Genomic DNA, 72,089 nt, shown 5'->3' with positions numbered 1-72,089 from the left:
GATTATGTATTGTGCATGTATTCCACAATAGTGTATAATCAGGATAATCTCCATGAATAAGTGTTTATTATTCAAAAATTCTACATGGTATTAGAGCTATTGATCATTAGATCTATTATTCAGAAAGTGTTTACATCTTATTTCTTCAGGCAGAGTCTGTAATCGGGCTAGGTAGCCTCTAGATTCATCCTTCCTTTGGAAGGTGAGATATCCGGTAAAAGCCCATACAGTCAATCTTTGTATGAGAAATACTTTGTTCTCACGAATTCTAGATCAGAGGCGGTTGAGTTTGGAGCTGGTGGAATTCAAATTTGCAACAGTTTTTTCTTGGTGCCAATGTTGCAATGTCTTTCAACGGATTGTGATTGGAGTATGCTCTTGAGGGTAGCTCGAACTATATTGCATGGAAGGATAGGATGGAGGTGGTGTTATATGATAATGGGCTGAAGGATTTCATAGAGGCTGAGGTCCCAAAGCCTACTGATGCTGCCGAAGCTGAGGTTTGGCAAAAGAAGACAGCAAAGTGTCGAAGGATTCTGTTGGAGGGCATGAAGGATCACATTGTGTCCAACCTGCATGGAAAGGCTTCTCCATACTTGATGTGGAAAGCGTTGACATATCTATTCCAAAGCAAGAGCAATTAGAGGAAGCTGGTGCTCAAGGATAAACTCAAAAACATCAAATGTGAGAAGGGAGACAGTATGCCCAATTATCTCACGAAGTTCACTCAGTGCAGGGATGAGCTGGGAAGTGTGGGGGTGATTGTCGATGATGATGACTTGGTGAGCTTAGCTCTCCTTAGTCTTCTGAAGAGTTGGCATTCCTATCAGGACTCTATCAATGGTCGGGAGAAATTTCCAGGATGGGAGAGACTTTGGTCAGATCTTGTGCAGGAGGAGATCAGGCAGAATACCAAGGACAGATCTTCATCAAAGGGACCTGATGAAGAAAATTGCGCTTTGGCTGCCAAAGAAAAGAAGGGGAAGAGCAAGAGAGCTTCTCAGTCTGGTGCGAAAGGCGAGAAGTAGGACATGTCCAAGGTGAAGTGCTTTCACTGTCACCAGCACGGACACTATGCCACTAATTGTCCGCAGAAGAAGAAGAACAAGCAAGCTGCTGGATCTGCAGCAGGAGAGGCTCTAGCCTCACAGTTTGAGCTTGATTTTTCATTGATCGCATGCTTGGTTTCAAGTGTGATGGGATCGGTGTGGTTCCTGGACAGTGGTGCATATTTTCACATGACAGGAGATCGAGATTTGTTTTCTGATATGGAGGACAAAGATCTTGGAGTGCACATCGAGATGGGCGATGATGGTAGATACAGTGCAACCGGTATCGGTACCATTTCCTTTGAGAGGGAGTCTGGTAAACCCTTTGTATTGAAGGAAGTGATGCATGTTCCAAGATTAAAGAAGAATCTTATCTCTGTGGCGATGTTAGAAGACAAGGGATATGATGTTGTTTTCAGCAAGGGAAAGGCTTTCCTACACAACAAGACAACTGGAGAAACCCGGAAGATAGGGGTTTGAGTGAGGAACCTTTATCAGTTGCATGTAGATGGATGCGCAGCAATGGCATGCAAGGCAGAAGGATTGGTGAGCCAGGATGATGGCGAGCTGTGGCACAGGAGATTGGGTCACCTTCACCATGGAGCCTTGAAGATACTACAGCAGAACACTACAGGGCTTCCTAAAGGCACTCTTGCACAGTCAGATCAGTGCAAGGGGTATACTTTGGGAAATTTTGTGAAAGCCACCTTTCACGAGAAGGATAGTCGCGCCACGACGATCCTTGAGAGAATTCACATAGACGTGTGTGGACCTTTCTCAGTAGCTTCGACAGCAAAACACAGGTATTATGTGATCTTTGTTGATGATTTCTCTCGTAAGTGCTGGATCTTCTTCATGCAGAAGAAGAACGAGACATACTCAAAGTTCTGTGAGTTCAAAGCACTGGTCGAGAAGGAGTTGGGGAAGAAAGTGAAGGCTCTTAGGAGCGATAATGGTGGTGAATACATCTCTGGTGAGTTCAAGGATTTCTACAGTGCAGAAGGGATTCGAAGAGAGCTCATAGCTCCCCATAACCCACAGCAGAACAGGGTTGCTGAGCGGAAGAACAGAACAATCGTGGGTGCTGCACGGGCAATGTTGCATGATCAAGGCCTACCCTTTCACTTGTGGGCAGAAGCATGCAATACTCCAGTATATGTGCAGAACTGTTGTCCTCACAGGATACTTGGCATGAGTACACCCGAGGAGGCTTATTATGGTAAGAAGCCTGATCTTTCTCATTTGAGGATTTTTGGTGCTAACGTTTACATGCATGTGATGAAGGATGCCAGGAAGAAGTTGGAGCTGACCACAGAGGTTGGGATATTTGTGGGGTACACTGATATGCCCCACAATTATCGTGTGTATTTGCCAGACAGTGGTAAGACTGTTGTGCGAGGGGATATAAAATTTCAGGAGGAGAAAGCCATGAAGTGTTCGCTTGAGAGGGAGCCACACTTGCATGTAGATAAGGAGCTATTAGTTCCTAAATATGAGCTTTAGGACGTGGATCAGCCATAGGACGAGGTTCATGGAGTGGAAGAGACCACTCATGCAGCGCCAACCATCAGAGGGCGAAAGCGCTTGACAAAAGCTGAGCAATTGGCTCAAGATGCAGAGAAAGTTGTAGGACCACCTACAGCCCAATGCAAGCAGAGACAGTCACCTGATTGGTACACTGGATACATGGCTCTTATGAGCAAATGTGTTGTGACTGAGCCATCCTCTTTTGAGGAAGCTGTGGAGGATCCCGCATGGGTAGACGCCATGGTGGAAGAGTATGATTCGATTGTCAAAAATAGTGCATGGGAGATTGTTCCTAGACCGGAAGGGAAATCAGTGGTGGGTTTGAGATGGATCTACAAAGTTAAGCAGGTAGATGACGGGAGTGTGGAGAAGTACAAGGCAAGATTTGTTGCCTGAGGCTTTTCACAGATAGAGGGGATCGATTATGAGGAGACCTTTGCACCTGTCGCAAGGTATTCTTCCATACAGACGATTCTTGCTCTCTCAGCACAGATGGGATGGCACATTCATTAGATGGATGTGAAGACTGTGTTACTCAACGGAGTCATTGAGGAGGAGGTGTATATTGAGCAGCTCAAAGGTTTTGAGATCTTCAGTAGCGAGTCGCATGTGTGCAGGCTCAAGAGAGTGTTGTATGGATTGAAACAAGCACCACGTGCTTGGTACACATGGATAGACAGCTATTTCACCAGACTTGGATTCTCCAAGAGTGAGGCGGATCCTAACCTATACCAGATTGTGGTGGAGGGTAAGTTGCTTATCATTGTACTTTATGTAGATGATTTGATTCTAACGGGTGATGAGCTGTTGATACTTTCATGCAAGGATGATCTTGCTAAGGATTTTAAGATGAAGGACTTGGGCCTCCTTCATTATTTCCTGGGATTGGAAATCTGGCAGCGCAGTGATGGACTATTTGTTTCTCAGGGTAAGTATGCTCGGGAGATACTGGAGAAGTTCAACATGCATGGCTGCAAGCCTGTTGATACTCTTCTTCCTGGAGTTTGGAGGAAGGAGGATGCCACTTCGGCAAAAGAAGTGGATGCCACTATTTATCGACAGTTGGTGGGGTCGCTTATGTATCTGGTCAATACACAACCCGATATATGCTATGTTGTTAACCATCTTTCACAAGCTATGGTTAAGCCAACCAAGCTCTTCTGGAAGGCAGGCAAGCATGTATTGCGTTATTTGAGAGGTACATTGGGATATGGTTTGTGGTACAGACAGGAGGATGAGGTGAAGCTATGTGGCTTCAGGATGCAGATTGGGCAAGGAGCCCAAAGGACAGAAAGAGCACATCAGGAGGGGTCTTCAGTATCAGGTGGACAGCAGTTTCTTGGTACAGTAGGAAGCAGAGATCCGTGGCACTCAGTTCAACAGAGGCCGAGTATATGGCAACAAGTTTGGCTGCATGCGAGGCTATATGGATGAGGAAGATCCTGGTCGGTTTGTTCAGTTCTTACTTGGAGCCTACTGTGATTTACTGTGATAACCAGAGTTGCATTAAACTCTCGGCTAATCCTGTATTTCATTATAGATCTAAGCACATTGACATCAGGTACCATCATATCAGAGATTGTATGTAGAGGAGAATCATGTTACTTTCATACATTCCAACGGAGGATCAGGATGTTGATATCTTAATGAAGGCGCTCACCAGGAGCAAATTTTAATACCACCGAGGTAGGATAGGGGTTGCTGATAATCCATATCTTGTTGAGAGGGATTGTTGAGAATGCAACAAGATGATGGAGCTTAGTGGAAAGAAGTCGCCTTCACTAAGTGGGCCCGCAGAGTATTTTTGGCGCAAAGTCTATTTTTAGACTATGTCTATTTTTAGACATATGGATCATGGTCTATGAGTTGCAGGATGTTGTTTATGGATGATTGGTCATGTTGGGAAAAATAGATGGACTTCTATTTCTGGTTCATAGCGGAGTGATCAGAGTCTATTTTTAGACTGCCAAGCTAAAAATAGAAAAGTCAAATATTATTGTCTCATAATAATATTTGGACTATAAACATTATCTTATCCTCTTGGAGCACTTCAGTTTGAGCTACAGATGTGGCACATGCAGCTGTCAGAAGGAAATATGCTTTTCTTGTGGGTCAGTTGAGCTATTGCATGCAAGACTTCAGTTAGAACTCATGTGGTTGAGTTCTGTGGAGTTGATTGTGGAGTTGATGGAGTTGTGTTCAGTTTGACTTGGTTAAACTAGTTGTAATTAGTCTAACTGCAAATAGACTAGTGATGAGTGATGTGAATTAATTGATTAAATTAATTCGCTAATTATTAACTCATAATGCAACTGAAGAATACATCAGTTAACTCAGTGCATGTACAGTTCAGTGGAGACAGGTGTTAGAGGTTGAGATTGCTATCAGTTGTGACTATAGTTGTGCATGAGATCTTGCACAATCAATGGATTGAGTATGCCCATGAGGATTGCCCAGTATATGCCCAATGAAATAGCCTGTGCTCACGTGATTTTCACTTGGTATTGTGCAATAGAGGCAGGCAAAGCAGCAGAGGAGATTTAAACCTGTGACTTGTTTGGATCTGCGCTAGTTTTGTGTGTAACAGGTGGAGATAGTACTGAGTACTTGTGAGGAGTATTGTACTATGTATTGTTACATGTTCTCAATCATTAATATACAGATAGTGTGGGGTTTTCAGCTGTAAGCTTTCCCCGGGTTACATATTGTGTTAATGTGTGCATGCGATTGATGTTTCATTGTTTTTGATGTTGCTAAATTGATGATCAATGTAGAGGAGATTATGTATTGTGCATGTATTCCGCAATAGTGTATAATCGGGATAATCTCTGTGAATAAGTGTTTATTATTCAAAATTTCTACAGAAGGCATTGAAATACATGAGCATAAATAGACACAAGTATAGGAAAACAAAGTTTTTTGTATTAATGAAATGTAGGAGAAGATTACAACCATTTTGCAATCCTTAACTATGTAGATGTATCCCACCAAACTTGTTCTTCCTTATTCATAAGGAAAGCCTTCAATCACAACTCAAAGATGGTAATGGATATTTAGGTAAAAATCAACAACATCAGGTCATAGCTAAGAGTCTCCAAAAGCCAACCAAGACTCTATGGGAGGTAGTGAATTTATAGGGTAAATAGGGTAGTTTAGGATTTACCAATCTAGGACTTAGATCCACTGATGAAGGAGGATAATCTCTAGGGATAATATATAATACTTCTAGAATAAGAATTCAAGATCTCAATCAATAGTAAATGGTTAAAACCACCTTAAAAGCTTCTGGAAAGAGAAGTTTCGTAATTATTTTTTATTTTTCCCAGAATTCTAGAAACATCACACCTATAACAAAGGAAACTTGCACTAGTCAGTGCAGGGACCCAGTTATGCAACATGCAACCAGTGCAAACGGCATAATAGACCAGGTGTGATGGGTCAAAAAATGAGTTTTTAAGATGATTAACCCAAAAAAATTTGACCTTTTGGAGAGATAATGTTTAGGGTTTTTCAAAGGGATGATAGCAAGGTGTCAAGGATGCTAATTGATCTATTTCCCAGGAAATTTGAGTTGATGTGACAAAATGACCTGGAACACCAGTAAATCAATAATAATAGATATTATTCCTATGCACATAAGCACATATTTTATTTAATATTCCAATGTTTCTCTTTAGAAATATAATTCATAGGCCTCATGTGAATATCCCTGGTAACTTATTTTCTTTTCCTTTTCATAAACAAAGTTTAAATGCATTTCTTTCTTTTTATGTATCCTTTATCTTTTTGTATACGGGGTTTCATGTGTTTTTTTCAAGAAATCAAATACATGGTAGCTATTTATTTGCATGAAATCATATACTTATCTTCAAGAAATATTATGAAAACATTCCCAAGGAAACTAATTTATCATTTCACACATAAAATCCCTACATTCCTTTCAAAAAGTGACATGGATTCTTTAACGAAAGATTAGCACAGTGAATTTGTCTTTTACCATGAAATCTCTCCAAGAATAAACATGGGTAATATTTTTGTGCAACAATTCATATGCACTCTTTCATTTTATTTCAGGAACATGGGTAAGAGATTCAAATCAAAACTATTATTGTTTCAAGAGACAGACAAATGACACATTGTTTTCCTCCAAAGAGGGCATAACTACTTATCTCTCTAAAATTTGTTCTTCTTTGTGACTTGAGCTTCTATTTATTAAATGCAATTGCCATGATTCAGGGTTGGTGAAATTGTTGTTCAACATTAACACTAACATTCTATTCCCTTAGCACAACTGGAAGCACCAAAGGACTTGGTCCCCTTTTTCTCTCTTTCCATGCATAGTGGTGGTTGTAAGGGTAATGGATCACAATTGTGGTTTCCTTTCAACAAAGAAAATGGCTCCCCATATCCAGGAGTCACCCTTCATACCTTGCAGTATACAACCAATAAAGATACAATTGATCTCGACGAGAACCTTAGCATGTCCTACTGGAAAAAACTCGTGGAAGATTGTATAGTGGTTGCAAAGAAAGAATTTTCTAAGACTCAGATATGGAATTCAACATATATCACCAGTCATCACCACATAAATTTATTTTTATTATTACTTTTACCCAACCAGTTCTATAGGAGTTACTCATGTCACTCATTGGCTCAATTGAATTTTGGAAGAAAGAAGAATCTTAGCCTCTGGAAGCTTCCCCCCTCTAAAATGAATACCCCCCTCATTTTTCCTCCTGTCATCATATTACCAAGAAAATAATAAAACAAATTCCATGGTGTTTTGTAACAGCCAAAAATCTAACTACCTCTTGACAACTAATTTCCATTAAATTAATAATATTTTTATGAATTTTGAATACATATTCATAGTTATAGGGATATTACATACTCCCACCCCTAAACAGAACATTGTCCTCAGTGCTCTTCCCCCACCGAAGCTCGACTTTTACACATGGTATAAAAATCTAAAGAACCATAAAGGTGATCCTTCCCCTTAAAAATGAAAGACTTCTATTTCCAAGATGTACCATTAAATGAAACAATAATGTTTTTATTAATTGCCATAAGAATTTATAGCTACAAAAATAAGAAATTTCTACCTTCCAGCACTTAGCCAGTATTCAATTTCATAGAAGCAAAAACAAAGTCTCTATATCAACTTACCATTACTTACCAACTACTCTTTGAAATTCATGATCGGTTGTAGAAAACACTCAAAGAATGATTTGAAAACCCAACAACAAGCAACATGTAATGTATGATCAACAAATTTAACATAATGACATTTTCAATCAAATGAAATAATTTTAACTAACAATCAATTATCCACTATCAGGTGATATTTTAATAACAATATTTTTACAACTACTCAAAGAGAACCTATCTCTCTAATCCTCAAAATGATCAATAATTGCACCAAGTGTATACTTGCCTTATCCCCTACTAAAGATATCCATACAATACTTCTACGAGTACTCAGAGAGCACCTAACTCTCTAGGCATCAAAAAGATAAATAACTGCACCAAGTGCATATTGTCTTAATCGTATGCTAAGAGTTTCACAATATTGGTAATACAATAAAGGAACTTAAGCTTCCATTAATTCGTTTGTGAGCACTAGGCTCCGTTCTTGTCACGATGCACATAAAATTCTTGCGTAATCATATAGAAAATTCATTTTTAACACTTCACTTATATCATTAGTTAACTTGTTCTACTATGAGAACCATAGTGGCAAAATAATGCTCCTCCCGACCAATGGGAACTGGTTTCGACAACTACATTGAGCCATTTTCACATCTAGATAGTTCTCTAACAGAGACCATACCAGGTCTAGTCTAGAATTCCATTGGCCAACCAACTCAAGAATTCCAATGACCACATAGGGTCCAATACAATATTCCTCTTGGCATTGTCCTTCATATTCTTCTAACATCATCCCGTCTATAAGGAATTTTGGGCGTTCTCCGACAAGCTCTAAAATCAATATAGTTACCTTAGGTTTCCCTCTTCACCATCTTGGCTAACTATTTTCCATTACTGAGATCATCTATCTCTAGGGAGATGAAATCTGGGCAAGAAATTGCCATCAACCCCTCCGAGAAGGAAACTACCATCTACCCAAGGCCTCCTCACCTTTCACAACTGTCCACAACTATCTAGCATGTGAAATTCTCTTTTATCAGCCTTTTCCACCATAATTTACATAATTTACCATATGCACATTATTATCAAAGAAAAGGAATAGTTATGTACATCATGCATTCATACTTGATCCTCAGCATGGGTCCCACAATATGTAAAAGTAAATTGATAGAAAAAACATAACTGAAATTACATGTCATATAAGTAATATTCATTTCAAAATAACCATCATGCAATTTAGAGAAAACATTACCCTATTTTTTATATCATAACATTATACTTTCTAATTTGCAATTGCAAATAACATTGCAACATTTTACCTTTCATGGGTCCTTATGTTGCCACTGAGCTACCCCTGCTTAATCACATCAAAAACATTAGCTAGAATTATTTTAATAAAACTATGCCTTCTACAAAATACTGTTATGCACAAAAAAAAAAATGAAATACATTCAAGATGCACTTCACACGCATCAATGTTTTCAATAGTTCAACATGTAGAAAACGATTGATCTTGTTACTTTTCATTAACCACTTTCATGCATCAAATGTTAGCATAATAGATAATAATACACTTTCCATATGCTACATCAAAGGAACTTTAAAACAAATATTGCATAAAGTTGTTTTTCCAAAAACATAGATAAAGGAACAATACTTTTAATTATTAACATTCCCATATTTTATAACATGTGTAACATGTCATTTCATTTATGCATATGCATCTAATCAACAATAATTAATGCATACCAGCTAACGTCAATATTGAATCATCAATTAGTCAAGTTTGAAGTTTAAACAAATAAGGTAATCAATGTCATCTGATTACTACTGTCATTAAATTGATGGAACCATCAAATCAACCACTTTAATGACACTACTGTATCATAATCCAAGTCCTTTATCACCTTCAAGAACTTGCAATCATGGGTATGCATGGTTAGAATAGTATTCACTTTTAAAATCATTGTAGTTTTCTTGAATGTGCATAAAAGCTTAAACAAAACTCTATTCATTAAAAGACATTGATTTATCATCAATGTATAAGTGTCAATAACTATTAGGGTAACAATCCAAACATTCCCAATTTCCATAATGTATTGTTACCAACAGGCCAGCAGATGAAGTAACTACCATAATCACTTGTTTGCGGTAAGCTTAATCAAATTGATTCATGCATATAATTTATAGTAGTTAGTCATGCAAAAATAACTAATCAATGCTACCAACCATCTTAAATTTGACCATGACAAGACTCAATCATCTTTTAGCCCTTATAGTCAAGACTTACCACTTAATTTATTATCTATCTTTAACATCTAAAGGGGTTATTTCAATGTATTTTAAAACATTAAATTGTCCTCTTCAAGGAAAACCCCACCTTTTACATCTTTTTGTTGTTGCACATACCAATAGATGCCTTCATTATTTATGAGAAGTGCATTGTAACTTTAGACATGTTCTTTAAATGCATCATTAAGTATGTAAGTAAACGTTGGTAATTATTCCTCATTATCACCAGTGAGTGCTTATGATTTTTCATATTCCAATAGAGGTTGTATTTTATTTTATTTGCATGATGATTCAAATGTCAAGAACATACTTTAAATAAAATAGTATCATTTACTATTCTTCAATGTGGTTATTAAAATGCACCATGCATCTCGCGTCAAGTGCAATCTACTGCATATACCGTTATGTAGTTTGTTAGAATCATACTTGACCTGAAGTCCACTAGTATCATAACTCTACTTCTTTTCTACTTACCGATTCCCAAAAAGTGCCAATGTTGCAACCTTCAGCACTGATACCACTTGTAACATCTCCTGATAACCTCACATAAAAACACATAGGATTAGCAATTTTTTACACAATTTACCCATGTATAACTTTATGAATTACTTATTCCATACTCCTATACTAGTTATTAGATAAAACTTTCATCATTACATAAATTAATCTTTAGCAAAGGAATAAGGAGTTACATAACATACCATAACTTCCATTGTTATAGCATATTATCATAACCATCCTCATGTAACCTTGCACAAATTTCCATAATTATTTTAACTGAGTTAGTAATCACATACTTGGTAATGTAAATGATACATTATGCATGGAATCAATATCATCAAAATGGAACCATAGGAAATCACATCATTAAACACTGATATACCATGGAAACCCCATAGGGTGAAAACTACCAAACATTTAATTTTATTATTAAATGCTCGTGAGAGTGTTCATCCCTGACTTAATGGCTTGTAAGGGATACTATCTCTTAACCATTTTCATAAAATATTACAAAGAAATATAATTTAAATACAACATATCTAGCTATAATCTCTTACAATAATCATGATATCATTTATCTACAACCCTAGATGGACATGTCCTTATGGCTTGGTTATTCCCATCAATGGATTATCCTGCGATTGTCATTCCTCAATCTACATGGATCATTGTTATTTTCCTCCCACAATATTAAACATAGTCTATCTTTCACATTCGTTACAATAACAAATAGTGGCCAAACCAATAACAAATCCTTATTAATGATGCTTCAACATCTGTCCATGTACATTCATAAAACATAAACAAAATATTATGACATTCCTTCTTTAACGATATTGCACATGCATTACATAAAAGCACTTTAGCTATCAAAGAATGTCTACTTGTTTTTACACATGTACGATTGGAACACAGGTTTGTCCATCCATAACTTGTATGTGTAAGTAAATATGTATACAGATAACTAAGGCATGCTTACTTGTCCCTCTCCCACATTTATCATGAGAAGGGAAACAACTACTTCTATCCACAAAGTACAATAACATTAGAGAACCTCCATGGTTATTACTGTCTCTTCATAATAAGAAAAGGGAAGATCTTCCAAGATAAGAACCACATTAATTGTTACTCCCTTCACAGAAACACACAAAATCAAACAACTACAACTATCCATATTATTTGCATGCAATTACATTAACATCATCCAACGTGATCTAACCCATCAACTATTGTCATGTAATCAAATATTATCTTTCAAAAAAATAGTTATTCTTCTTGGACATGCAACTACACTTGTTCTCTCCAGCGGAAATAACATGATAGCTTATTCTTCTTGCATGTGAAGCATATATTTCCTTCCAAAGGAAACTAATTAAATATTTCATGTGAAAAAACAAATTTCCTTTCCAAGGGATCAAATGTATAACATATATTCTTTCATGCATGCAAATAGAAATTTTCCTCTCACCAACTTAAAACTAATACCATAGATAATCGCCTTATGCATGCAAATACATATTCCTTTTTCCAAAAGAAGCCTAACACAATAAATATTATGTGTTTTCACATTTCTTTCCTCAAGAAATGTAATACCAAACTATTATTTTCCATGCATGCAAGTGCATATGTTTCTCTAAAGAAACTTCCAAAAGCAAGCTTAACACAACAGAGCATGTGATTACAAGTTCTCCTTTCCAAAAATTTAATACAATAATGCATGTAAGGACATGTTTTCTCTTCTCTTCTTTTCTTCAAAAGTTCTAACACAACAAATATTCTTTTTTGTTTTCCTTGCATACAAATATATATGTATTTTCCAAGGAATCTTAACACACTAATTATTCTTTTTCCAAAATATAGCTAACTCACTCGTTATTACACATGAAAATATAAATAGTTTTCTATCATTTCAAACATCAGATACATATGCAATATTTCCTCAAGAAATAACACGAATAACAAATCTTTCTCAAATAACACGGACAATTAACTTTTATGCAAATTCTTTATGTTAAATGTTTCTCAAGAAGGTTACTTATCTCTTTCTACATGACTCGAGCTTCCCATACATGTAAATTCACATACTCAATTCAAGTAGATCAAATATAATATATATTATTCCTATGCACATAAGCACATATTCTCTCTAAGAGACCAATGTTTCTCTTTAGAAATCTAATGCATAGGCATCATGCGAATATGCCCAGTGATATTTTAAATGAAATAACTTTGTTTCTTTGTTCTTTCATGAGAAAAATTTACATGCAATTTTTTTTTTTTATGGATTCTTTATCTTCTTGTATGCACGGTTTCATGTATTCTTTCCAAGAACTCAAAGACATGGTAATTATTTCTTTGCATGCAAACATATACTTCTCTTCAAGAAATCTTATGCAAATATTCCAAAGGAAACTAATTTATCTTTTCACACACAAATCCCTACATTCCTTTCAAGAAGTGACATGGATTCTTTTTCGCAAGATTAGCATAATGAATTTGTCTTTTACTGTGATATCTCTCCAACAATAAAAGTGGATAATCCTTTTGTTCAGCAATTCATATGCACTCTTTCTTTTTATTTTAAGAACATGGGTAAGAGATTCAAATGCAAACTATTATTCTTTCAAGAGACAAAAAAATCACACATTTCTTTTTCCAAAAAGGGCATAATTACTTATCTCTCAATAATTGATTCTTCCTTGTGTCTTGAGCTTCTCTTTATTAAATACAAGTGCCATGATTCTGAGTTGGTGAAACCAATGTTCACCATTAACACTAACACTTTGTTCCCTTAACACAACTGAAAGCACCAAAGGAAGTGGTCGCATTTTTCTCTCTTTTCATGCATAGTGGTGGCTATAAGGACAATGGCTCATAATTGCGGCTGCCTTTCACCAGAGAAAATGACTCCTCACATCTAGGAGTCACCCTTCCGACCTTGCAATATATATCTAGAAAATGTATTGTTGATCCCAATGAGAACCTTAGCATGTCCTACTAGAAAAAGCTTGTGGAAGACTATACATCGGTCACAAAGAAAGAAGTTTCAAAGGCTCAGTTGTGGAATTCAACATATGTCAATATATATATTGTTGATCCCAATGAGAACCTTAGCATGTCCTACTAGAAAAAGCTTGTGGAAGACTATACATCAGTCACAAAGAAAGAAGTTTCAAAGGCTCAGTTGTGGAATTCAACATATGTCACCAGTCATCGCCACACAAATGTATTTTGATTATTACTGTTACCAACTAGTTCTATAGGAGTTACTCATGCAACTCATTGGCTCAATTAAAATCTAGAAGAAAGAAGAAACTTAGCCTCGAGAAGATTCCCCTTTAAAATGAATACCCCTCCTTTTCCCTCCTATCCTAATATAACCAAAAAAACAGTAAAACAACTTCGTGATGTTTTGTAACTACCAAAAGTCTAACTACTTCTTAACGACTAATTTCTATTAAATTAATAATAAAAAAATCCCGTAGCCATAAACCTAACTACTTCTTAACAACTAATTTCTATTAGATTAATAACTTTTTATAAATGTTAAATGTGAATTCATAGGTATAAAGATATTACAACAAAATTAATAAATCTAATTAAAATAAATTTCTTTGAATTATAAAAATATGGTAATTTTAAATTAATATAAAAATCATTAATAAAAAGTCATAGAAATATAATTTATAACAATAAATTAAAAAAACACATATAAAAATATATAAATCATAATTATACTCATAAAATAATTTATCATCAACAAAAAAAATATAATACAAATATAAATGAGCATTAACAGTATTCTTATATATTTTATTAATTTGGAAAAAAAATAAACAATTATTTACAGTGACATCATGTTCTGAGCATTAACAGTATTCTTATATATTTTATTAATTTGAAAAAAAAATAAACAATCATTTACAGTGACATCATGTTCCGTCTTTTTCATGCCATCTTTGAAAGAGAAATTTAAACATTTTCAAAACCAAATCAAAATATAAATACATTTATATTTTTTTATTATTATTATAAATACTGTATTTATACTTTTTATTTAACCATTTTAAAATAATTTTAATTTTTCAATATATTAAATTACTAAACTAATATAATTTATATAACATAACCATAACCCCACATACATATATATATATATTCATGTTCATGGGCCATAACGTTATAATACCATTTACATAAAAATATGGAACATAATGTTATAATTATAATATCATATATAAACATTATAATAATATAATGTATATGTAACAACAAATAGTACACATATTGATGTGTCCTATCATTTGACGTGTCCTATAAATTCCCATGGTTTGCCTTTATTCTTTTCTCCGTAAATTGAAGTTACTCACTCAGTTATTTAATCCTTTGATTTGCTATCCACATTTGTAAGAAATTAACCAAAACATATATATGTATACACATGTCTATGTGTGAATAATTGTGAACAATTGTTTTATTTTGTATTTTAATATTTTTAAAATTAATTATGTTAACTAATTTTTGTTTATTGAGTTTGGATAGTTAAGGATTTAGTGGGTTGTTGAGATACTTTTAAATATTAAGTCATAGATTCAATTGTCTAATTATTGGGATGTTATTTTTGATATAATCATGATATAATCTCAATAATTTTATTATTATTTTATAGTAAATTATTTTATTTTATTTTTTAATAAATTTTTTTATAATAAAATAAAAATTTTAATTTTAATTTATTTTAATTTTTACTTTAAATAAATTTATATTTTGTATTTTTTTTGTTTAAGATAAAGATTCACAGGCGTTTGAGCTTCGAAACTTAAATTTACATATTACTTCCTCATAGAGGATGACTTATCCTAAACTAATATTGTGGACTAATAAATTTGTATTTCTCGACATTTGGAAAAAAATATAATTAATTCGTTTTTAAATAGCATAATGCAACCTAATTTAAACTAAATTAAAATTTTCTTCCATTAAATTATCATGTTAGATTATCACGATTCATTTACTATAAGATATTTGTTTTATTAAAATTATTCTATTTTTTAATAAAATTATTATATTTTTTTAGAGAATTTCTGGTCTATATAAATTAAATGGTGAATAGATATCAAAGCACTTATCTTTATCTCCAAAAGTCATAAAAATTAACTATCTTATAACTTTATTTTAAATTATTATTGCTCCAAAAAACACTCCACCACCCACTATGAGATAGATGTTGTTAATAATGTTATATTAAAATAAATAAAATAATAGCGTTATATTAAAAATATTTCAACCTCACCTAGAAACAAAACACTAAGAGATGTTGTTAACAATGTTACATTAAAATAAATAAAATAATAACGTTATATTAAAAATATTTCAACAACAAAACACTTCAATGTCCACTCTAAATAACATAATTACATCAACTTTAAATAGAGAGATAAAGTAACTGATAGTAGAAATTTCTAATTGCGTCCATATATGCTACTTTCTACTTTTTAGTACAAGAGAGATGTGTAATTCCTTCACCATTGAACATCTTTCTACTTTTTAGTACAAGAGAGATGTGTAATTCCTTCACCACTCAACATGGAGATTACACATGATATCTAAAATGATAATGATATTACAATCAACCATGGAAAAGATGTGACTCATTCTATGGTTAGCATAGAGTTGACATGTGGTATTTAAAAATATATATATTAATAAGAAAAAAAATCTAATTGTCAACCAAAAATAAAATATTTCATTTTCAATATTAACATAACTTTATATCAACTTTATATAACCTACTTTTGTAACAACTTTATATAAAAAGGGATAGAAACTTTGAATGTAAAAGAACAACAATTGTACATTTACTTTTGGAGTATGATCTCGTTGTGTAATTAGTCCATATTTTAATGTGTAGTTTTGATCAAATATTTGAACATTCCCCAATATTTCAATATCAATTTCATTCATATATATAGAGATATTTTATGCACTTGGGATTTTACACCCGCCGCCGGGACGGACGGCTTTCCGCCTCCCCACCCGGGTTCAAACCCACGCTACATGCTTCCAGCTGCGCAGCAGTTATATGTGACTATCTTGCTTTACTGCTATGCAGCATATTTGTATCAATCAAGCTTCTGTATATATGTGTACATTGCGAAATATGTGGACTATCTTACTTTACTGCTATGCAGCATATTTGTATCAATCAAGCTTTTGTATATATGTGTACATTGTATCATGTGTACATTGCGAAATATGTGGACTATCTTGCTTTACTGCTATGCAGCATATTTGTATCAATCAAGCTTCTGTATATATGTGTACATTGTATCAATCAAGCTTATGTATATATGTGTACATTGCCAATTCAATCAGGCTTCTATAAATATATGTAAATTGTGAATTTCGGATTAATACAACATCTTCAAGAGGGACTCACCCCCTAAAAAAAATATAGAGAAATTTTAATGTTCACAATAAATAAAATATTGCACCTATCTCATATAAAATAATTTTATATCAATTTCATGAGAGAAAAAATAATAGTTGTATAGATCTATTTTAAGCTCCTATCTATCAAGAGTAGAGAGATCAAACATCTATAGCTACAAATTTTTCCTCAAGTTTTGCACTTTAATAGATTTGATCCCTCTCAATACTTGGTAGATAGTTCAAGATGAATCTATGATAATTATTGGTTTAAAAAAATATGTCAATCTTTATCTTAATTTATATTAAGAATATTATGTTGATATTTCATAAAGGTTAAATTTTTACTCTTCCTCTAATATAATTATTAATAATTAAAATAAAATTATAAAAATTTTATTTCGAAATATACTTTGTATGATTAAAATGTTTCACTTATAATTTTTTAGTATTTTATTAATAATTTTTTAGTTATATATATATATATATATACTCATAAAAAAAATAATTTTTTTATTTATGTCGTTACCGTATATCAAGTTATATTGAAATTTATATATGGTGGTATATGATATCTACCCAAATTTTATATAAAAATTATTTTGGAAAAAACAATTTCAAACTTCACTGATGTTATATGGAAAATCCATTCCACTTTTAGAACAAAATGTCTTGCACAGACTAATTGATTTAATTCTGATTTTAAGAATAATGAACGCTTCAGCCTTCTATATTCTGCCATTCAATTCCATACGCTCACGGTTAATCATATGAAAAATTTCCACACCTTAATATGTTAGTTCTCAATCTTCGAACATGGCTTGTGCAAATTCGCTGTGCTATCTATAAGATTTTAATATTTTAGGTAGTTAGCTGGATTGAGTTTGGTATAATTTTGGTAATAGTATTTAGTGGATAAATTATTTTTTTATTTAATATTAGAATTTGTTTTAATTTATTTAATTTAATTAAATAACTGTAAATATCTAACCTAAATTGAATTTGGTATCGTTTTAATAATAATATCTAGTGAATAATCAATTTTCTATCTTAATTTATTTTTCTATCCAATGTTAAAATTACCATCAACCCACTCAACTTGGCGACAAAAAAGTTAAACACTACCAGTTAAGAGATCCCTCTCCATTCCTATGACAAAATCATGTACAGTCGAAACTGAGTAAAAGGTGAAGATGAAAACCGAAGAAACAGCTACAGTTTACATGATACAATGGCGTATCTGTGCAGACTGTGTACAGAATAGGGCAGAGCATTTATAAGAGTGGAACAAAAGCCTGACAGGTCAATCTGGAGAGCATAGTACACCAGAGTTGACCTTGCTCTGAACTAATGCCACACGCTATTTTGGATCGTTGTGCTCAGATCGTTCTGGCAGGTCCATGTGGATCATCCAGCTCTGGCGAATGGTGTATCAGATGAGTATTGAACAGTTAGCGGGGAATACTTTGTGACTGTCGTTTTGACTCCCAGTCATTAATGTGGCATTCACTGCGTGGCTGTTCCATCCGTGAATGAAGTATTAATAAAATCATATGTATAATATGTTTTTAACACATGTCTTGGGCGGAAGCACATGAATATGAAACAATACGGTGCTTCACATTAATACGCAGAGAATATGAAAGTATTTCAATACCAGTACTTCGTTATGCACACTCAATTTTATGCGGACAGTTCATTTAAATTGGTGGGCGTTTATTAAATGGGCAGAATATAAATTTTACTTTATTTGATTAGAAATCTCTTCATCTATATATATTAGGAATATGTGTGTATGTTTTGGTTTTAAAATGGTCAAAAGTGGTTGGAATTTCGAAAAAAAAAAAATTTTTTTTTTTGTAGAGGCAGTGTTTGAATCGTGTTTTTGATAGTGGAAATGGATTCAGCACCATCAAAAACGTCTAAGACACCTAAAAATTTGAAATTTAACAATTATAACTTGGATTTACAAAAATCCTTGCCGGATTTTCTCTAAATATAAACGGAATTTTTATAATTTTCCTAGCGCCTACTACGCTAAATTTTATAATAAAGTTTATATATAAAATTTAGATAATAGAGTTCAAGCTTCTGTGATCCATATCAAGTTAGAGAGAAATTTTTCGGCGAAAATCACATGGAATACCATTTGTGGACGCGTTTGGAACCAACCAGTGTGGTTCATCGTCAGGACAAGTTGAAGAAACAGATCCAGCTTAGCATGTTATATAGACCGAGCAGAGCCTCCAACGGCTAGTTTGGACCGGGATCAAAAGCCGGTCCATTAGTCAATATTAACGGTTGGTCAAACTAGTCGTTGGAGGTCCATTAGTCAATATTAACGGTTGGTCAAACTAGTCGTTGGAGGCTCTGCTCGGTCTATATAACATGCTAAGCTGGATCTGTTTCTTCAACTTGTCCTGACGATGAACCACACTGGTTGGTTCGAAAGGCGTCGAATTCCATGTGATTTTCGCCGAAGAATTTCTCTCTAAAATAAATTTAGATTTTATAATAAAATTTTAAATCAATATAATAAAATTTAAAGAGTTCAGGCTTGATCCATATCAAGATTGTGAGAGATTTTTCAGCGAAAATCACATGGAGTACCATTTGTCGACGCGTTTCGAACCAATTCGTTTTTTTTTTAACATTATTTTTAACTGATTTTATTTATTTAATATTATTTATTTTATTTTATTTAATTAATTTTTTCCCTTCTAGTGTGTTTATTTATTAGTTTTATTATTTTTTACCAATTAGCTTTTAACTTTGATAATACTTAGAAATTAGCTCTCATTTCAACTAATTTTATATATATCTTTTATGACCTTAAGGTCCTTTATATAACTAATCTTCCATTTAAATTCTAATCTAATTATTTTTAACTAATTTTTCTAACTAGCGTAACATCTTTTGATATTCTTTATTTTATTCTGTTATTATAAGGTCCTTTATGCACCTAATTTTCCTTTTAATTATTAATTAATTATTAATTATTTTTAATAATACTTTTAAATATAATTGCTTTATATATTTTTATTTAGACATTTAAAAAAAATTTCATATATTATAAGGTCATGTATTTATCTAAATTCTAACTAACTCATATTTTTATTAATATTTCTTGAATACCCTAGATAATATTTTATTTATTTTTATAGATATTGGTCCTTAATCTTACTAATTAAACTAATTTAATAATTTTGACCCAGGTCCTATTGTCAGACTAGTCGTTGGTCTAGTTAGCTGTTGGTCTAGTTAGTAAACTAATTTAATAATTTTGACCCAGGTCCTATTGTCAGACTAGTCGTTGGTCTAGTTAGCTGTTGGTCTAGTTAGTTGTTGGAGGCTCTGCTCAGACTATTTAGCATGCTACGCTGGATCTGTTTCTTCAACTTGTCTGGTTCGAAACGCGTGGACAAATGGTACTCCATGTGATTTGCCCTGAAAAATCTCTCACAATCATAATAAAATTTATTATATTATAGGTGTTAATTAAAATTAATTAAGAAAAATACCCATTAGTTTTAATAAATTTTTTTTATAGAAATGAATATTTGTATTTCATTAAGTATATTTTTGGTCAAAACCATACATGGTATGTCATACCAATGTTACTTATTCTCATTGTGTTTTACTTTATGTGATTAGAAATATCTTAATCCATATATACTAGGAATATATGTGTATGTTTTGGTTTTAAAATGGTGGCGTAAATTTTATAATAAGTTATATATATAGATAGATTTAGATTTTATAATCAAATTTATTATATTATATATATTAATTAAAGTTAATTAAGAAAAATAACCATTAGTTTTAATAAATTTTTTAACATAAATGAGTACTTGTATTTCATTAAGTATGTTTTTGGTTATAACCATACATTGTATGTGATACTAATGCTATTTATTCTAATTGCGACTATAGACTCATATGACTTTTAGTGGACTACAAAGTTTCACAAAAATGATTACATTTCTAAATAGATATACATGATAGAAAGATCCTAGCAAAAAGAAAAACGTATAACCTAACATAGATAATTTTATATCCTCACAGCTCTCCTTCAGTGTCTTGAGATCTGGACCCTTGTTCTTCTCCTTCCTGCTTGAGCTTGATTCATAAAACTGGTATTCAGGAGTGGAATATGTTCCTGTAATTCTACAAGATGCTAGCGAAGAGCATCTATTTCATCAATTTTCTTAGTGATCTAACTCTTCAGAACTTGAAGATCTTCCATCACGTGCACACTTGTTTCCATCTACCTCTTTGGTCACATATTCATCATCATTATGTCTATTTAGAGAGTCACTATTTGTTGGGTATTTTTATGTCGTTGTCTCCATAAGCTTTCATTTTTCCCCATCTCATATTTCCCTCTTAAATCTTGGGAAACTAGCTTCCTGCTTCAATGCACCACACCATCACCTCTTGGGCTTCATCATCATCTATCCCCATTGTTTCCCCTATTTCTCTGTTAGTGCTATTACCCTCCAAGAAAGTTAAACTATTTTTCTCTATATCCTTCAATTCACCTTTATCTTGCTCCATCTTCCCCTTCAAACACTAGTCATTCAATTCAATATAAATTAAACCTCCACACAGTCATTGAAGGCTTGAATTATGTGTATGACTTATCTCCCCAAAATCGATCCAAGAGAGGCAAGAAAGCCTCATCCCTAGCCACATAGACTCGTAGGTCCTTTTGTCATTAGGTCCTATGCCCATCTCGATGGAGCATCCGGGCTTTCATTTCTGCAAATAAATTCATACTTTTCTTCCCCTACACATGCAAACATATTATTCCAAGAAACTTACAATCTTGAAGATTAAGGCGAAATATAGAAGGGTTAACATATGAGTATGACACACCAAGCTAGTTGTGGCTCCATGGAACTTGACATAGTTGTTGGCTAATCCCCAAGTTTCCCGTCATTGAGCATCTCCCAAATTGGTAACTCTTAGCTTAATATTAAACAACATTCTTTATGTTTCACCCTGTTGCCTCCATATCCCACATGAGTGCAGAGTAAAGGTTGCACATTGGTTCATAATTGCTACGCTTGCCTCAACATTCATCGTCAGAGTTTGGAATACGCTCACATAATTGCTTATTGTCCTTGGGGTTACACCCTGCTAATAAAATATGGAGTGACATCTATCAGTTGCATGCCTCCTAGTTGTTTGGGATGCCATGATAGGCATCAAACCCCGTCCCATTTTTTGTAGTGAAGGTTGTCACATTCATTAATATGAGCTCATCACATTCATTAATATTAGCCCATTAAAACATGTTTTGTTATGGTTAAATATTATTATTATTATAACTAAAATCTATGTTGTGCCCATTAAAACATATTTTGTTATGGTTAAATATTATTATTATTATAACTAGATTCTATATTGTGTTGTTTAGATCATGGAAAAGAGAACCTTCCCAATAATCCATTTACTTCTATATGATTGACATGTAGTTGGGAGGCCTGATTAGTATATTTGTTCACTTCTTTCTTTTGAGTTCTCAAGATATGGAAATACTAACTAGATTCTATGTTGTGCTAGTTGGATCATGACAAAGGTCACCTTCCGAATACTCCATTTACTTCTATATGCCCGACATGTAGTTGGGAGGCTTGATTAGCACATTTGTTCACTTCTTTGTTTAAAGTTCTTAAGATATGGAAATATTATTTTTGAATAATTTCGTCAATGTTGCCCCATCCATGAAAAAAGGCATATAATAAGACCTTCTAGGAGTTGTTATAGTGCATAAGCTTCTTGTTGTGTTTGTCCATCCATTTCCAGTTTCAATGCAAGGTTTTCTATGCACTCAGAATTCCATTCTTGTTTTTATTATATCAGGCCTTCTCATTTGGCTTTTTGCTCGGGTCACAACCTCTTGAGATGATCCTTAGTAGCACCATTTTCCTCCTCCCTAAGTACACCACTGGGATAAAGAATCCATCCATGTTTTCATTTGGTTGGGACCTCCAAACCCTCCTCTCCTTTTTAGTGGAGCAGCTTAGCTCCTTGTCCACATTGCCTTCTTATTTTGTTTAATAGGTATCCTAAGAGCTTATCAGAGGGATATGTTTCAATGAATAAGTGTTGTATGCTTCGAATTAGACCTTGTAACAAACCATACAATTCTACTTGATTATTTGTCATTGATTTAAACCCTAAACATATGTCTACTATCCTTCAAAAAATATGCAAAACCTCTCTCACTCATACCACCCATAACAATTATCTGCAACAATTACTTTATATATATATATATATATATAACCCAAAAAAGAAAATGTATTCAACACAATATGTATTACTTGAAAATAAATTTTTCCACTTATAAAACTATAAAAAAATAAAAGTTGGTTATATACTTAATCAATTACATGGTAAAAGGTATTTTTAATAATAAATTATCAAAAAATTAATATTATATAAATAACTTAATTAAATTAATTTCTGTTAATCTTAATAAATATTATCATGTAAATTGAAAAGAATCAAAGGCGTTATAATATATCCACTATATGACAAAGGGAAAAAGAAAATGATAAGTGTCTTTAAAAAAAAAAAAAAATTAATTAAATTTCAATCATATAATATTTTCAAATAATAGATTTGACATAGTAAGACTTATCTTTTTAACATCATAAAGTAGATATAAATATACATAATAATGTATTTATTTATTTTATATAAAAATAACAAATTAAAATAATATATTTTTGTGGGAAAAACATAATAAGGATTAACTTTTATTAAAACTTACTGTGCTTTAAAAAGGTAATTGGAATTTTTTAACATTATTTTTATATTAAAAAAATAAGTGAGAGATGCTTTCCTAAATTATCATAGTTTTGTGGACTTAAAATGTCAAGAAGACTGATAATGTGATAAATATTTTGAAAACTAAACATAATGTAAGTATAAGATGGACAATCTAAAAGAAAGTGTTATACATATTCAAATCTCATAGGATTGCATAGGTGACAAACTCTATCATCCCATGGTGTTTTGGGAACCAACCAATTTCTAGTTTCAATATAAAGCTCATGAGAATTAGTTCTTATCTTCCCAATGTTTGTTTTCTTCTAAATATTGGTTAAAACAAAAAGATAATTTTGGTTTTAGAGATTGGGGTTAATCACCTCCTTATAATATCTTAGTTTCATTTTCCCCTCTAGCTCTTCATTACCCAAAAAATTTCTCATTAAATTTGGAAGTAATAATATTTTTAATATTATTTTGATTCTACAAGATGATCTCCTTCTTTATTGTCTAGTGTTCCCTCCATGACTAGACACCCTTATGCCACCCTCACTTGAGACAAAGGTGGGAGTTTTTAGTAGAGTTAGAAGCAATTTTAGAAAACATCTTGGCATTCATGTTGTATAACTTCTTCTTATACATAATATACCTAGTCATTGTCATGCTTTCAATGAGAAAAAGACTTTCATCAATCAAAAGGATAGGGTAGGAAGTATTTCCTTCAATCTTAAGGTTTTGGGTTATAAGTTGCTTTTGGATTTAATCAATCTTCCTTCATGGCTCTCAAGATACACTGCAATAACAAACCTCACATCCATTTAAAATAATTCGAGTAATGAGAGCCTAAAAAATGAGCTTTATTTTAACCCAAATCCAAAGATATACAAACTTACAATTGTTTACAAGCTCGTAGTAATCTTTTCGACCTCCATTTATCCTTTTCTCAATGCGATAATTCTAATTGAGCTTATGATGGAAGTTGATTTTCAAATATTTGTATGAAGTACCCTCCTATAAGGACTTGATGTTATAAATGAAAGTATCATAGGTGATGTTTTGTATTTAATTCCCATGAATTTAGTTCTATTGGTATTAATATTCATACCCATCTTCGAGTACAAATATTGGATGATTAAGAGTTGCTTTCCAAGATTACAATGACTACTTTCCAAAAGAACAATATTGTCATCATAAAGGAGAAGAGTTATGGCCATACTAGTGAATGTGGAACCAACAAACCTACATCTTTCAAATGCTCTTCTGACTTATTAATGTATATTCCAAAAACGGTAAGGGATATGGGGCACCCTTGCTTGACTTTGATATTGCATTTAATTTCTTTCAACCAACCCTTAGTGGTCCTAAGCTTGGCAATAACGTTCATGTAGAACCTTGTCACAACAACCCTCAACTCAAGAGGAGTCATTATCTCTTCTAGTCTCCTCCATAGCTTTGTTCTAAGAATGGTCTCAAAATATTTTCTAAATAAAAAAACAATAGAAGGGATTGGTTCTATTATTGTAACATTCCTATGGAATTATCTTAAGAGTAACAAGACGGTCCGCAACTGAATGATATCTCCTAAACCTAGCTTAACCTTTAGCTCTTTTACCATGACTTTTAGGCCAAATACTAATCTTCTTTTACAAAATAATCCCATACAACTTGGATCAAATGTGGCTGATCATAATGTTTCTGCAATTTGAAGGAATTATTTTATCTCTACTCTTGAAGACATGCATAATAAGGCTTTGCATCCAAGTCTTAGGGAAGAATTGTTTTAATTCCAAATTAAAGAGTTTGTGTCTATGTGGGATGAGGATAGGCTCTCCCATTTTAAAATTTTCATCTTGGAAGTCTTTAATGTCCTTAGCTGTCCCATTAGTGAGATGATCAACCCCAAAGTTGATGTCTTCCAAAGAATAGATATTGTCATCTATAGGGGCATTCAAAATGGTGTCCATGGATTTAGGGCATTTAGAGAGGTTTTAAAGGTAAGTATTGTAATTCTCCAAGGGAATGAGATGATTTTCTTTAGTCTTACGAATCAAAACTTTTGTCCAAAACTTTCTAGTGTGAGAATTAAAGAGGCACAATAACTACTCTTGCTTTATACTTATAATATATTTTCTCTTTTTATAAGAGCTTTGTATGGATTTATCTTATCAAGTTCTAAGCTTTCTTTAGGAGTATTCCTAATCTTTTCTATCAATTTTACAATCATTATCATACCAAGAGCTAGTAGTTGTATTATTATTTTTATATAACACCTTCGTAGAGAACTTTTCAATGGTAAGGAAGAGGATTGTAGTAAAATTAGGATAGAGGGTTTCAATTTTCTCCTTATAAGTTAAGAGATGTAAATCCCTACTTAAATCCTTTAAGAAGAGATTCATTTTACTCTTGTTAAAAAATAAATGGCTTTAACTCTAATAATTCTAGTGCATGGTCATTTAAGAGGTTAAAGTTTACAATTTGGTTGGAAACATGAATATCAAATACCACATAATCCACGACACTACTCCCAAGCCCATGAATACAAGTCATCTAGTCAAATTTTAGCCACTTGATTATGCCATTACAAATTATAGGGTCTTGAGAACAATAGAATTTGACTATCTTGGTACAAAATTATTTCTCTCTTAGGTCTTCAAAATTTCCTTTCAAGCTACTAGCTAATTAAGATCCTCATCTAGCAAAAGAGGATTGGGTTTTGAATAATTACTTGGAAGATAGCTTGGTTAGATGTGGTTCTAGTATGAAATTCTTCTAACACGATGAAAATGCTAGCATTATTTATACTATGAATATCCTTCTCTAAGGTATTATAAGTGAAATTGTTCACTATATTATTTTTATTATAAAAAATAGAGCCAATAGGTGCGAAATAATAAATTATGATATAAATCCTATTAGCATTAATGTTTCGATCCATATGCATTGATTGAGGGTGTCTATCTTATGAAGCCATGTGTAAGGAAACACACTCTTTTTTATATAACAAGCTATTCCATGTAAGTAGAGACACTCTTTTTTATATAATGCATTATTCCTCCAATTCCTCTAAGGGTTTCTTATTCCAAATTGACCACAAAATGAATCCATCTATGTGATAGGACTTAGACTCATCATGCTCCCAAGTTTCAACTAAAAATCTAACTTAACATAAAACCTTTACACCATCATCAATAGTCATAAAATTAACTAAATACAAAATCATCAATAATCATAAAACTGACTTAATAGAAAATATTATTTTTATAAAAGAAATATTACTCTATATAATGATAATGATTAAAATAGATATATTAAATTACTTTGTTGCAATTATTAATATCATTTTTAGTAATAATTTATAAAAATATATAAATTATATATATGATTAGAATTAGTAGAATCCATCCCTGATGGGGGTGATAATTGCAGTTCATGAAGGGAAGGCTGGGGCATTAATACCCCTGCCCATGTGATATTTGAGTTAATGAGGCATGTCATAGATGCTTCATGTGGCAAGAGAGAATCAATGTTTCTAGAGAGGTTACAAGGTTTATTTGATAGTTGTGATCCTCTAAAATGTTGTTGGTTGTGTCAGGTAATAGGAGGTAAGGAGGTGGATAGAACTAGTTCTTTGGGTGCATAGGGTGACATTCTAAATTCAACATCCCTAGTCCTTTAAGTCGTGACAACAGGGGAAGGAGTTTCAACTGGTTCAAGAGGTACTATCTATTCCACTATGGTGGTTTGGCGTGAGAGGATTTGGGACCTAGGCTCATGGTGGCCTTCTTAGCCATTGGGCCGGGTCTTTATGGTTGTGGTGAATCAACGGAGATTGGGCCTGGAAGCAAAGGGAACATCCCTATTGTCCAAATGAGACTCCAATCCTCTAGTAAATTTCTCATTCCATGTTTCAATTCTACCTCAAGATCTCTTCTCTTATTGGTGTGCTTGTTTATATGTTGGGCCAGTTGCGTGGTTCTTTGAAATTGATGTTGGGTATATAGATGGTGGTTGGAGAAGTTTGGTGGAGAGAGAAAAAGAACCCCTGTGCGCATTGGTTTCTAGTTTTATGGTCAAGAGTACTCGGTCAGGTGGTGACTTTCTTGGGGGAACGTATCTTTTAGTATCTTTCAGTTACTTTCAAAGGGCTCTCTCAGATATCTTCAGGCCTTATCCATATTATGCCTTCCTCTTTAGTTTGAGTAAAATTCTAGTGGAAAATTAGGGGGGTTGGGTCATTGCTCACAGGGATTATCCTCCCTTCGTTGGGTCTTGGAGTTCTCTAGAGCTCATAGGATGGTGTGTAGGTCTTTCCTCCTGGAGTACTGCATTCTTGGTGTCGGTGGGAGATTTTTTTGATCTAGAAGATTGGTAGAGTGCAAGAGAGTCATAGCGTGTGTGTCTCTCTGTTGCTCTCAATGATCTATTGACATTGGAATTGAGAACGTGAGTGAAACTTGAGGATTTCATAGGAACATGCACATACATTGTTGGAGTTTGTTAAGCTGGCATAAGTTTGATATTATGGGGCCCATGAAATGCCAACATGGTCAGGCACAGAGGGGCTTAGGGCCACATGGCATTGGGGCAAAACATCACATGGAGAATCGTGATTTATAGGAAGAGTTGGACTAATAACCTTTGCATTCTCCTCAAAGAATAGAAATACCCCCACTGTTTGAATATCTGGAAAATGGCTTCAACAAGTCACCCTAATTTTGGAACAACTCGCATGTGACTAGTGCGGGGATATAAACAAAGTCATTAGTTTTATGAATGACCTTCAACACAACCAATGACACATGATGGGCTCATTAGTATCTTTGTTTCGTGGTCATAAAAGGATTCATGAGTGGTTGGAGCATCTAGAAGGAAGTTATGAACATATGGAATAACGCATTCATGAAGCTTTATGTCCTCCTCTGTCACGAGCGAACGAGCCGAACAATCTAGTTCAGGGAAATTTTTTAGATCGAGAATGAACATTGAATGTATTCTAGTTCTTGGGATCTTTTGGTATCTTTGGGCTATCTGTATGTGGTCTTTTCGTATACTTTTGTTGCTAACAATGTGGTTTTTCTTTTATCTTCTAGCCAATGTGTGTGGTAGGAATGAGGTTAGAAGACTTTTGTTTCACAACTACTCATGATGTATATTTGACATCAATTAATAGAAAATCTAGGCATACAAAAAAACAAAAAATTAGTTAAATCCATAATTTATGGACATAAGTTATGTTAATCTTCTAATCAAACTTGCCATCTCATAACATTTCACATATCATAACATTTCAAATCGCATTTTACATTGCATGCTTTACAAAATGAACTACACACCAAAGTAGAAAAATAAATATGTATTTGCATTATATTATAATACTAAATTAATATTAAAATTAAAAAAAATGTATTAGTTGAAATAATGTTTTAACAATATTCTAATATTATATTTATAAAAATTCCTTATAAATATTTTTTCATAACTTTTATATATATATATATATATAAAATAATTTTTATTCAAATTTTGTGTGGGTAAATTCTCAAAATTCATTAAGATAAAAGTAACTACACAATATTAAAAGGGTTGAAAATGAAAATCACTATCTATTCATAATTCTAAAATTCAAATAATTAATTACCTTTTGAAAGTAAGATAGATGAATTTTTTAATGAAACTAATCATCATTCTAATGACCTAGTATAATTAAATAAATTAAATATTTTGAAAAAAAAAAAACTAATTATTCAACATTTATAATTTTGTTAAGAACTAATTTCGTAAATGGAGGGCAAATACAGAGATTACATCTCACTTTTAGAATATTTATCATGTAACTTATTTTTCTAACTCTTTAACTCTCCAAAAATATATGATGTTAAAAAACTCCTTTTACATTTTTAGAAAAGATAAATAGACTTCTAAAAACATTTGAATGACGTCTTACTTTTCTAAAATTAGATAGACCAATCAACTCATAATAAAAATTACCCATCTCAATTAAAAACAAAATGAAATATTTTATTTTTATGGCTTTTTAAAAACTGGGATCCTAATCTCCACTCAATAATGCTATGTGAAAATACAATTTTGAATTATTCAAATTTAAATTGCATTAATAAATTTGACATTCTAAAATGTGGATCCTACAATGTCAATAATGTAGATCATAGATAACCGATATGAAAAGTTGAAATCATTCTTTTAAATTTAAAATCAAGCTTTAAAATGGGTTAATAATAATAACATTAATGCTCTGAAAAAAATGTATTCATACAGCATCCAGTGGTAATAATTAACTCTTGGCTTTCTGTGCCTCTTATCATTTTAAATGGATAAACCTTTGTTGTTAACTCACATTGATTTTCATTCACCATAATACCTTGCATCATACAGTGGTAATAATTACCTCTTTGGCTTTGTGTGCCTCTATGCTTTTAAGTAGATCTGCGTTAATCTATCAGTGTAAATATTCCTTTGTCAGTCACTCAGATTGATGTTCATCCAATTGAATACCTTCGTAGTTTTAGTAGTTTTACCTTAAATAATGTTTTTTATATATATGCCCCCACTGGCATTTGAGATTTGCCCACTGCATCGTACTCGATAAATTCAAAGCTGATTGAAAAAACCATCGATGAAGCTATGATTATATCTTGAAAAAAATGGTTTCACCTTCTGGACGCAATGATTCAATATTTTGCATATACGGGAAGAAATTTGCATAAAACTTGATGTTTAGTTAGAAACTGAGACACCTGTGCAAAATCAGAAATGGTGAACGGGTACAAGTATATAATAAACGAGAAAATAATTTCATCGATTTAAGTGAGAAACCCTTTAATATTTAATAAAAGATTTTCTCTATATTAAACTTTAACTGCATCGACGTACAGTGGGAGGGACATCGGCTCTGATCATAGCATTTCATTTCAGATTCCACTAGACCGTCAATAATAAAAATCAAGTACACAAGGAAACGGACTTTGTAATTTGAGGGTGAATGCATATTTTTTCAATGTACATGTACTGAGGGCGATTATACCTCCAGCGTTATTCGACGAGGATGGGTATATTTATGGATTAATAATGCTGATCCTCTTCATTGCCACAATAGATTTCACACCGTCGATGCCCACTTCAGAAAATACAAGCTGCCATGGATAATGTAAATTTTTTGTATTAGTCATTGATGTAACCCATGCAGCTGGCGTGAATCATGTTGAAGATTTGATGAACTGAATTTGCAATGTCTTCAGCTGAAAGCCCACAGTCCCCTCCCACCTGATGATCACCAAAGAAGATCAAAAAATTCAGACCTAATGAAAGCAAATCCTGAAATTTTAAGTTTCTAGCAAATCTTTAACTTCCCAGATAAAAACGATCTATGATGGAAAGGTTAAAAATGAAGTTTGATATTTTTGATAATTTTGTCATACATCAAGGAATGTGATCAGATTCATAGTTGGGTTGGACTTAGGGTTGTTGTTACAGACTGGATTGCAGTTTGAAACTTCAACATTCTTGTAATGACATGTTCGTAAGGCTATTATCTACTTTTGATTCTTTGGAATGATAGGTAGATGTTGTTTGTGGAAATAGCTAGTATCAGATATTTGTTATCTACTTCTTTGATTCTTTGGAATAATAAATAGATGTTGTTTTTAGATGTAGCAAGTACTAAATATTTATTTGTAATTTATTTGTAAACTGGATTATCTACCTTGATTCCTGAAATGACAGGTAGATGTTGTTCCTAAACATAGCTAGCAAACAATCACATTTAAAAACAATTAAAATTGCAATGTAAACATAAATTTGTGAACATATATTCTTTCTTTTCTATATACCTTGACATTGAATGAGTAGAGAACAGTTTGCTCTATCGTGGTAATATTGGTGTGCATGATGTTGAACTGCAGATTTTCAAGAGCTGCAATTGTCTTGAGCAGCTGGCCTGGTCTCCTCTGAGATAATATCTTAATCATGGCATCATAACCCACTAACTTGACCTCAATATCAGCCACTGGAGATTTGTTCTCAGCGAGGTCTTCTCTGATAGGCTCGTTATATAAATTTCCATATTCTGGCTGCACTGAAAAAACAGGATAGTTCGTCTGGATAGGTAGGCATCCTGCTGCATGATCTGTTTGAGGTTGCCTTGGACCAGATACCAGTGACGAAGAAGCTTCTGCATACAGTCTCCTGCGCTTCTGCGATTCTAAGCATTGCAGGAGTTGCTCGAGTTCTCTCACAAATTCGATGGCTCCTCCTATGATTGATGCCTGGTCACCCTGCAAGTAAATCAGAGAACAATATAAAACAAATGATGGAAATGTGATCATTATATTCCTGGGATAATCATATGTGATGACTTCAATGCCTTTTGTAAGTTAAAATTACAATGTACAGTGGCAGCTAGCAATGATAACAAAACTGAATGGAGAACAGAAAATCCAAGCTGGCACTCGATTCAATGGGTAATGGGTTTGGTTCAGGCTGTTAAATCTCAAACAGCTCGGGATTACGAGTACAGTTTTGGGAACTGGACTGTAGGATTTGAGATCTTTCGTATCATTACCAGTATGATGTAATTTGGACTATCCTGCATATATATTCCAAACGTACATATACATTATATATTCTTCACAGATTTCTAATTTCAAGGCTTCTACAAACCGAGAATCGAGGTGTTTTCACATTAGATGACATGGCACTGCTCAAATTATATATATATGAATAAGAGAGAATTCAATTTTTAGATATTTTAAGAACCAAAACATTATATGTCAATTCATCAAATTCTCTGAATGATTACTAAAGCCAAAGTTAAAATGATATTGTTAAGACTAAAGAAACAAAAATATAAAATATCTATTTTATCAATAGATCCATGAAGTATAAACAAAGATCAGAGATGTGTAATTGTAATATTTTTAATATAGGCAAGATCCCAGGTTGCAATATTTTTAATATAGACGAGATCCCAGGTTGCAGAGAGGAAAACAAAATATAGAGTAACAATAGGTATCTCAAGAAGTCACAATATTATCACTGGTTTTTTTGTTTTTTGGTTAGTTGAGATTTGAATCTTAAATTTTATAAAAGGTTTCCCTAAGAAATAGCTTGCTACTATTATTTTACACTTTACATAATACTTCTTCACAAAGAAATTGCTTCTGATTTAATTATGCATGCTATATAGTGAAGCAATGTTGTTGAGGTGAAAAGATTATTACGTAAAAAAAAGAAACATTCTAGTTAGTTTGGTTGAATACATGCCTGCATTATAGAAGCTGAGAAAGTTGGAGAATCTTAGAATCTAATTGCATAAATTAACTAGCTGTTGAAGAGATAGTAAGCATACCCTTTGAACATAGGAACCAGGCATGAGGGATCTCAGAACCCTCAAATGTTCATTCATTTGCTTGCGCCGATTTCGCTCCACTGCGATATGAGTCATTCGCTGGCTTTCAACTTCTTCACTGTTCTTACAAGCTCTGGATCTTTTTCTCTTAGGCTTGCACTGGGGGACTTGATCTGGTGTGCAGTTAGAAGTTGAAAAACTTGCCATTTTTGGGGTGTCCAGCGACAGGATCTGTTGCTGTTCGTCACATGAATGTCCCTGCATTTTCATGGCGCTGTTGGCAGCATCGGTGGAGAGATTGAGTTCATGATTCAAATTCGACGTGTTTTCATAAGCTGAAACATCATTTCCACGCTCTAGATGTTCAGAACCTGAATTACCAGTGGTATGATAATTTCCATCAGATTCAGTGGCGAGGGTTATCTGTACTTCATGAATATCTTGATCCATGTTCTTCTGATCAATGGGCTTCTGGCCATGATCGGCTGCCAAGACAGGGAACTTGAGAAAATAAACTGGATCAAAACTGTTTTCTGGCCCTGATCTTACAGTGGCTTCATTTTCATCATCCATGGACTGACTTAAAGCCACTTTAGATCCATAATCTGCAAACTGCATCACATCTGCAAAACTCATCTTTTCTAGAGCAGTAGAACATCCAACTGCTGATCCTGAAGATATATGATGAATGTTAAACATGTCAAGAATCCCAGTTCCCATGGAGTTGTTGTCAATATTCTCTATGCAGTCTGTGGTCCTTGGAGCCTTCCCCAGCTGCAGCTGATCCAGTGAATATTCAGTACAAGCTGGTGGAAACATTGTTGGCACCTGCTCCAAAGAAGAACAAATTAGCCTCTGAATTCTAGCTCAATATAACAAATGATAGAAGCTAAAATCCCTATGAAAGCTATTAAAAATTTTTGGCCTGGATTGCACAATACCATCTATAATAGAATCGACAGTGAACTTCGATAGCAGATTCTATCAAAAAAATTGTTCAATTATCTTCTGATCCTACTAATGTTAAGAAGCCAAAGCTAAACCCTAAATTTTATGTCAAGGTGCATCCTGAGAGAAAAAAATTGCAGACTAAGATAATTCTAATTAAATTAACCAGGGAAGTAGTTTAGACAATTATTACAGACAAATAAATTTCTTAGAAAACTTACAAGGAGCGTTGCAAACTCTATTTCTTATTATATGCTCATAGAGAATCTCAGACACTGTAATTGTTCACAAAATTAACAAAATACCCATAACAATAAACATACCGAACTGCCTTCTTCCTTCTCCATAGGGTTAAGAAATCTAAAATTGACCATAAAACGAGTCAGACCAGCTCTGGTTTTCCTTCAGAGATTGCCAGTGCCTGTAAATAGGCTTCGAATATTAAAATTAGTACTTATTCATTCTGAAAACTCCAATAAATTTCCAAACACACACACACAAAAATAATTGAAACACAATACATAAAAAGATATATCAAAACTGGGTTCTGAAAAATAAGCCAGTCTTGTCCTATTTATTGGAAGATATAGACTTAGATTTTCAGACCTATAAGTGAACACAGTACTCATGATCTATCATCTAGCAATAATAATCATACATGGTATGCAAGCTGTGACCATAAAATTCACATACCTAATTCTGAAGATTCTGCAACTATTAGGGGCCAGTCCTTAACCAAATATGTTCAATTGTTGCATGCCAAGAGCAAAACCTATGGCTTCTTCCCAGGCTAGCTCAGAGAAATAAAACAGATGATTCTCTATTAGGCAAACAAACACAGCACATGTGTGGGTATTTGTACATGGAAAAAAGCCATGGATCACAAGCTTTAAAATACCTAGAGACAGATGACGTATTGAAGAGCAGAGGAGATGTGATATATATACACACAGATATATATACATATATTTGGATGGTTAGGAACGTATATTGAAGTCAGCGAGGGGGTCGAAGTAACTGAAAGAAACAGCAGGGAAAGAAAGGAGGCCACGGTTGAAGAGTCACGGCGATTGCAAAGCTTTTTGTCAGAGGGGCACACGGCCTGTCCGTGCAAGATGCCGCCTCCGCTCTTCTCTGTATTTAATTCGTCAAATGAATCTAACCGATACCTGGACACCATGGCCACAAATATATATAAATAAAACCATCATATGATAGTTGAATCTCTATGGTTTTTTTCTTTTTTTTTAGGAAAGCATGGGGACAATAAGGAGCATATATTAGTTGGCATTTTGTAAGGAATGCAGAAATATAATCTGAAACACTGTAGAGTCAAACCTTTGTCAAAAGAAGTACAGGCACCGCCGGATCCTCTGCTACCACTCAAATGGAAAAAGTCCACCCCTGCTTGAAATCTTATCTCTATCCACCTGGAAATGTTATGTGCCGTTCTTATTAATTCTCCTCACACGCCACACGCCCAAATTCATTAACTCCAGCTAATTCAAACCCTAATATACTTAAATTCCATACGCTCCCACATCCCATGAGCCATATGAGGCTCATGATAGTTTCATGGTTTTTTTTCTTTTTTTTTCTTCCTCCTCTGAATTCTAGCACCACTGTTTTTCATATACTAATCATGGTTTTGGTCACTCATTCATATTTCAAATTATGTAACATGATGAAGCACCCCACTTGGCTTTGAAAACCACACTCAACACACATGTAGTTCAAAATTATTATATCCTGTTGCATTCTTGAACATCATTATTACTTCTTGAGCTTTTTCCAAATTATCACATTTTTCCAAATTATCACATTTTGTTTGCATTCTTAATATCATCATTACTGGCAAGAAGAACTATAGAATTCTGGATCCATCTAGTAATTCAGATATATTTGAATCTCTCTTCAATCAAATCAAAGTCAATCGCTATTTGTACTCTCTACTTAATTTTTTTATCAATCTATTAGTTTATAAATCAGAGAAAAGTATGTACTAGATCCTTAAGTGTTTGCATGAATTATGTGTGATTTATATTTTTTAAATGTGTAATAGAATTTTATAGGTTCATTCCGTGTTAGGATACTATGTACTTCAACGGAGATGAAGTGTATCGCAAGAAATTATCTATTTCAATATAGATAAATGTAAGATATACATACATATGGAGTATGATTTAAAAGTTTGTTAGTTGAAAATTGATTTTTAAATTTTATTCAAAATAAATTATTATTAAAATTATAATAATAACCACTATATATATATATTTTATGTAACTATCGGTTATATCTTTGAATTAATAGGTAGAAAGTAACCTATGTTTTATATATTAATATTCAAAATTATTATTTAAAAGTTTGTTAGTTTAAAATTGATTTTAAATTTTATTTAAAATAAATTATGGTAAAATTATAATAAGAATAATTATTTATTTACTATCGGTTATATCTTTGGATTAATAGGCAGAAAGTAACATATTTTTTATATATTAATATTCAGAATTATTACATAATATGCTAGAATTAAATTTTTTAGAAGGATAAAAAAATCCAAACTAAATCCAATTATATATATATATATAAAATAAAATAAAATAAAATAAAATGTTATTATAAATAAATAAAAATTATAAAACAAAATAATATAAATTATTTTTGGGATTTTTTTAAAATTAAAACATTGTAATGAAATGAACAAAAAAAATTGTTACTACTTTTTATATATATAATAAAATAAAATAAAATAAAATGTTATTATAAATAAATAAAAATTGTAAAACAAAATAATATAAATTATTTTTGGGGATTTTTTAATAAAAGTAAAGTTTTTTTAGAATTAAAACATTGAAATGAAATGAAAAAAAGGAAAATTGTTGTTACTTAATTTAAAAAAATATATAATATAGTTTATTGGTAAAAGATACTAATTTGTTATGTATAATATTATAAGGTTTTTGTTCCATTTTCAAATTATAGCAACAAGTATGCTTATTTTCAAATGAGACTTTCATTATTTTAATTTAATTATACATAATTATTAGGTGGAAGGTAGAGATTTAACCTCATAGAATATTCTAGAATATTTTTAGTAGTATAAACAAATTAAATATTGAGATTTATTTCCAAAGTAATTATGCCTTTTTTGTACTTTTAATTAAATTCATTAATTAAAAATAATGTCATATGAAATGAGTTATGGTTTTTTAGGCATGTGGTATTGATAAGCCATGATATTGGTCCATAGTATTGTAACAAAGGCTATTTACAGATTCAAAATATCCATTATAAAGTGGGGTTAATTCTCCATGGTTAAAAATCTTGTTACATGTTTTCTAAAAGTGTATATATATTTAACTTATATACTAATTATTTTTATTATTATCAATAAAAATAATTAGATTAAATAAAGTTATAATTTAATTAATTCTTATGATTTTTTTAATTTTAGCAATTTGGAAATGTATTGTAAAATAAGTGTTTTGATGCTTTTTATTGATTGACTCAAATCATCATTAACAACAATTTAATTTAAGTTGTTGACCTAATTAATTTTATGTCGTGTGATTATAAGACCACCCTAATTACCAATTTCACTAATGACCAAAAATAAAAATAAAAATGTATTAATACACTAAATAAGAATAAATGCATATTAATTCTAAACTATAAAGAAGATAAGTTTTTGCATGAATTAATTTTATTTTAACATTAAAAAATAGATTTTTAATTCCTTTAGTAAGGATATATATTTGTTTAAACTAAAAATATTAAAGTTTAATTTCATTTTGAAGTTTAATAAATCTTAAATTAAGATAAGTCTTCTTAATACTATTACAAATTATGTGGGAAACTATAAAAGGTTAATGTAAAGTGCAAAAATAAAAATTATTAGGGCAATCATATAAATTAAATATTTGGTAAATGTTAATAGACATCAATCCATGATAAGCATTAGAACACTTACTTATCAAAAAGATCATAAAAATTAACTAAACTATAACTTTATTTTAAATTACTATTATTATTACTAATTATAAAAAAATTAATACATATGTTAAATATATATAAATATAAAAAGCATGTAACAAGATTTTGAACCAGAAGATTCACTCTTAAATTATCATGGAGATTTTTACTGTGTAAATAGGATTTATTATAGTACTATGGGCCAATAACATGACTTATTAGTACCACATGCCCAAAAAACCATAACTCATTTCATATAATACTTGTTCATATGACATCTTTTTAATGAATCAATTTAATTAAAAGGGAAAAAAAACATAACTACTTTGGAGATAAATTTCAATCTTTATTTGTGAATACTACTAAAGTAGCCCAACCATATAAAATAAATGGTTAGTAAATATCCATGATAAGCATCAAAACACTTACCCAAAATCTTAAAAAATAATAAAAATTAACTAAATTACAACTTTATGTTAAATTTTTATTTTTATTAATTCCCAAGAGGCCCTCTAGCCCAGTCTAGCAATGATGTTGTAATGTTAACATAAGCATTTTGATTCAGTTGAAAAAAAATAATAATAATAAGAGACACAAATAGCTCTATAATTAAAATTAAAAAAATAAATAAATAAAAAATAAAATATTAATTATAATATTAACTATAAAATTATAAAGTTAAATTAAACTATAAAATTAATGTGGTTTACAAAGCCATGATATTGCATAGGCCATGATATTTGTTATGATGAAGATTTAAGATGGATCTAAGCTGGTTATAAAAAGAATTGAAATATATATATATATATATATATATATAGATATTCTTCACCATGGACATTCACCACCATATTACCATAGAAATTAGAGATTTCGTTACAATACCATAGGCTATTACCATGGGTTATCAATACTACATGTCCAATATGACACATTTTGATATGACATTTTCCTTAATTAATTAATTTGAGATAAATTAATTAAAAGAGCACAACTAACTAAGAGATAAATCTTAACCTTTGATATGTGAATACTACTATGAATAATATGGCATATTCCATGGTTGAATCTATGCCATTTAATAATTAAATTAAAATTTTGGAAACCTATTCCAAAATAGACACCAACTTAATTACTAAAAAAAAGGTTATAATAATAAAGAGTTGATATCGTTTTTATATTTTATTTATTTATTTTTATTATCGTTACTTTAATTAATGAAAAAATGGTTACGTTGTAATAGCCCTTCACCTATTTTTACTAGGGTAAATTTGACTTGTTGAAAGAGTCAAAGTTTTTAGGGTAAATTTGACTTGTTGAAAGAGTCAAAGTTTTTAGGATTACAATGATTATTTTTGGTACATGTTTTTGGTGATTTGTGGCATTAGAGCCCATATATTATATTCCTCGGGGATTCTTCAATGTAATATTCCTAAGTTTTAGTAGAGGGCTCACTTGGTTAGGCCACAATGTTGGTTGGCTTGGCTACTTTTATGTCACTTTTAGTAGATCTATTACTCACACTTGGTTTGGTTTTCTAGCTAGGGTTTTACGGTCAAATATGGTGTTCATGTGCTCTTATTGTTATTTGTTTATCATGTATTTATTTATAGCTAGTTTTCATCTCTAACAAGTGGTATTAGTGCCAAGAATAGTGGCATGTAAAAGGAGATGATGATTGCAAATGAAAAGTTATGTTAAAATTCACTTAGTGAAAGAGTCAAAGTATCCTAGGTCCACAGTAATGGTTTTAAAATTTAGGCACAAGGTTCTAGTGACTTGTGGTATTGGGCCCCATGGATTATATGTGATGAAGCCTTTAAAACTTGTATATTCTCAATTGTAATGTACCTGAACTAAGCCAGAGGATCATTTCCTGTAAAAGAAGGTGATGGCTACAAATATTAACAAATTGTATGTTGAGGTTGAAGCTAACATAAAGAAGCCCAATTACGATTTGATATGCATATGTGAATATTTTTTGATAGAAAATAGGTGTTCAATTGGGTGAGATGCAGCCAAAGAAGTGAGTTTTGGTGAGGAGAGAACCTAGTGTGAGTAGGTGTGCAGTTGTCGGTAAAGTCTTGGATTAGACCTAGGTGATAGAGGAAAAGAGCATGCATATTTTCACAGTGAAGTTTAAAGGGGGAATGCTAGGGTAAACTTGAATGGGTGAAATAGGCAAAGATGTTAGGTCCATATTGGTGGTTTTAAGAACATGGATTTGGTGGCCTATGGTATTAGATCTGATGGATTACATGTGATGAAGCAATTAAAAGGCTTGGTGGTTATCCATTGTAATGTGCTTGAGTAGATGAAGGGGCTCACTTGCTCAGGCTAATATGTTAGACAACTTGGCTACTTTAAACCAAATAATAATACATCTATTACTAAGTCTATTTTCCCAAGTTAGGGTTTCCAGGGTAGTTGACTAGTTAGGATAAAAAATAATATGAGAGGAATAATGATAAAAATATCATAAACAACAAGAACACACATAAACCATTCACACTCTAATTTTCCCTAGAAAACCCCAATTGGGGGGAAATCAACTAACACTAAATCTATTATTATCTTATGGCTTACAATAAGTTATACCTTGACTTAAAAGAAACCAAGGTATCCATCATCTTAACTTGACCAAGTGAACCCTCTACTAAAACCAAGCACAATACAACATGAAATCCCTTTACCATTTAAATGCTTCATCACATGTAATACATGGGCCCTAATATTAAGGGCCACCAAGATGATGTGCCCGAAACACCACTATGGATCTAATAACTTTGACTCTTTCATAGAATCAAGTTTACCTTAATAGTTTGTTGGCTTGGTTATGTTGAAGTCAAGGCATGACTTCTTTTAAGTCATTGAAACAACCCCCAATTTATTTTCCATGTAAATAAAATAAGACCAAGGTCGTGGGACATGTATTCCAAGCTGAATGGTGGGAAAAAATTTATAGTGGGAATCACTTGTGGTTAATAACGACTATGGAAATTGGCAAAGGCATTGGAAAAGGAAAAAAGAAAATAATTGGATTTTAATTATGAAAATAAAGGAAAATAGGAGAAAAGGAAGGTGAAGAGATACAAGTATGCATGCAAGGGAAATTAGAGGGAAAATGAAGGAAAATGAAGAAAAAGGGTGATCAATAATAAAAAGGAGCCTGAGAATCAATTGACACCTTTTTTCTCCTCTCTTGATCAGAATCAACAAAGGAGAAGGAACACTCACTTGGACAAGCAAGCAAGGAAAGTAAGGGTGCACAAGAAGAAGCTTGGAAAATGACAAGTAAGAACATAAATTAGTTGTGGATTGCAGTTAGTAGTGTGCATGTGAGATTTAGCATGTTGGTTTTAGATGCATGGTATATGCATGTGGTTCATTGGTTATGTACTATCATTGGCATGGAGATTTCCTAGATTGACATTGGTTTCAGGCTGGCCTTGTAATTTCCTGGATAGCCATGGTATAGTGGGTTCCCCATTTGGTTTTTTGATTGGTTCTCTAGTTTCCCATAGTTGTGGGTTGGAACAAATTCTCTAGATCCCTGAAACAACTTGGCTTCCTTAGAGGTTGTGGGTTGAGTTACTAGTCCCTAGAGACTATGGGTTGGGCCAAATGCTCTAAATCCCTAGAACAACTTGGGTTCCTTGGAGGTTGTGGGTTGAGTTACTAGTTCCTAGAGTCCTTGAAAACTTGGGTAGAGACCAATCTAGTCGATGTTAGTGATTTATGGATAGTATAGGTGAGATCAATATGATTGAGGGTTGAGGTTATTTGGCCTTTCCAAGCCCTGGTTGGTTTCTTTTGGTTTAACTCTTACGATCCCACATTCATGCTTGAAATATGGCACGGTGGTGATTGGCTAAAAGAGACATTTGGTTTAGCCCAATCTATGGTCAAGTGGTATGTGGAAGTCCCTAACTTGGTTGGAATTTTCATATGTAATATGAGTTATTTTCCTATTGTGATCTATGATAACTTGTATTGATTATTATGGTTGATTCATCATAGTTTCTATTATGGTTATATGCTAGTTATATGCATCATTTTATGATGTGTTGTAGCTATGGCTCTCATTCATGATTTGATATGTTATTGGAAGGTTGATGAATGCATGGTATAACAAGTGTTATTGTAGCTATATTGAGAGAGAATTGAGGCTTCTCGGTGATTCTGAGATGAATTTTAGAAGTTTATGATGAGATATGGATTCATGACTTGTAGCTTTTATGTTTGTAATGTGTTTGATGAAATTTCTATCTTGCATTAGGCATGTGTTAATCAAGATCAGGTTCAAGTTCTATTTGTTTAGAAATGTTATCCTTATTGTCATGACGTTAGAAAGTTATAGGAATTTTTGGGTAGTGTTCCAGAGGTTAGCCTGAAAAAGTGGCATAAATCTCACGACCACATGCACTGAACTAATGAATTTCAGTCATAATTGCATGCAGGAAGGATTATGGGTGTAGTTGAAGCCTCATAACCACATGCACAATGTGTCATGGGTGTGGTTTGGGAGCTTCTATTATGAAAAAGAGTTCCATCTCAGGGATTGATCACCTAGGGTGGTTTGCAGGCTCCTGAGTGGTCTGTAGTCCTTGAGGGAGGGAAATAAGCATTTAGGTTGTGGGCCCTAGTTCCATAAGTAAAACTTGGAGGTTGGGTCTATTAACCCTTAGGTGCAATGCTGCTATTTTGAAGGATAAAGGAAGCAAATGGTCCGTTTTGCTGTCGTGGAAAGGTTCCCACACGGTCCATCACCCCACTTTTCTCACTCATCCACTCCCATTCTCGTTTGCTCATACCCTAACCCAACCCTCACATCCTAACAAAACCCACTTTCACCTTGGCCCTATGTAAATTAACCCATTTTTTCCCCGAAAACCTTACCTTTTCGCCCATACGTGCCCTTTGCACATCTCTCGAGGACATCCCGTACCTCCCTGTCCCCCCACTGTTGATCTTCCCACTAATATGACAGCCCACACTTCACCTGACTGATGCGATATGCTCCATCAATCATCGTTGCTAGATCATTTCCGCCAAATCTAACGGCTATTGCACATATCGCTCGGGCAACAAGCAAGAGGGATACCTTCCCGATAAAGGTAGTTTCGTCTCTCTCCTCCATTGTTACGTGGCACCCGATGAATGGAATCGGGCAGGCTCCAACCTTTACCGCTTACCACCCGATAGAAACCATTTCCGCTCAAATAAAACTGCTCCCTGGCGTTATCTTTCGAACACTTCTACCGCCCAATAGTTGTTCAATTTGCCTGTCCAAGATTTGATGGCTCGGACTGATTCTGCTCCCGCCATGACTTCAGGCCTTCGTTAATTGATCCTGATCGTTGATTCATGCCATCCAACGGCCCATGTGCCCCTGTACCCCACTTCCCATTAGTCACCCAGGGAGGAAAGTTGTTGGCTCTGTCAGTGTTTGTGACAGCGAGACAATTGAACTAGAATAATGGAATACATGGCCAAAAGGGGAAAAACAACAGCACGATGCAGCCGAACTAACAGAAATGATTGTGGAACATCACAGCGCATGCGAGCCACCTAAAAACGCGGTGAAATTACCAGAATTTGATTACCGTGTTTGTTAGAAACAGAGCCCCTGTGCTCATTTTTGTCCGGTTATGGCATCAAGTAGTTAGAAGCCAGAGGGGATAGATTAAGACATCTCAAGCCCTAGAGAGCTCAAGAGCATTGTAAAAAGCCTATAAATGGCTGAAAGTTAGAAAAAATAAGGGTTCAACTTTTGGAGACTGTGGATACTCTGTTCCTCCCAGCGTCTCATCTTCATTCTAGTAAGACAAGCTTCTTTTGCTGTTATATGTTCAATTGCCATCTTCTCCTCTGTTCTAAGCTTGCACATGGATAGCTTATTCATGTTTTCTTCTGTGTCAAATGCCAGATAACTATCATCTTATCTCTGCGTTGATAAATTAGAGTTGCAAGCTTCGTTTACTCTCTGTAGCTAGCCATTCATATGTGTTTATGTATGTATCTATTGGTACAGTTAGTATTCTCCACCTATTCACCGAATCTATAAAATATTGAGCATTAGTGGTCTAAAGACTTATCAAGCTGAGGGTGTTCATGCATGTATGGAGTGAAAACAGAGTTGAAACATTCATCTGACTTGATCCAAGCCATAATCCATTCGAACAGTTCAGAGAACAATATTGAACATTTAGATGTTACCAGGCATCTCCGAGCTACAACCTAGGAGCTTTTTCTAGAGTGATAACATAATTGGCACCATTGACGGGGAGAGGAGACTGAAGCTCAGCTTCCTTGGGAGATGACACAGATCCAGATTTGATGATAGACAAAGTCCGAACACTATTTGGGTTGTAATCATCTATCTAGCGACTCTACTGGAGGACAAACCTCTTGGCGACTCCACTCCATAGTTCTGGCTTAGTTTGGGAGGCATACTTGGAGAAATCCTCAAAAGCCACAAGATGAGCCAGTACCTAACCCTCAAAGAATCATCAAAGAAAGAAAGGCATTACATAAAGGAGCATTAGGTTCAGGTAGCTCTAAACAATATTCTATATCTCTTTAAGAAAATCATGTAATATAACAAATACATGTTGAGAGTATAGATTCTAATACTAGCAATGAAGAAAAAATCTCAAAGATCCATAAAGATCCTTATTCTTTAGGTTCTTCTTTTGTTGTAAGCCCAAAGTAGGCCTCTCCTCCTATCCATCATACTCCTTTAGTCCTATTAGTCACTCCTCAACCCTCTGTCATTCAGACTTCCAGTACCCTTATAACCACCACAGCTATGACAGGACCACAAGCACCTACCAAAATGGAAAGAATCATAGCCGCTAGGTATGGACCTCTGGTACTGGCCACTCCTTTGAATGCCATGCCTACTGGAGAATATTAGAAGTATATGCCTAAGTTCACTGGGACTAAAGGTGTTACAACCGAGGAACATCTTGAATCATTCTATAGCTATGCTGATAACCTGGACATTAGTGAAGATGATGTGTGGATGAAAGTCTTTGTCCAAAGCCTAGATGGAGAGGCTAGGAAATGGTTCAGAGAACTGAGCCCAAGGTCTATAGCATATATTGAGGCTTTAGATGATGTATTCCTAAAGCATTGGGGGGATAAGAAGGATCTACTCTACTACCACACCGAGTTTGGGAACTTAAAGAGGGAAGATGGTGAGTTGTTGTCTGATTTTAATAAGAGGTTTAACCACATGTATAGCAAGATACCAGATGAAGTAAAACCCACCACTACCTTTGCTAAACTCACCTATGCCAGCACTTTTGATTTTGACTTCTGTTTACTATTGAGGGAGAGACGATGTGCTACCTTGGTTGATATGCAGGATGCAGCCTTGGAAGTAGAATAAAACATCATGGTTGTAGAGAAGCTCAAGGGAAATGTTGATAGAAGGAGACAGAGGGGCGAATCTTCATCATCTTCAGACCCCAAGATAGATAAAATGACCAAGATGATAGAGTCATTAGCCTCTGAAATCTCCAAATTAAAGGTTGAGCAGCACCCTGGGAAAGGAAGAGTTCCTAATACCTTTGCTCCTAGAAATCCAAATCCATATAGAAAAGCTAATGAGCAGCTATAGATTCTGCAAAGAAACAAAGAGGCCAATGAAGACCAAAGGATGAAGGCCCCTTTTCAAAATATAGTCATGGAAAAAGAGTAGTTTGAAGAAGATGATAAGATCCATTGTTTGGAAGACAAAGGTAGTGCCTCCTTTTTTACCTCAACTGCATATTAAATGTTATTACTCAATGACTAGATCAGCCAAGAGTGGGATGGTGAAGTTGTTCTGAAAACTGATGATAGGCACAGATATGATCTGAGGTCGAAGATGAATAATGCCAAGGAAACTCCTGTTCAAAGAGCTACTATCCCTACAATGCAGTAGGATAATAAGAAGAAATGACTGGCAGTTGATCCCATCACCCTCAAACCTCTAGCTCATGAGGTAAGAGGCCTTGACAAGTCTCCTCCTCCTTTCAGTTTTCAATCAGAAATTCAAAAGCTAAGAATACCTATACCTCTGATTGAACTAGTGAAGAATGAGTCCTTCAAGAGATTTATCCTCGAGGCCCTTGAGCCTAATGCCATCCAAGCCTCCACTGACTATGTAAATCTACAAGATGACAAACCAGCTGTTGTTCTCAGCCCAATGATTGAAAATTATGATGATAGCTCCCCATCATTCTATGTCTCTTTGACTATTCATGACAAAATCCTTCACAACTGCCTTCTTGACACAGGAGCCAGCCATAATCTAATGCCCAAGGCTGTAATGGATGAGTTGGGTCTTGACATTACCAAGCCTTACGATGACCTATTTTCTTTTGACTCTATAAAGGTGAAATGTTTGGGATTAATCAAAGACCTAGCCATCACCTTATCTCAGCTGCCCATGAAAAGCATGATGATGGATATTGTGGTAGCAGATGTACCCCCCAAGTTTGGCATGTTGCTTTCCAGAGATTGGATCAAGAGATTAGGTGAAAATGATCTGTCCTATGCAACTGTCCCAATTTTTGGAGGTGAAAGTAGGAGATTATACAGAGAAGCTCAGTTGTCTTATATCATCAGTGATGAAAGGAATCCCACTAATCATCCCATCTATGCTGTCGACACTGATTTTGGAGCCTGTATTCTTCAAATTGAAGAATCCCAGTTGGCCTCCATGCAGCTTAGGAAACCGGTTTGCTAGATCACAGAGGAAGAAGGCCCACAAATTTGGGACATGTTTTTTGATGGAGCTTGATCTAAGGAAGCTGCAGGGGCAGGTGTAGTCCTTGTGTCCCCCACACGAGAATGCATTCATTTATCCTTCAAGTTAACTTTTCAAGTCACAAACAACATAGCAGAGTACGAAGCCTTGATATTGGGCTTAAACACTGCTAAAGAAATGGGTATCAAAGGTCTGAAGGTGTTTAGATATGCAGACCTTATCATTCAGCAGGTGAACAAAACCTTCCAAGCAAAGCATCCAAGGCTGAAAGCATACAGAGATGAGGTATGGAAGCTCAAGGGTTCTTTTAATAGTTTCAACATTTCTTACATCCCTAGAATGAAGAACCAACTTGTTGATTCCCTTGCTGTGTCTGCTAGCACGTTTATCCCTCCTTTGCCTCCTAAATTGACTTATGAAGTTCAGGTGAAATATAGACCATCTCTACCTGACAATGTCAAATACTGGAAAGTTTTTGAAGATGATGATGAAATTAATAGGTTTTTAGAAGTCATTGATGAATTTTCTGAAATGCACATTGACCAAGAAAACGAAACCATTGAAGAATGCAACCAGTCCATGCTAAAGGAGGAGATTGGTTAGGATAGCATTGTTCAACTGCCTAGTAACCATATACCCAAAGGATTGGTGCCTCTATAGAAGTTGTTCGATCATAATGATGTACCTTATAAGCCTGCCAAAAATGAAAATGAGTTTGCAGTTCATAGACATAATGTAGGGAGTCTAGACCATCTAAAGTACATAAATCTGTCCACCCACTTGTCTTCTGCCCAAAGCTTTGAGTATTGCACCCTGATGAAACAATTTGCTGATATTTTTGCTTGGGAATACAATGACCTTAAAACCTATGACACAAACATCATTCAGCATAAGATTCCACTAGAGAAGAACACCATCCCTTTAAGAAGAAATTACGACCTATCAGCCCTCTCTTATTGCCTTTGATTGAAAAGGAAATCAAGAAGCTGTTGGATGCCAAGATCATAGTTCCCCTGAGGTATTCAAAGTGGATAGCTAACCTTGTGGTAGTAAGAAAGAAGAATGGAGAAATTAGGCTCTGTGTTGACTTCAGGAATCTGAACAAATGCTCTAAAAAAGACAACTACTCCCTGCCTAAGATGAAACATTTGCTACAAAAAGTTTTAGGGGCTAGAGTCCTATCTTTCTTAGATGGATTTTCAGGTTACAATCAGATTGCTGTACATACAGAAGATTAGGAAGAGACCACCTTCACTACTCCCTGGGGCACTTTCATGTACTCCAAGATGCCTTTTGGACTGATGAATGCTGGGGTTACTTTTCAGAGGACCATGGACATAGCCTTTGTGGGAGAAAAGGACAAGTTTGCCCTTATTTACCTTGATGGCATAACAGTCTTTTCCAACAGTCACAAAGACCATTTGTAGCATTTAAAGAAGGTGTTTCTAATGTTTAGATGGTTTGGGATTTCTATGAACCCAAAAGAAGTCACAGTTTGCTCTAGAATAAGGCAAACTTCTGTGACATATTATTTCTGCTGAAGGTGTGAAGATTGATCTAGTAAGAGTTCAAGTGATTCAAACATTGTCCATCTCAAGATCCAAAAGAGACATTCAATCTTTCCTGGGTAAGATCAACTTTGTCAGAAGGTTTATTCCAAACTTTACAGAGATAGTGAAGCACATCACTTCCATGCTGAAGAAAGGATTAGAAATAAAATGGACAGATGCTGCAAGAAGCTCTTTTGAAGCCATCAAACAAGCTATCATGGAAGCTCCCACTCTAATCAGTCCAGACTATACCAGGGAGTTTTATATCTTCTCTTTTGCCTCTTATGATACACTTGCAACTATTATATTGCATAAAAATGATGAAGGTGTAGAGCACCCTGTGGCCTTTTTCAACAAAACTCTAAGGGATGCTGAACTAAGGTATGACCTTATTGAAAAACAAGCTTATGCTCTCATAAAATCTTTAAAGTCATTCAGAATTTATATTCTGCACTCCAAAGTGGTTGTGTATGTACCTTCAACCTTAGTAAAAGATGTCCTAACTCAGCCAGATATTGATGGAAAGAGAGCTAAATGGATTGCAAAATTCATAGAGTTCAACATAGAGGTGAAGCCCACCAAGATTGTCAAAGGCCAGGGCTTGGCTAAGCTTATGGATGAGGAAAATTGTAGTTTGCTAGACATAAATTGCATGGGTTCAAATTCATCTGGTGAGTAGACAGAGGAAGCAGCAGAAGAGCGAGATCAGAATCAGTCTTTGGCTGAAAATCTAGCCACCTGTGAATGGTATTCTAGTATAGTTCATTTCTTACAGAAGCTAGAAGTCCCTCTAGGGCTTAGCTCAAGTCAAGCTCGGGCCTTTAAGCTTAGATCAACCAAATTTTACATCAATAAAAACTTGCTTTATTGGAGAGACCCATCAGGGATCGTCTTGAGATGTCTAGACAAAGGACAAGTTATGGAAGTCATGCACCAGTTCCATTCTAGCATCTCTGGAGGGCATCATTATTGGAAAACCATAGCCCACAAGGTCCTCAGAGCTAGGTATTATTGGCCTACTCTGTTCTCTTATTTATTTTCTTTTTTGAGGTCTTGTGACAAATATCAGAGGTTTGCAGGAAGACAACAACTAAAATCTCTGCCCTTGAAGCCAGTACATGCCAATGGTCCCTTCCAATAGTGGGGCTTGGACTTTATAGGTGAGATCAATCCACATTCCAGTGGCCACCACAAATGGATCTTGGTAGCCATTGATTATTTCACCAAATGGATTGAGGCTATACCCACTAAGAATTTTAATCATTAGGTTGTCATAAAGTTCTTGAATGAGAATATTTTCACTAGATTTGGTTGCCCCACCAAACTAGTCACTGATAATGCAGCAACTTTCAGGGCAAAAGAATTGGTGGACATGTGTGAATCCATGGGCATTAAATTGGTGCATTCTCCCTCATATTATCCTCAAGGAAATGGCCTGGCAGAGTCATCTAACAAGAGTCTAGTAAGGATAATCAAAAAACTGTTGGAGGACAACAAAAAGAGCTGGGATTCCAAGTTGAAGTTTGCACTGTGGGCTGACAGAGTTACCAACAAGAATTCCATAGGAAATTCTCCATTTAAGCTAGTTTATGGCGCTGATGTTTTTTTTCCTATCCATCTGATTCTCCCTGTGGTTAAATTCTTGCAAGAAGAGCAGGATGAAGAGAATGACATTGCGAGGAGAATGAGTAACTTGGTTGAATTACAGCAGATCAGAGAACAACTGGTTGAGAAGTCAAGAATTCATAAGAGGAAGATCAAAGAAACCTTTGATAGAAAATCAAAGGTGGACAGTTTTCAGGTTGGTGACTGGGTTCTCAATTGGGATGCATTGAAGGAAACGAAGGGCAACCATGGTAAATTTGATGCCTTATGGACAAGACCATTTGTCATTGCTCAAGACCAGATGAACAATACTTTCATTCTGCACAATTTGGAGGGGGAAGGTGTCATTGATGGCCCAGTCAATGGGAGGTTTTTGAAACTTTACTTCATATGAGGCTTTAAGGCCTTAATATTGTAATAAGTTTTTCAATTTTTGTTTTTATGCAAATAAACTCCATGCTCAATGGAACACTAGGAGATAAGTTTGTTTTGGTTGTTACTGGAAAGGCAGTAGTCCACAATTCTTGAAACCTCACAGGGAGGCTTTCATCCCCAGAAGGAGCTAGTGTTAGCCCTGAGGTGCAGCGCTGCTATTTTGAAGGCTAAAGGAATGAAATGGTCCATTTTTCTATCGTGGAGAGCTTCCCACACAGTCCATCACCCCACTTTTCTCACTCATCCACTCCCATTCTCGTTCGCTTATACCCTAACCCAACCCTCACATCCTAACAAAACCCACTTTCACCTTGGCCCTACGTAAATTAACCCATTTTTGCCTCGAAAAACTTACCTTTTCACCCATACGCGCACATCTCTCGAGGACATCTCATACCTCTGTGTCCCCCCGCCGTCGATCTTCCCACTGATCTGAGAGCCCGTACTTCACCCGACTGGCGTGATATGCTCGATCAATCATCACCGTTAGATCATTTCTGCCAGATCTAATAGCTATCACGCATATCGCTCGGGCAACAAGTGATAGGGATACCTGCCTGATCAAGGCGGTTTCCTCTCTCTCCTCCACTACTACATGGCACCCGATGAATGGAATCGGGCGAGCTCCAACCTTACCACTTACCGCCCAATTGATCACCCGATAGAAACCATTTTTGCTCAAATAAAACTGCTCCTGGGCGTTATCTTTCGAACACTTCTATTGCCCAATAGCCGTTCGATCTGCCCATCCAGGATCTAATGGCTTGGACTTATTCTACTCCCGCCACGACTTTAGGCCTCTGTCGATTGATCCTGACCATTGATTCATGCCATCCAATGACCCATGTGCCCTCGTACCCCACTTCCCATCAGTCACCCAGGGAGAAAAGTTGTTGGCTTTGTCAGTGTTTGTGACATTCGGACAGTTGAACTAAAATAACAGAATACATGGCTAAAAGGGGAAAAACAACAGTACGATGCAGCCGAACTAACAGAAATGATCGTGGAACATCACAGCACGTGCGAGCCACCTGACAGCGTGGAAAAATTACCAGAATTTGATTACCGTTTTTGTTAGAAACAGAGCCCCTGTGCTCATGTTTGTCCGGTAATGGCATCAAGTAGTTAGAAGCTAGAGGGGATAGATTAAGACATCTCAAGGCCTAGAGAGCCCGAGAGCATTGTAAAAAGCCTATAAATGGCTGAAAGTTAGAAAAAATAAGGGTTCAACTTTTGGAGACTGTGGATACTCTGTTCCTCCTAGCATCTCATCTTCATTCCAGTAATACAAGCTTCTTTTTCTACTATATGTTCAATTGTCATCTTCTCCTCTGTTCTAAGCTTGCACATGAATAGGTTATTCATGTTTTCTTCTGTGTCTAATGATGAATAACTGTCATCTTATCTCTGCGTTGATAAAATAGAGTTTCAAGCTTTGTTTACTCTCTGTAGCTAGCCATTCATATGTGTTTATGTATGTATCTACTGTTACAGTTAGGATTCTCCACCTATTCACTGAATCTATAAACTATTGAGCATTAGTGGTCTAAAGCCTTGTCAATTTGAGGGTGTTCATGCATGTCTGGAGTGAAAATAGAGTTGAAAGAGTCATCTGAATTGATCCAAACCATAATCCATTCCAATAGTTCAGAGAACAATATTGAAGATTTAGATGTTACCAGGCATCTTTGAGCTACAACCTAGGAGAGTTTCCTGGAGTGATAACAGGGTCATGTCATAATAGCACTTAATTAATTTTTAGGCTTCAGAGATTGTAAAAGTGGGTAGATATGGGGTGGGGTTGTTACAAAGTGGTATCAGAGAGAGGTTGAGGCATTGGTACTTGGGGTAAAGCAGATCATCATATAGGTTTTTATGTTTGGCATTCAGGCATAATGGATAATGGTTGTTATATGCATCGTGGTTATATACATGCTTGTCATTTTATTGTTGTTGTGGTTACATGCACGATAGATGTTAATTGATTAGTGCAGTCATATGCACGTGCATCGATTATTCACACATGATAGTTAACTTGTTATTATATGCATTGAGGTCATATGCATGATGATTATTGTCATTGTGGTTAAGTTATTGATATTATTATGTATCGTGCTAATTTGGACTAACTTGTGCAGATTTGATACTGTCCCCTGAGATACATTCAGGTATAATTTTGATTATGTCTTCTATTTTATTGATCTAACATGGTATGTTGCAGGACAATAGAATATGAGAAATGAAGAGAAGAATTGTGGACTACAATTCATATGACTCCCCTTACATTCCTGATGTGAATTCATTGGAATGGAACAAATTAGTTGAGTAGCAAGGAGACGATTACTCTCATGATATAGCTGATACACTGAGAAGTTTTAAGGCTGCTAATAATAGGTTGATTGATATACAAGAAAGGCTTGTCAAAGATCAAGAAAAGCGAGAAAAAGTTAGTGTAGTCATCCTTCAGAGCCTTTCAGATTTGCAGAAGAAGGGATAGTTGAGAATTAATCATGGACAAGAGGAAAATACTAATGAGGCATATTGTAGTAGGTCTCGATCAAGATATAGGTTGGAAAGAGATGATATAATCATAGGTGGCAGATCCTTGGATACAATTGAAAGGCAAGCTAGCACTCATGGATTTTATTCTAGCTCCAGTTCTGAGAGACATCATCACCATCACTACCAACATCCTTATAGGAGTAAGAATAATTATTTTCTAGAGGAGTTCAAGAAAGCGAGTCCTCCTACTTTGGATGGAGAGGGAAATTGAAGGAAGGAAATTGAAGAAAATAAAGGCCTTAATGATAAAAAGTCTTTTGAGGATTAGTTTACAACTTTTTGTCAGTTTTCCTTTGGAATTAGTTTTAGAGAGAGAAGAGCACCAAGAGGAGAAAGCAAGAAAGTAAGCAAAGGAAGGAAAAGGGAGGATAAGGAAAGAAAAGGAAAAGAAAGGAAGGTGGGATCAAGCAATTTCAGCAGGAGGACTTTGTAGGTAACAAATTACATGTTTGATTTCCTAGCTGAAGTGTGAATGCATGGTACATGAATTTGTTCATTTGGTTTGTTTTCTTTCGTTACATGGGGTTTTCTTGGTTTGATAGTGGTTTCAACCTTGCCTTGCCATTTCTGGATAGCCATGGTGTGATAAGATTATTTTTTGGTTGAGCTTTGTATTGCCAGAAGCTTTTGGAACCAGGTGAGGTGGTCTCAGGAATTCCCAAGGGTTGGGGTTGGAGGTGGTTAATCTCTAGGAATCCCTCAAAAACAAGGTAATGATTAAGAAACTCTGAGGCATCCAAGCTTGTTTTGGGCTGTGTGATCTCTTGACTGGTTTTTGCGGGATCACAGTAACCTGAGGGTGGAGGTCGTTTAATCTTATGAAAGCCCTAGTTGTTTATGTCTTGAGTTCCCACATTCATGCTTGCAATATTACATAGGGGTGATTGTCTAAAATAAATATTTTGTTCAGTCCAATCTATGGTTAGGTGGTACGGGGAAGTCCCTAACTTGGTTGGATTTTGCATAAGTTAATAAGAGCTATTTCTCCTATTATATTGTATGAGCACTTCTACTTGTTATTATGGTGATTTGATAATTGTTATGTCATGGTTAATAATCTAGTTATGTGTTGGTTATAAGCATGTATTTGAAATGTACTCTAGCTATGTCTTATTTAGGATTTGATAAGTATTTGATGGTTAATGAATACATGGGCTAACAATTGTTATTGCAACTTTTGTGAGAGGGAATTAGACCTTCTTAGTGATTCTTAGATAAGTTTCAAACTCCTATGTTCAGATATGCATTCATGACATGTAGATTACATGCTCACCATATGTTTGATGAAATGAATGTCATGGTTAGGCCTGGTTAGGTCAAGTCCATGTTCAAGTTCTGTATGATTGACATTGTATTTAAGTCATTTATCATTTTGGAAAGTCTCAGGAAGTTTTGGGAAGTGGTTTGGAGGCTGACATGGAATTGTGGCTCAGATCTTGGGACCGCACCCTTTGAACTGATGATTTTGGGTCACAACCACACTCATGCAGGATTGTGCTTACATTTTGGAGTCTAGGTCACTGGAAAAGTAATCTAGCTCAGGGTTTGGCTACATGGGGTGGTTCTTTGGCATTTATTGTCCTAAAAGCCTTATAAGATGTCAGTTTGTGTCAATAAGTCTCAGTTGTTGACCCCACTTCCATAATTGAATCTTGGAGGTTGGGTCGTGTCACAGTAACTTTTTGTCTCATGTTTTCCCTCACAGTCTAGTTGTCACACGGAATCTGTCAGGGGTGCGGACACGACTGACCTTCCTAGAAGTCTAAGACATTCTAATGACAAACAAGACAAAATGGAGTGATCTTTCTCTAAATACACCTTTTACAACATGAAAACTACAAGTGTTTAGGCTTACCTTATTCCAAAACGCTGTTGTTGAAGTCCGTTCTTGACGATCCGGATGAGCTCCTCCTTCAAGTCAATTCCTGCAACCACAAACAATCAAACAATTACCAAGCACTTGCATTTCATATAATAAAACATATATTCAACATGCAGACCAAGGAACACATGAAATAACTCATTAACATAAGCTATTGAGAAAAATAAACCAGTTTGTATTAATAACGAAACAAAGAAACTCTTACAACCTGGCCTTGGTGTTGTGCAAGTTCCTCCCAGGGTCCATCAAGGGTTTTCCTCTACTTTGACAAAGCTCACCCTCTCCCAAGTAGAATCAAGTGAAGACAATCTCTCCTCACAAAGGCTCTAATGGAAGACCTAAATCCTGCAGCATTTACCCAAAGAAAATGTATAGCTCCAACCTCCCCTCCTTCTGGCTCAATGCCTTTATTTATAGTGCTGTAAAGAGGTTATTCAGGTCCACTATCAATGGGATCATCCCCCTCTATGGGTGGGATAGCTCCCTTATTGATGGGATAAGTTCCCTCTTAATAGAGATACATGAACCAACTGGAGGCGCATCCATTTCATCAAACCGACCTCTAGAATGTTCTAGAAGTAACCACAAGTAACTTTTTTAAGATAAAACTTGCGCATTTTGCCTTTTACAGAGGGACGCACCTGTCCCTTAATATACAGAGCGTCCATGGACGCAGATTTTGTGAACATGACCAGCGTCCCCGCAGGTAAGGCTAGAGAGAACCTGCGACCCCAGAGATAAACATGATTTTTACAAGACTTTCTCTCTTCTTTGAGTTTGAGATGGATAACAGAGGCATGAGACTTGCCTAAGAGGGTAGCATGACTGTTGATTTGAGCCATACTAACTGTAAGTAGTCAAGGTGACATTTTTTAGTGTAACAGATTGCCCCCTAAAGTGCGAAGCCTGGAATAGAATAGGGTTTTGTAATTCTAGGAAGGGTGAAGCGCTTTATCATTTCAAGGATTGCCTTGTGGATGGCCCGGTTGGAACCTGCAATTTTCAACACAAAATACATGGATAAGAATATATCATCACTGAGGTAGGCATTCCCATACTCAGATTCAAAACTTTAACTAATGGACTAACTATTCTGATACAGGAATGATCTTGCAATACATCATTTTATAGACTTTTGTAGACACAGTATGGACGCAGCCATCTGTTTATGATTAGTCTACATAGACAATGAATACAAAACTCCTCGCAGCCTGGATGGTAGAAACTAGATCCAGGGTCTTCACTTCTACTTCCCGAATTGGTACGATTCTAGCCATGTGATTAAATGATTCGATGTCGAACATGGTAGAAACCACTTGATTACCAGTCAATGATGTAAACTGTTAACAAGCGTGAGAGAAACCACCAGTAATGTCAATGGTCCTCAAAGTACCAAGCACAACCCGTGAAATGTGAATAGATGTTTTGATGTCGAACACTTCACGGAATCCTTTGATCGAAAGTCAATGATGTAAACTGACGTCAAAGGCGAGAAACCTGCCATTGATGCATGCAGACTTCAAGGTACTGTCGATTCCTAAGTCATCTTTCTAGATAATGTGTCGATGTCGATAGAAAGCGACCCGTTGCAGGCAAGCCCACAACACGAAATCATTGTTCAAGTTGAAGAAATGTTGCTGTAAGGACTGACTCAGGGATGGTCAAATGGATGACAAGTATTTTGCAGATGAAAGTTTTACTTGCAGACCTCTTGAACACATAACGACACAGCAGATGGTTTGGTGACGAATAACTCAAAGCTGATCCCTGAACCCAGTTAAAGATTTTCAAAGTGATTTAGTCAACTGTGAGGTAAAAGATTTCCCAACCCAGGTGAATGAAAAGTGTCGTGTTCAAGAGCGGTAATAAAGTTTCTTCTGAGGCAAAAGGTGACAAATAGGTTCATTCTTCTCTTTTTTCCCCCACCATTTCTGGCAAGTACCTCTTTATTTTTAACAAGCTTGAGGAGGATAACATATGCTTGATTATAAGCTCATCCTTCGGACGAGTCCAACCTAGTTTAAATTCGAACCCTAGGAAGGAGTGGTTCGTTCCTGTTTGTAATTGAACAGGTCCTTTACTGTAAAAGTTTAACGAGCCCAGTATAGGAGAAACTCGGCGTTTTTCATTTTTAGAGAGTCTGAAAAACTTAAGGAAACTCCACGTTGAACTTTTTCGTATATTTGTGTCCCTCAAGCCCGAAAAAGTATAAAATAATACCTGGGGGAACCGCTTGATCTTGCGACCAAGGAGTACTTTCATAATAGTGTCGTTAATCTGAAAAGTAAAAAGCGATCAAGGACACGTCGTTTTAGTTCCTTATCGAGTTTGAAACGACAAAAACCCGGCAATCTTTTCCTGATTTTGCGGTCAAAAAAGAGCTAAAAGGGGACCGTCTTTTAATTCCGTTTTAACGAGTGAAAAAGAAACACTCGGCAATCTTTTCATGTTTTAGGAGTCAGAAAAGGGCTTAAAAGATGACTCTGAAATTTTGTTTGTGAAAAATTACAATTTCCCTTGAAATCCCGTTGTCCTGCACAAAAGTGACACATTACTCATACCTGTTTAAAGTAGGCAAAAATACATTTGAAAACATCTTTTCATGGTAAAAAATGAACTAATTCATCCAAAAAACCTATAAAAAGACCTTTTACCATGTCATTTTTACCGTTTCACTGTTGAGGTTGAAAAAGGAGCTTTTGACAAGAAACTTCCCGTGGTTGCTGCGGAAAATCTGACCGTCGGAATCGAACGCCGCTTCACCGAGGTATTTTACACATCCCACTCTTCATTTTTATCCGTTTAGATTTTTGTTTTTGGTCTCTGTTTCATTTTTTGGGGGGGTTTTGGGTTCAAAATGCGCCCCTCGGCGGACGCAGGTGCCCTTCGGGTGACCTGCGTCCCCCGACTTTTTCTCACACGGGAAAAAGGTCGGGGGACGCAGGCCGCCTTCAGGCGAGCTGCGTCCGGACGCCCTGTGCTACAAAGCCGGGGTGCGTCTTCCGCAAAGGGCGCATTTAAAACCCCAACTCTCTCAAAAAACCACCAAAATTGCTCAAATTAATTTCTAATTGACTCTTTTGATGCACAGGGCCCAAAACATGTTAGACTGGAGAGAGAGAGAGCACGTAGAAGACGATGAAGCTGCGATTAACCACCAACCCTCTCTGGATGCCTTAAGAACATGTGGATTGTACAAATATTGGACCATACCGGGCATGAGGGGCCAGGTAAGATTTTTGGAATGGCTGGTTGAGCGATGGAACGTTCAAGATCAATGTTTTTACATTGGAGGGCACCAGCTCGAGATAGAGCCCTCGGATGTATACTTTCTCACTGGCTTGCCAAACAGAGGTGAGCAACTCAACCTTGCGGGGACCAGGCCGGGTGGCCAATCCCTTGATGATCTCCGCGAGGAGTGGTGCAGACCAGGGACTCGCCATAAAAAGGGCGTGGAGATAAAGCACATCGCTCTGGCGGAACTTAGAGTTATTGCATTTACGGTCACTAGGATTTGTGGCGCGGCCGCCTTGCACATTGCTTCCGGATCCCAAATGCGGATGGCAGTTGACTGTTACCAAGGCACCATCTTCAACTGGTGCGAAGCTGTGTCGGCTCATATGAAGAGCCAACTAACCAAGGCAAAGAACGGACGACTAAAGACTTTTGGATATGGGCCTCTAGTCGTGAGCTTTGCCTTGGAGAGAGTTCCTATGCTGATCCCTCAGCAACTCACTGTTGATGACTTGGGTCCTCGGGAGCCAAAGCTTGTTCGATGGGTTGCGGTGATGGCCCGGCATCCTGACGAGGGTGCTGCAGTGGTTCGATTCTCAGACAGTTACTTCGACTGGCTAGAGGGCCAGCTTTTTGTGATACAAGACTTTCCATATGCCGGAATGGATTTCAGAGGTGATCCGGACATGGTTCTTCCACAGGGAGAACAATGGGATGACAGAGGTACTTTCATTTTCACAAGTTTTCTAATTATGTATTTTTTATTTTTCATATATATCGTCTCAAAGTAACAGTAAAATTTTAAAAATGCAGATGTTGGACCACAGCGTCCAGCCAATCTCCGGCCTTACGACAGACGACATCCAGCTGCACCGGCACCGGCCTTACAGGATGCGACAGCAGAAGTACTAGCCGATTTGGAGCATGATCTAGAGCGTCTCACGGCAGATATACCTGAGACTACTATGGATGACATTCCAATGAGGCTTCAGCGCTTCGTGGTTGCAGTCCCTGGACCGTTTAGGAGATTTCTGCGCAAGATAGCCCGCGCAGTGGTGTCGTACAGAGAGCACCACCAGTGATTGACTAGTCACTTTTGTAGTCACATGTGACATTTTTGACTTTTTGCACTATCATTTTGCCGATCATAAGGTGTGTTAAACCTATGATCGAAGACGATGTATATATTTTTGGACACACTTCTATCTATATCTATATATCACTATTATCGGCTTATCTTGTTTAACATGTATGATGAAATGTCTTTAAATTTACTTGCATGATTATTATAAATGTCTGTCCAACACTTGAGAAGCAATTGCATCTGCTAATGTATTCAAAGACCTTGGAATATGTTGATATTCAATGTAATCAAATTCACGTTCCAAGAGACGCACTCTCAAAAACAACCTTAATAACACAGGATTTCTAATGGCATAAACTCTATTAAGCTGTAATACAACAAGTTCAGAATCTAACCTCACTATCAAACGTCGAATTCCAAATGAAATAGATTCGGATAATAATTCAACCACTGCACTGTATTCTGCAATGTTATTCGTTGTTTGACCGAGGCTTACCCCATGCATAGAAACTAACTCGTCAGAGGGCGAATAGATAACCCAAGCTGCGGAAGAGATATTCCGTGTACTACGACAAGCACCATCAGCAAATCCAATGTATGTTTGGAGAGGCGTCGACATCTACAATATCAAGAGTAAAACCAAGATGAGCCAAAATAATGACGAAAAACCACACTCGCTAAACTAAGCACACTGACTAAACTAACACACTTGCTAGCTAGAAAGGAAATCTAACCTATCTAAAAATTTCTCCATCCATCATTTTAAGCATAATACCTCTTTAGGTAAAGTCCATTTCTGGGTTTGCCCAAAGAGTCCCCATCAAAATCAACTAACTCATAAGCCCCTTTTGCTAGCTTTCGCTTTACAATGTAGGGCCCATGCCACATGGGAACGAATTTTCCAGCACCTAGCTTATCGTTAGCTTGATCATATAATAGTACTAGGTCTCCTTCCGAAAAACTTCGAGGGGTTACATTTTTATCGTACTGAGCTTTCATTCGTTTCGCGTGAGTCTCGATAGCTAAAGTAGCGTCACGTCGAGTCTCATCTAATTTAGCCAAGTATAACAACCGTTTCTCCTCTTCGGAAGTAGCTGGAAGTAATTCGACAGCCATTTGAAGTGATGGGATTTCGCACTCAATAGGTAACACAGCTTCTAAGCCATAAACTAGCTGAAAAGGGGTGAAACCTGTTGAATTTTTCACTGAAGTTCGATATGCCCATAGCGCCGAAAATAACATGTTATGCCAATTCGTTCGATGGATACCAATGATCCGTCGAATCATGACGACTAGAACTTTGTTGATTGACTCAACCAAACCGTTGGCTTGCGGATAATAAGGTGTAGAGCTATCGTGGCGCAAACCAAGCTGGCTTGTAAGCTCAGTCATCATGACATTTCGAAAATGGCTTCCATGGTCCGTAATGATTGCTTGTGGGACACCAAACCTAGTTATGATATGATTGAATACGAAAAGTGCAGCTGTCTTGCCGCTTGCGTCGAATGTAGGCATCGCCTCGGCCCACTTAGTAAAATAATCAACCGCAAGGATGATATACGCATGCCCCCCGGCCGAGTGAGGGTTACAAGTAATAAAGTCAATGCCCCATTTGGCGAATGGACCAGCGGCAATTATAGGGTGGAGAGGAGCAGGTGGAGCGCGCATCTTGCGATCAAACACTTGACAGTTGTGGCATTTTCTGACGGCAAGGATACAATCTTTAAACATAGACGGCCAGAAATAGCCAGCGCGCAACACCTTCTGAGCTGTGGCATACCCAGACATATGACCGCCACATGCTCCAGAGTGACAATCATTCAAAACTCTCTCAGCCTCATCGTGAGTTAAACAACGTCGAAAAACTAAGTCTGCCCCCAGGCGATAAAGTGTATCTCCAATAATTCTGTATTGCTGGGATTGAAACCGAATTTTTCGACGGTTATCCTTGGAAGCTTCAGGCCGAAAGGTTTGGGTTTGGAGATAGATGATTATATCCCCATACCACGGATCTACAGTGCTAATAAGAAACAAAGATTCGTCCGCAATAGACTCCTCTGCCACAGTCTCTGTGTCAGCACTCGGGAAATCACACATCAATTCCGCGAAGACTAGAGATTTCTTAGACTTGGACTTCTCGAACTCCAAGTCGAACTCTTGCAGGATGACGATCCATTTAGAGTACTTGCCCCCTAGCAGTTGTTTTGTCAAGATATAAATCATAGGGTTGCAATCCGAAATAACAGTAGTTTTGCGGAGAAGAATGTAGTGACGAAAACGCTGGACAGCTTGAACGGCTGCCAGGGCCAATTTCTCCACATGTGAATATTTTAACTCAGTTGGATTTAAGGTTCTGCTAAGGTAATATATCACATGCTCTGCTTTGAATTCATCTTCTTGAACTAACACCATTCCAATGGTGGAATGCGAAGCTGCGAGGTATAAGAAGTAGTCCTGGTTGTAGTTGGGAGGATGCAATAACGGTGCATGGGTCAACGCGTGTTTCAGTGCATCAAAAGATTGTTGAGCAATCTCGTCCCAAAAGAATTGTACGTTCTGTTTCAACAACCGTGTAAAACCTTTAGTGACCTCGGCGTAGTTAGGGATGAATCGGCGTAAAAAGTTCGCTTTCCCTTGCAAACTTTGGAGTTGGCGCAAACTCGAAGGAGGAGGCAATTGGATGATAGCCTCGACTTTCGAGGGATCGACGCGAATGCCGGTTTTGGAAACAACAAATCCCAGCAATCGACCTGTTTCTATACAGAAAACACACTTGTGGGGATTCAACCGAATTCGATAATGCCTACACCTCATAAAGATTGCTCGTAGGTGGACAAGGTGATCAGCTCGTTGTAAAGAATGAGCAGGCAAATCATCGAGATAGGGTTGCACAATGTGCTTGATGTCATGAAATGCATAAGACATGGCCCGTTGAAAAGTAGCACCGGCATTCTTAAGGCCAAAAGGTAATTTGCAATAAGCAAATGTCCCCCATGGACAAATGAATGCCGTTTTTGGTTGATCGGCAGGTAGAATATTGATTTGATTATAACCTGAGAAACCATCCATGAAGGAAAACATCTCACTTCCGGCACAATCATCAATAATTTGATCGATATAAGGCGTAGGATAGTTGTCTTTTGGACAAGCTCGATTGATATCCCTATAATCGATACAGATTCTTATTGTTCCTTGTTTTTTATTGACGGGAACAATATTCGATACCCAATCCGTTAACGGGATCGGATAAATGAAACCTGCTTTCAACAGCTTTTCGACTTCGGCTTTGATTGCAGCTGCTTTTCGAGGGTGAATCTGACGCAACCGTTGCCGAATGGGTTTAGCATCCGGGTAGGTTTTGATTTCATGAACAACAATGGCAGGATCGATTCCTGGCATTTCTTCGTAGGACCAGGCAAACACGTCGCGGAATTCTTGGAATAGGGCCTTGTAAGTTTGGATTTCTTCTTCAGTACATGCGGCACCTATATGAATGTTCTCCTCGATTCCGGGCTTCACTGAAATATCAATGGGAATAGTACGAGAAATATTCCCTAAATTCAGCTCTGAATCAGAATGTTTCGTTGGATCCTGAGCGTCTTTGACATATTCAGCGGTAAAGATAGATGAAAAATCATTTTCAAATGCATCATCCTTAGGTAAAAACGAAGATCTGTGATGGAGATCTTCCCATGGTAGATCATCTACACTTAGGATTTCGCGAAGTTGTTCGTCAGATGACACTTCTTCGGGAAACGTTATCCGTTCTAAGGGTGAGGTGAAAAGTGACTCTTCACTGACCACATTCATTTGGTCGGTTGAATGAAAGTCGGTAAAAGACATAAGAGCTTCATAAGCAATCTCATACGGACTCAACGGCATAACATCACCGAGTGAGTCTAGCTCAGAGTCAGAGGGAACATACCAAGGATCATCATAAATAATGTTTTCTGACGTGATCATATGAATTGTTGCAACGAAGGGTCTGCATTGAGTGGAGGGAGAGGAAAAGTTCCCAGTAAACCGGAATCCTTAACTAAACCTACACCAATGTCCCTATAAGGGATTGTCGTTTTACCAACATGCTGGATAGTTTCTAAAGAGGTTGGGTCGGATGAAAAGTATGTCAGCTGATCAATAGTCACGATCTTACCGTTATGTGGAAACTTAATGACTCTGAAGACCGATGAAACGACCGCTGTCATAGCATATGACCAACTTCGACCCAAAAGAAGGTTGTAGTCTAGAGGGGCATCAACCACTTCCACATCCAGACTAACGGTTTTACCTTCGACCCCTATAGGCAATTCTTGTAGAATACCAAACGGACGGAACCCACGGCCATCAAAGGCCTTAAGGATGGTGGGGGATTGGTTCAACGAAGGAGAACCAAGCGATCTCCAACATTGAATCGACATAATACACGTAGAAGCTCCCTCATCAATCACAGTCCGATGAATAGGCCTGTTTTTGACTATCACTGGAATTTGGAAAGCCATTTGATGGGGGAGACGCGGTGTACTACTTTCTAGATCAAAGATCATTAGGTTCGGGTCCTGAACATCGACAGCTCCAATAGCCGACAAAAGCAATTTTCGTTGCGCTGGACATGATTGCAGCACTTCGAGTGCCGACATTGCTGAAGGTGAAACAGCTAAGTCTTCAACAATGTTGTAATTCTGGGCTGCTCTCGCATGTGGATTGAAAGCAGACCTTCGAAGTACACCCTTGGCGGGCGGCTTAATCACTAAGTCTGGGTTAGGTTTTTCGATCTGTAGTGGATCGGAACCAGGAGCTGAGGTTGATGGGTTAGAGTGAGAAGATTCTGCTTCTTTACCATCAACAGGAGCCTTACTACCATAATCTTGCGATCGAGTCGCAATCCTGACATGAGACATCATCAAAATGGGTTCTTCACTGGCATTCGAAGAAGAACCTATCATCTTATTTTCCTGCTCGGGAAATGGATTCTTTAACACAGCAGGAGTCGGAGAACCTTTGACTATTTTCACTACCTCGGCCCGATGAGGGCAGTCTCTCGTAAAATGATCTTCTTCACAAATAAGACAAGGATAACGAGGTTTGCGCTTTTCGTCATTGGTTTCCGACTTTTCCGTTTTCTCCTTTGGAGCCTTGTCTGCTTTAGCCTTCTTCTTTCCTTTCTTCTTTCCACCGTTTTTGGATTTGGCCGTAGATGACTCTACAGCGTGAATGTCGGCGGTAAGTTCAGGAGGAGAAGACTCTCCTGTCGGAGAATCAGGCAAAGTGATAATTGGAGTATTGGAGGTCTTGGAAGACTTCTTCTTACTCTTCGTAGTCACGATACCGATCATACCATCAGCGGCATGAGATCCCGAAGGAGCAGCAGCGATTTGGTTTGACTTTGGAAGATCCGGAATTTTCTCGTGTAACGTACCCGACTGAGTGTAAACTAAGTCAAGGTATTGTGCCTGAGCAATGACTTGCTCCTCAGTAACTACGCCGGCCTTAGCTACATCTTCAGTAATTCTTGGTAATAATGATTTTACAAACCATTCAGCTAAGATTTGGTCCGGGATAAAAACTTTCACTAATCTCCTTCGACGTCTCCACTCATGGATGTGATCAGAAATGTACGTGGATGTCGATTGTTTTAGCGAAGTTAATAATTCTGTACCATTATCGTATCTGACTGGTAACTGAAAATGAGTTAAGAATGAAGTAGCTAACTGGCTAAAGTTGTAAAAAGAAGCCCGTGGTAACTCAATGTACCACTTGGCTGCGAGACCAATGAGTGTACGCTGGAAAAGACGTAAGCGGATAGAATCATCTGAGATGGAATTTGATGCACACCAGAGGTGGTAAGTCATCACGTGATTAGACGGATCCTCTCCAGACTTACCTTCGAACTTGGGTATATCGCTGGGCAACTTATTTGGCATTGGCGGCCAGAACGGAAGATATTGAATTGGATCGTTCGTTAGGCGCGTCAAGTCGGGTAAATCTAAAGTCGCAATAAATGGTAACTGCCGGTTAGGATCTCTGAAACTCTGAGTCACAATACCAGCCCCAGGAGGAGGATATCCAGGATAACTAGGAACAGGATTCGCATTGGGGATATTATATCCTCCTGGAAAACCAGGATTAACCGGACCGTACTGGGGTTGTTGAGGTGGTTGATAATTGTACCCAGGATACGGTTGATACTGGTAAACCGGTTGTTGGGCAGCTTGCCCAGGTTGATACTGTCCCTGGTACGGAGGTTGAACAAATTGAGGTTGAGTAGTAACAACCGTACTTGTACCAGGTTGGCCTGCAGGCATCTGGACTGTGGTTTGAACCGTGGGTCCAGACAACGGTACAGATGTCTGAGGAGTGGTTACAGGGACAGTAGAAACCGGAGCTGCCGATACTCCAGAAGTAAACATGGTAGATGAAGCGGTAGTTGCTGCAGCCGTGTGAGGAGGAGTACTAGGTGCAATTGGCGGCTGAGTAACTACGAAGTTACAGGGGTCTGAACACTTGACTGGACAGGTTGCGGTTGCTGGGGTGGACCAGGAACTGCAGGTTGTCCTGCTTGAGGTACCGACTGTATACTTGGTTGCGACATCTGTTGACCCTGTGACGGATCCCATGTTAACATTCCAGGGTATTGACTCGTAACAGGTTGAGGATACTGAGATCCATAGCCGTATTGAGGATAGGGTTGATAACTGTAAGGTGCAGTCCCATATGATTGCCCTTGAGGTGGTTGATAACCTTGACCAGGGTATTGACCCGTAGGTTGATAACCTTGAGGTAAATACGAATACTGGGGTTGACCTTGACCTTGAGGTTGGTATCCTTGAGGTTGATACCCTTGGGGTTGATACCCTTGGGGTTGCCATCCTTGAGGTTGCCATCCTTGAGGTTGATACTGATACTGAGGTTGACTTTGGGGTACATATTGAGGCTGGGGTTGATACCCTTGGGGTTGATACCCTTGAGGTTGCCCCCCAGTCACAAATGAAGTACCTTGAGGTTGCCCCCCAGGCATTAACGAAGGTTGCCCCCCAGGCGGTAATTGGCCACCTTGAGGTTGGTTAATGGGAGTTGAACCTGACATCATATAAACGTCACCTATACTCAATGGTACATTACCACTGTTTCCAACTAATAACCCATGATCAACAGGTTGAGGAGATGCTCCCGCAAAGGTACCAGAAAGTGATTGATACCCAGTAGGAACAGAAGGACCGCCATGTAAAAATGATTCAGGACTTTGTGAAAACACAGATGACTGACCAGACATATTTACAGGAGAATGAATTCCTCTAGGTGGAACCGGAGTACGAGGTGTAGAAAAACCTACTGAGTTGTCTAAAAAATTGGTTAATGCAAGGTACCAAGATTCACTTCTAGGAGGACTGTAAAAGATGGATTCACGCTCCCTTAGATCAAGGGTAATTAGATCTTCAGAATCAGAAACGCCTATTTCTTCCTCTGGAACAAGTTCTTCTATAGCAATTAATCCAACAGGAAGATTTTCGGTGATAATTCTTTCTATTCTTGGTGAATCAGGAACACTAGGAGTTGGAGTAACAGGTTCTGAAATTTCAGGTTCTTCGCCTGTTTCACTGGCAGATGAAAAACTACCAGCAAGCTCGGAAACTGTAACAGCTTCGGGATTGTAACCTGTTTCTAATCTTTGGTAATCTGGATGGACTACCAAAGAAGATTCTCCTTCTTCAGGTGAACCTACTCTACTGCCACTAGGAGGAGTTACAAGGACCTTTAAACCCTCTAAATAACTGGGGTCGTCTCGAGGAGGTGAACCCCTAAGTTCACGGGATCTTCTCAACAATTCGGCCACAGATACAACTTCAGGAGACTGGCCCGCAATACGACGGGACCTTCTCGGTAATTCCGCCACAATTAAAGATTTTAACTACAACACACGAAAACAAAGTAAAAAATTTCAAATCAAACCACCTAAAGTCTTCTAAAGAACCAATCAAATTTGAAGCACACGCCTAAATAATCTAGAGCGTCAAACCACACACAAACAGTAGTCTTCCGGACCAAAAACGCTAGTTGGTGATTAGGCCCAACCTCGCAGGATTCAGTACAGAAATAGTGGGTGGAACAGTTACCCCGGCAACCTGCTTAATGAATAGACTGGACCAAGTTCCTCCACTTTAACCGTCTCGAAGTGAAGCGAACCCCCCAGAAAATCCAAGTGAGTATAACCGACGTCTGCTCCAGGTACAGTGGGACCTTCCCTCCACCGTCACCTTGGGTAGAATCCTAGATATTATGGCCACTAAGGTTACCAATCACAACAATTACACCTGGGGGAACAGTCTAAACTCCGACAGCACGCAAGGGCAGAGTAGCAAGCTCCAATCCCCTTACCGGCTCCTTGACAACAATCCAAGGTTTACCGATAAGTGACCCCTGGCTCCTCGACAATGGTTAATCCGAGGTTTACCGTTTGTAATACGTACTGTCTGGCGTCGTTCCCAACGAGGGAGGAATGATCCCCTCACTGGTTCGGACACGAGCTCGTGTTTCTCCTTTAAGAGGAGCTTTCCCAGAATGTAACTGAAACAATTGGATTTGTTCTACTCAAGATAGACTATCTGTTTGGTTTTGTAGTCTTGGAGAGTTAAGTACTCACCTACTCCAAGACCCTAGCCTAAGCTATGTTGGTGCTTCAGAGCCCTAGAAAAATAAAGATTACTAGATTGATTTTAATTTAAGCGTTACTTTTAAGGTTGTTTCTTAAGTCAAAAGGTGATGGAAGTGAAACTAGTGGTGTGTTGACTCGACTCGAAACCACTACAAAATGCACCTAAAATGATTTATCCACTACTTTACTTTTTCGATGAATTGCTTAACTAAAAAGTTGAGAGAATGCAATCTTTATAAAAGCAACTTCTTAATTGAAGACAATCAAAGAAACAATTCGTTTTTCTTTTCCAAGCATAAAAACATAACTTCTCTTTACATACACGAAAAAAACTCTTTTCTTCTTTTGAAAACAAAAAGCTACTTGAAACAAGACTTTTTAAGAAGATGTTTTTGTATTTTTCTTTTAATAAAGCAAGTAAATCTAATGTAACCAAAAAATCAATCTTAACAACTCTTAAAATCTATGAAAATGCACTCATAAGCAAACTAAAAGCAAATTTACTCTAAGCAATCTTAACGAGGCCAAAACTAACAATGATTATTTCTAAGGTGTTTTACTTGATCACAATCAAATCAAGGACTAGCTTATTGCAGAACCAAAAACTAGTCAAAACAAAATTCTAATCTTTTTGTCCTTTTTGAAAATGGAAATCAATACTTTAAAAACAAGCAATTCGAAATTTGACCCAAAACAACTCAAATGACAAGTTGCTCAAACAAGGAGACTTTACGACAGGCTCAACTTCTAAGAAGGTTGACTAACCAGAGATATCTAAGGCTGGACAACTTTCTAAGCTCAAAGTTACTACAAAGCCTTTCCAAAAATCAAACCCTAGGTCTAAACTTCGTTGAAAACCACTAAAACACTCAAAGCTCACAAAACCAGTTCAGGTAAGAATTCTTGACAGGGTACTAAAGGATCTGGGCAGAAAACACTAAGAAAAAACAAAATCTAAAAGTAATTTAAGGCAAAAATGGAATTTTCTTAACTTTTACAGGAAGACGCAGGCCACCCGTTGTCACAGGTGCGGCCCCGCACTGTGCAGTCGACAACAGCGCGTCCAAGGACGCACTGTGCAACACACATAGACTGCGTCCTTCTGGAAAAAGGAAGAAAAACTAAAGCCAACTAAATCTAAAGCTAAGCCACCCAAATACTAATTCGCACAGTCAAAAACCAGAAAATAAAAATGATTTTCTCAAAGCAAAGTTCATATAAAGGAAAAGACTCTCTCATTAATGGATTCCCCAGCGGAGTCGCCAATTTGTCACACGGAATCTGTCAGGGGTGCGGACACGACTGACCTTCCTAGAAGTCTAAGACATTCTAATGACAAACAAGACAAAATGGAGTGATCTTTCTCTAAATACACCTTTTACAACATGAAAACTACAAGTGTTTAGGCTTACCTTATTCCAAAACGCTGTTGTTGAAGTCCGTTCTTGACGATCCGGATGAGCTCCTCCTTCAAGTCAATTCCTGCAACCACAAACAATCAAACAATTACCAAGCACTTGCATTTCATATAATAAAACATATATTCAACATGCAGACCAAGGAACACATGAAATAACTCATTAACATAAGCTATTGAGAAAAATAAACCAGTTTGTATTAATAACGAAACAAAGAAACTCTTACAACCTGGCCTTGGTGTTGTGCAAGTTCCTCCCAGGGTCCATCAAGGGTTTTCCTCTACTTTGACAAAGCTCACCCTCTCCCAAGTAGAATCAAGTGAAGACAATCTCTCCTCACAAAGGCTCTAATGGAAGACCTAAATCCTGCAGCATTTACCCAAAGAAAATGTATAGCTCCAACCTCCCCTCCTTCTGGCTCAATGCCTTTATTTATAGTGCTGTAAAGAGGTTATTCAGGTCCACTATCAATGGGATCATCCCCCTCTATGGGTGGGATAGCTCCCTTATTGATGGGATAAGCTCCCTCTTAATAGAGATACATGAACCAACTGGAGGCGCATCCATTTCATCAAACCGACCTCTAGAATGTTCTAGAAGTAACCACAAGTAACTTTTTTAAGATAAAACTTGCGCATTTTGCCTTTTACAGAGGGACGCACCTGTCCCTTAATATACAGAGCGTCCATGGACGCAGATTTTGTGAACATGACCAGCGTCCCCGCAGGTAAGGCTAGAGAGAACCTGCGACCCCAGAGATAAACATGATTTTTACAAGACTTTCTCTCTTCTTTGAGTTTGAGATGGATAACAGAGGCATGAGACTTGCCTAAGAGGGTAGCATGACTGTTGATTTGAGCCATACTAACTGTAAGTAGTCAAGGTGACATTTTTTAGTGTAACACTAGTGAAATTGGGTAAATGTGGGGTGGGGAATTATAGGGTGGTATCAGATCATGGTTCAAATACTTGGACTAGATGAGCTAGATGCATGTTGTTATGCATGCATTTTCATAGTCATGGTTTTCATGCATGAGGTCATTGTATGTAGTTAGTGTTATCATGCATAATGTCGATATATTGATATGATTATGTATATAAATGTGTCATGCTAATTTGGATTTATTTTGCATATGAGATATCCTCCCCTAAATTTCACTGAGGTATGTTGATTATGCTTATATTTGGTTATCTAACATGGTATGTTTGCAGGAAGAAGAGGATCAAAAATGACTAGTAGAATGGTAGATTATAGTTCACGATGTTCTCCTTATAGATTAGATGAGCAGCCAAGAGATGCGTACTCTCCTAAAATAGTAGATACCTTCATAAGTTTAAAGGCATAAATCAGAAGTTGCAAGGTGGATAGTGACTAAATCAATGAGTCCCAAGAAAGAATTTCCAGGGCACAAGAAAAAAAGCATAATTCAATGTAGTTATCCTTCATAGTTTGTCAGATCTACAGAGACATGGACATCCACAAATCAATTATGGACAAGAGGATAGGACTAATGGGGCATATATAGTAAGTCTCATGGAGGGCACAAGTCGGACAGGGATGACACAGTCAGAGATGGTATGTTCTTGGATGCACCTGATAGGAGAGGAAGTGATTATGGGTTCTATTCTAGTTATGGTTCAGACAGGTATCATGGTCATCATCGCTATCATCCTTATAGGAGAATTGAGAGGGGATACTTTTCGAATGAGTTCAATAAAGCCAAGCCACCTACATTCGATGAGAATTGAATAAGACAGAAGATGCAGAGGAATGTTTGCTTTGAATGATGAATTTCTTTGAGTTGCATGACTATATAGAGAACATGAAGGCTAGAATAGCTATTTTCAGTCTCAAAGGAGAAGCAGCCATATGGTGGGAAGAGGTGAAGCGTGTCAGAGATATCAGAAAAAAGGAGTTCAGTTTCCATGTATTCAATATACTTTTTTAGAATAAGTATTTGTCAGAGAGGTACTGCGATGGTAAGGCTAAGGAGTTCTACGAGTTGAAGATGGGCTTGATGATATACGAGAAGTATAGAACTAAGTTCCTGGAGTTGTTGATGTATGTGCCTTACCTCAACAATGTGAAGACAAAAGTTCAGATATTTATCAGTGGACTACCATTAGAATTCAAGGATCAGATTAAGTATGATGAGCCTCAACCACTGGAAGAAGTAATTCGAAATTTGAAGCATTGTTATGAGAAATCGAAGCATAAGTCTGAGTCTACATAGAATTGGAAAGGGAATGATAATACTAAAGGAAATTGGTCACTGAAACGGGTAATACCTCAAGATGCAGGTGAGAAGGATAATGTTTCTCCTTACAATAAGTTTAATGCAGTTGAGAAGGGACATGAACCTCAGCCTGGGAACAACAAAAGAAGGGCAGTGGCAGAGAACTATTGCAGTGTTGGATTTGTGACAAGGATCATCACAAGAAGGATTTTCCATTGTATAAAGATGTCAAACCTCAAATCTACATTGCTTAGTACACACAGATAGTTGGGGATGTTGGTCAAAGCATTCCTCAAATCTATGCAGATTTTGATAATAAGCCATTGGATCACTAGGAAACCATTATTGAGATGGAAGGTAAGCTTTCTGATAGAGTTGTTTCCATTTTGAATGACCCTAGATCTAATTATCATTATGTTAACCCTGACTTGGTGGATAAGTGTGGTTTGAGAAAAGAAATGAATGCAAAGTCTAGGTTGTTGTAGTTGGCTAGAATTACTAAGAAAATATTTCATTATTAGGTAAGATCATGTGCATTTGAGTTGAATGGTATGTCTACATCAACACATCTAAATGTACTTCCATTGATATCATAAAGTATGCTTCTGGGTATGGATTGATTGTACCTTCACAAGACTAAGGTGGATTGTTATGAGAA

At 36.2% G+C, this 72,089-nt stretch overlaps 1 protein-coding gene across 4 annotated transcripts; it reads right to left on the bottom strand.

The window, feature by feature from the left end:
• Window positions 1-30,533: 30,533 nt before the first annotated feature.
• On the bottom strand, window positions 30,534-35,519 carry LOC149170460 (transcription factor FAMA-like). Of its 4 annotated transcripts, none has more exons than XM_089427301.1 (6): window positions 35,380-35,519; window positions 34,735-35,210; window positions 34,365-34,401; window positions 33,094-33,921; window positions 31,577-32,020; window positions 30,534-31,010 (listed from the first exon to the last, which is right to left on the bottom strand). In XM_089427301.1, exons 3-6 carry the CDS (start codon window positions 34,386-34,388, stop codon window positions 30,909-30,911), a joined length of 1,398 nt encoding a protein of 465 aa, XP_089283427.1. In that variant the 5' UTR covers window positions 34,389-34,401; window positions 34,735-35,210; window positions 35,380-35,519; the 3' UTR covers window positions 30,534-30,908. The 4 variants fall into 4 exon arrangements, with proteins under 4 accessions (XP_089283427.1, XP_089283428.1, XP_089283425.1 ...); XM_089427299.1 differs by having other exon boundaries at window positions 30,536-31,010; window positions 34,365-34,462; window positions 35,380-35,518; XM_089427302.1 differs by lacking the exon at window positions 34,365-34,401 and having other exon boundaries at window positions 30,535-31,010.
• Window positions 35,520-72,089: the final 36,570 nt, after the last annotated feature.

This window comes from Pinus tabuliformis, chromosome 4_2 (genome assembly GCF_031772625.1).
Source record: "Pinus tabuliformis cultivar Carrire ecotype Pingquan chromosome 4_2, CPIR1, whole genome shotgun sequence".
Taxonomy (NCBI): Eukaryota; Viridiplantae; Streptophyta; class Pinopsida; order Pinales; family Pinaceae; genus Pinus; species Pinus tabuliformis.
Note: the sequence above shows the minus strand (reverse complement) of the source record. Positions and strands in the feature narration are given on the sequence as shown.

Excerpts from the sequence above, each read along its gene's own strand:
- LOC149170460 (XM_089427299.1), bottom strand. The coding sequence starts at position 34,415 with ATGGTCAATTTTAGATTTCTTAACCCTATGGAGAAGGAAGAAGGCAGT. Across the intron at positions 32,021-33,093 it reads CTGGTTCCTATGTTCAAAGG|GGTGACCAGGCATCAATCAT; the intron begins GTATGCTTACTA and ends ATTTACTTGCAG. Across the intron at positions 31,011-31,576 it reads TCTACTCATTCAATGTCAAG|GTGGGAGGGGACTGTGGGCT; the intron begins GTATATAGAAAA and ends GGTGATCATCAG.